Genomic DNA, 72,089 nt, shown 5'->3' on the forward strand with positions numbered 1-72,089 from the left:
CCCCACCCATGTCCTACCCATGTCCCCCTGCACCCCCCCAGGCAGTGCACCTGCCAGCAGGGACCCACCCATGTGCCCCTGCACCCCCACCCCTCAGCAGTTAGGGGCACCTTCCAGCAGGCCCCCACTCATGTTCCCCTGCACCCCCTCCCCCAACCAGTGAGGTGCACCTGCCAGCAGGCCCCCACTCATGTCCCCCTGCATCCCCACCCCCCAGCAGTCAGGGGCATCTGCCAGCAGGCCCCCACCCATGTCCTACCCATGTCCCCCTGCACCCCCCTAGGCAGTGCGGGGCACCTGCCAGCAGGGCCCCACCCATGTCCCCCTGCACCCCCACCCCTCAGCAGTCAGGGGCACCTTCCAGCAGGCCCCCACTCATGTTCCCCTGCACCCCCGCCCCCAAGCAGCGAGGGGCACCTGCCAGCAGGCCCCCACCCATGTCCCCCTGCACCCCCACCCCCCAGCAGTCAGGGGCACCTGCCAGCAGGCCCCCACCCATGTCCCCCCTACACAAAATAATGATGCACAATCATGGCCCACTTCTACACCAAAAAAACCACTTCACGCCACCCCATTCTTGAGACGCAATGATTTCCCAATCCACCCCACACTGACATGCCTATCTGAAGACACAAACCAAAAGTCAACTATGTACATAAACACATGTCCGTCACATACATACACTGGTTGGCATTTATTGTGTAAACCCACCTTTTCACATGCATCAACCCAATGAGGGAATCCCACACATGGAACTAAAATTTGAAAATGTATTATGTACATAAATAAATCAATGAAAAGAAAGCATACCGAAATAGCAAAAATGAAATGAAAAGCATGTGCAAAAGATGAGTGAATGAAAATCATAACCAATCCAAAAAAATTTGCAAGAAAAACAGTCCAAACTCTCCCTCCACCAATGCAAATCCAAAGGAAAGGAAAAGAAAATCCATTGCTTCATGTCCATGATGAAAAAAAAAAATTTAAATGAATCCATAGTCCAACTATTTACAATCCAATGTGAAAAAAAAAAACATTAATCCATGTGAAAACTCAAAAAAAAATGTCAAATAAATCCATTGTTGGAGTATGAAAAGGGCCCATGAGCCCAACCAAACAAATGAAACCTATATAACAAACTACCTAAAAATACAACTATATACAAATTTGTGTGGCATTGTCCATTCACCACAAATAAAAGGAAAACGAAAAGGAAACCTAATTCTAAAAACTATTTACAATGGTAGCGGTCTAGTCCGACGGCTCACTTCCCGATTTCCCGGGCCAGGGCATCATCAAACTCCTGCTCGATGTCCCAGAGGCAGTCCTCTTCCATGGCCACGAGGGTTGGCAGGGACGCCGACATCTGGACCTCCAGGTCCCTGCGAATTGCCTCGAGGCACTCGACCCGCCTCAGAGCCCTACGCATGGAGTTCTCTGCCCTGACCATCGTGAGCCGTGCCTCTTCCATCCGCTGCCGCTCCGCATCTATAGCATGGCCTAACCGCTGCCACACAGAAGACACTTCCAGTCCTGGGTCCTCTTGCCCTCTGGCCGATGCCTGCCTCTCCGATGTTGAAGGCCCCGAGCCATCATGGCTCCCACCTTGTTGCTGCTGCTGCTGTTCCTGTGCCTGTGCCCTGGCTCTTGCTGCCTGCACATTTTCCTCCGGCTGAGGTACAGTTGTCGAGGTGGCCACCCCTGCTGGACATCTGACTCCCGACTGTGGCAGGGATGTTTCCTCCTCCAGCCTGGCCGCAGGGTCAGAGGCAGCTCCACAGGGTACCCAGGTGATACATGGGTGGGAAGATGGCATGGAGGATGACTGGCACATAGGGGGTTCAGGTGAGGAGGGGGTCGGAACAAGGTCCAGCAAACGGAGGAATCCGGCCCTGGTGACCTGTCCCAGTAGGTCAACGCAGCCAACAAGACATTCGAGATGACGTGCAGTGTCCTCACGAAAACACTGCAGGTCACCTCGCATGCCCCATTGACGCAACGCCATCCCACTCAGGACAGGCTCAACCCGGTCCCGGATAGCCATGTCCACAGGGAGAGGAAGGCCAGTTGTTGTAAGCGGATCCCTCCATGAAAACGGGTCTGGACGTAGGCATCCCTGCTGGTGCAGGATGATGCCGTCACAGGATCGGGGACAGGATTACACACAGGCACCTCCGCGGTGGCCTGTGCTGCCTCCTGTCCCTGCACTGCACCACTAGCACCAGTGGAATCCCCACCTCCAGACCCCGTGTCTGTCCTTTGCACATCCTCCTCCTCCACCAAACCAGCCACCAACCTGGATGACTCCGTGCCATCTTCCTCCGTCGGACCCTGTGGGGTCTCAGCTGCCCCTTCTGCTGCTGAGGAGTCCAACTCCTACCTCCGCCTCTTGGACCTTCCCTCGGCAGCTGTGGCATGGGACGCGGCACCGGACTCCTCACTCCCCGACAAGATGACAACCTGGGAGGGGAGCCGGGCCTTGCGTCTCCGGCTGGCGGGATGATCCCTGCCGCTGTGCTCCACAGCACCCTCTCCACCCTCTTCTTCAGTTGACGGTGCATGTTAGGCAGAAACCTGTGCAGTTCCCTCTGGGACCATTGCAAAAAGTTTAAGTCTACAGGACTTAAGCAGTAAACCCAATTGGTAGCAGTCTGCACCACCCAGATTTACCTGGTAGCTGTGGCTGAGCAGTCAGACTTCTCTCAAGACGAGTTAGGCCGTATTTGGAGTATACAGGATAGGGCAATTTACACAGTAGAACAAGCAGACACTGATCAGAGCTTGGGTGTAAAGATATATAATTATTTATTTAAAAACACATCTATGGAAAACACACTGGCACTAATATGGCAAACAACTTCAATCACAGTTACGATAAGTATATATCAATCCCATAACAATATTTCGACAAGTCTAGGTTCAACGGCACCACTTATTTGCAGACAGAGGTGAATGCTTTAACCTAGATGGCACTCTAGTATTCGTTAGAAAGGGAGAGAAAAAGGCAGGGTATGAAACCAACTCAGTACCAACACTTTTACGAAACAAATGCAAGGCGAGCAAGGCAAGGTCTACTGTAAATCACAAAGTTCAGAGGCCAGGTCCACTCGGAGAGAGGCAAGGCGGTATGTCCCAAAAGTATCACAGTGGAAATGCACTTCAAGTCTTTGTAGCAAAATGTCCCAGAAAGGTTGGACCAGTTTTAGAACAAAAGTTAAGAAGTTCTGGAGGCGACCCAGTGGAAAGGTAAGGATTTAAGACACCTCACGCTAACCGTTTCAAGGGAAGCCAGGCGGACACAGTACCTTGAAAGTGAAGAGACAGCTCCGGCGGGGGCAGTTGTTCCTGGTGGTGGATGCAAGTCGGGGCTTTGCCAGAAGATGAGAGGATCTCATCGTCGAGGAAAAGTTGAAGATCGTTGCACCACCAGGGAAGAGGTCAGCCGCAGAGTGCTCAATCACAAGGCACCACCTTTTGGTCATGGTACAGTGGTTAGTGGCTATCCGGTTGCCGGGGTGCTCAGCACGGGCAATTCGACCACTAGACGTCCTCGAAGCGAAGAAAAAGCTAGGGGCCGGTTGTTCCCACCAGTCAAGGGAAGAAGACTCTCCAGCAGGGAGATCTCCTCTGTTGTTGAAGAGTGGTGAGTCGGTTCAGCAGGGCTCCACCGGAGGTGTCGTCGTTGCAGGTCGGCTCAGCTTTACCCTCATTGGATTCTTAGGTCCTGTGGCGACTTCTGAAGTTCCAGACCCAAAAGCCCTGCTTTTATGCAGTAAACCCCCATTCATTCAGCCTAGCTGTCAATCAAACATGCTAAGTGGTGAGCGGGGCGGCTCACCACTCGGGCCAATCACACCAGAGTGCGACTTGAGTTGACAAGGCAACTCAGTCCAGGGTGCCTAATCCCCCTCCCACACCCCCTGTGGTACCCAGACAGAATGGCACCACTCTGGAGGGCTTCTGTGCAGAAGCCCGCCAAAAGTAGAACAAAGGGCTCAACCTTTGGTTCGGAGTTACAGAGGCAAACACATACGCCATTTTAAAAACCGAGTTCTGGCAGAAAATACCAACCGGTGGATTTATTTAAGACAAATAAACCGGCGGTATGTTAGAGACTAATGTGAAAAAGTGTTAGCCTCGAACAATGGGAAGAATCCCATAGGAATATATTTGCGGTCGAATATAAAAAGTAGTATCCACTGCCACCAGCCAAAACTCGACGAGGGGGACGGGACAGTGCCCCCTCGAACAACAGACCCAGGGGTAATCGAATTACCCCTACCAGTACGTCCACAATAGGATGGTTTGTATTAGTTCTGTTAGTAAATTTAGGTCTAGTAAAGCCAATGGTGACTTTACATGCCCTGGGAGACAGTAGTCAGTCCCAGGGTATGGAGTCTATGGTGGGGATCCACTAGGACACCCCAGTGTTACGCCACAGAGGGTGCGGTGTAACACACATAGCAAAACACATGAGGCCCTATGGAGTAAAAGACCCCATAGCCCATAGAACACATTGACCTTCAGCGAAATCAACCACATTCATGTCCAAGAGTGGGAGGAAAAGAGTTTCACTCTTGGCAGGATGAAAAAAACAAACTCCAGAAATCCAGCAAAGCTGCTGGGGGACTCGCTAGGTTAGGAAATTCAGCCTAAACAGAGAATTCTCCCTAATACTCGCCCCCCCCCCCCAGACTAAGGGACAGGAGGATTTAATCCACTCCTGGATGAATCTCATACCTCTAGTCAATGATATACATCCTAGAGAGACCATCAGCATTTTGGTGGTGACACCCTGACCTGTGCTCAATGGTGAAATCAAACCCTTGCAGGCAGATTGACCATCTCAGTAGTTTTGGGTTTTCTCCTTTCAGTTGCATTAACCATCTCAAGGGTTGGTGGTCAGTCTGAATGACAAAAGTAGAACCATACAAGTATGGCCTAAACTTCTTCAGAGCCCACACGATAGCAAAGCATTCTCTTTCGATTGTTGCCCACCTTGTTTCAGGATCCTTCAGCTTGCGGCTGATGAAGCAAACGGGGTGCTCCCTACCTTTCCCATCTGTACCTATTCCTACATTTGAAGCATCTGTCTGCACAATGAAAGTTTGGTGGTAATCAGGAGCTCTGAGTACTGGGGCTTGGCAAAGAGCCTTTTTTCAGGTTTTCAAAGGCCTGATTGCACTCCTCGTTCCATCTAACCTTCTTAGGGAATTTTGGAGAGGAGATGACATTCAGAGGAGAAGCTATGGTCCCATAGTTCTCAATGAAATTCCTGTAATACCCAGTGAGACCTAAGAAGGCTCTCACCTGGGTCTGAGTAGTAGGTGTTGTCCAATTTTGCACAGCTTCAATCTTACTGAGCAAAGGCCTTATTTCTCCACCTCCTACCTCATGTCCAAGATAGACTACCTTACTCTGTCCAATTTAGTATTTACTCGCCTTTATGGTCAGATTGGCTTGTCCAAGAGCCAGCAAAACATCTCTTAGGTGGGTTACATGTTCTTCCCAGGAATTGCTGAACACTGCTATGTCATCCAAGTATGCCATGCAGAAGTCCTCCATCCCATTCAGAACCTGGTTTACCATCCGTTGAAATGTAGCAGGTGCATGTTTCAATCCAAAAGGCATTACCTTAAACTGGTATAAGCCAGCTGGGGTAGAAAATGCAGTTTTCTCCTTGGCATGGTCTATCAGGGCTATTTGCCAATAGCCTGACATCAAGTCAAATGTGCTGAGGAACTTGGCAAAGGGTGGGCATCAGTCTTGGTGACTGCCTTAAGAGCTCTATAATCCACACAGAATCTAATTCTTTAGATCCGGCCTTTGGTACTAACACAACTGGGCTAGACCATGGACTAGTAGAGGGCTCTATTTCCCCGACATCAAGCATCTTGCTGACCTCACCTTTGATGTGGGTTCTTACACTTTCTGACATTCTGTATCCTCTGCTTTTGACTGGCAGACAGTCACCAGTGAGTATGTCATGCTGGCCCCAAGGGGTCAAGCCTGGTGAAAGGGAGAACAGAGAGGCAAACTGATTCAACATGGATTTGCACTCTTCTTGTTGCTCAGGTGTCAGATTTGAAGAGAGATTTACTCCTTCAATTTTTTTCATCTAAAGGTAAGCCTCTGAGGAGATCCGGAAGAGCTTCACTCTCTTCTTCTTCCTCTGATGATGCTAGAAGCAACGCTCCTACATCAGGTCTCGAGACATATGCTTTGAGTCTGTTGGTGTGCAAGACTGTCGGAGCCTCCTTGGGATTGCCCAAGTCCACAAGATAGTTGACCTCTCCAAGTTTACCCACAACTCTGAAGGGTCCCATCCATTTGTCTTGCAAGGCCCTCTGCCTTGTTGGGATCATAACGAGAACTAGCTGGTTTTGAGTGAACTCAACCATGTTAGCCTTTTGATCATGCCAGTGCTTGACCAATGCTTGTCCAGCTTTCAAGTTATCACTTGCTTCCGCCATAATGTGTCACATTTTCCTCCGGAGACCTATCACATAGTCAGTCACTCTGACTGGCTTGGGGGAAGGAGCACTCTCCAACCCCTCCTTAATCAGGGCCAATGGACCTCTGACGGGATGACCATAGAGAAGCTCGAAGGGAGAATAACCTACTCCCTCCTGAGGGACTTCTCTATAAGCAAAGAGAAGACATGGCAGTAGAAGATCCCACTTTCGTTTAAGGGGTTCCTCTAAAGCACCTATCATGCTCTTCATGGTTCGGTTGAACCTTTCTACCAACCCATTGGTTTGTGGGTGGTAAGCTGTTGAGAACTTGTAAGTAACTCCACAGGTTTTCCACATGACTTTCATGTAGTGGGACATAAAGTTTGACCCCCTGTCAGAGATTACTTCCTTAGGAAACCTGACCCTGGTAAAAATACCAAGGAGGGCCTTAGCCACAGCTGGAGCTGTAACAGTCCTCATAGGAATTGCCTCAGGATACCTAGTAGCATGGTCTACTACAACAAGTATAAACCTGTTGCCTGAGGAGGTTGGAGGATCAAGGGGACCAACAATGTCAATCCCTACTCTCTCAAATGGGACTCCCACAACTGGGAGAGGCTCTAAGGGTGCCACATTCTTGGAGCCAACCTTACCAGAGGTCTGGCAGGTGTGGCAGCTCCTCCAGTGTTTTTCTACTTCGGCCCCCATCTTTGGCCAATAAAAGTAGAGAGAGAGCATTTCCTTAGTCTTCTTGAAACTCAAGTGACCAGCCAAAGGAATCTCATGGGCTAACTGCAAGAACTGTTGTCTGTTCTCTTGGGGTACTACAAGTCGCTTGTAGTCTCCAAGTTCAGACTCGGTCGGTTCACTGTAGAAGCGGCCATCTTCACAGTGCAACCTGTATTTCCCAGGCTCTTGCCCTTCAGCCTGAGCGTCCGCCTGGTGGCGAAGACCTTCCAGAGTTGGACATTCTCTATGTCCCTTACTGAAGTCTGCCCGGTTGGGTCCACTTTCTGCCAGTAAAGACTGCAGCTCAGGATGGTCAACAGGATCCAGATCCCCAATGAGTTCCTGGCTTTCCATTAGCTCTTCCTCAGGGTCTAATTCTACCACACAGGGTTGTACCACCCTCTCAGCCACAGTTGGAGGGGGAGTTACTGGTGTAACTTTAGACAACCGAGGGGAAGTCCTTGTTGGCTGCACTGAAGTGCTGGCTGCTGGTTTCTGCTTAGAAGTTTTAGGTTTCCCTTTCTCTTCTGATTTCTTTGAGACAGCAGCTGACAAATCCAGTGGAGCAGGAGTGATATCCGTCTTCATCCTTCATCATCTACTCGGGAGTACCTCTCATGGTTCTCTCCCTTGCAGGTCTGGTTTGCTCCTGTAACCGTTTACTAGGAGGTCTGGGGGTATGAGACACAACTCTGAGAGTTTTTAAGTCGTTACCCAACAGAACTCGTCCTGGTACCTCACTTTGTATGCTGACAGGTACCTTCACAGTCATGTCATTACACTGGATAAGAACTGGTAATTGGGGAAACATCTGCACAGGCCCTCCAGCTAACTTGGTGAGGCGTTTGGGTGCCTTAGCAACATCCTCAGCCTGAAAAAGGATTTATCCACCACAGTTATGCTGGCCCCAGTGTCCCTAATGGCAGGAGTCTCCTGACCATTCACCTGGACACTGTCCTTATAATACTCTTTAGTATTATCTAAGATAGAATTATAGACGTCTAAATTCTGTTGTTCCCACAAACCCAGAGACACTAAAGAAACACTGGCTGAGACTCCAATGGGTTCATCAGCCAGCAGTAGAAAGTTTCCACTTGACATTTGGACTTCCTCCTCTGGAGAGAAGGCTAAGGAGACAAGCTGGACCACTGAATGTTTACCCTTGCATCTGGGATCTCCTTTCACATGGTCAGTAGAGCCACAAACAAAGCATTTTCCAAATGCTTCCTGGAATGGTGGCTTGTTCTGGCCTCCCTCTGGTTTGGTACCAGAAGGTACACTATTCTGCTGTAGTTTTCCTTGTGGCTTACACTCATGGTTTTGTTTGGGGCCCTCTTTGGAATTTGAGTTATTAGAATTCTCTTTTGAGTCTTTTTTAGGCTGTTGTCCTTCATCCTTTTTCTGAGTTGCCCCAGAATCCTTATGAGTAGCCCTGTTGGCAACCCACAAGTCAGCAGCCTTAGCTAGCTTCCTGGTATCCAATTCCTTCGAATCAGCCAAGTGCTGTCTGAGCTCAGGAGAACAGGCATCATAAATAGACTCCAACATAAAAAGATTCTTCATACCCTCATAGGTGTTTACCTTGTAACCCTTAATCCATCCCTCTAAGTTTTTCAACCCTTCATTCACCCAGGTAGCCCAAGGGGTACCATCATGCTTTTTGGGGGATCTAACCTCTTAAGATACTGGGAAGGGGTCTTCCCAAATCTAGCTATCAAAGCTATTTTTCAATCTTTCATACTCTTTCCTATCCTCCTCCCCCAAACTCCATTACCACATCAGTTGCAACAGGGGGGAGCCTAGAGAACAACCAGGTAAGTAGCTCATTACCTGTGATGTTCTGGAGCCCAATATTGTACTCAAACAAACTCAGCCAATCCAACACATCCAACTTTGGTTCATACATACGAATTAATTCCTTAGGCATCCGGGGTATTTTGGGACTGGAACTTCTAGAGCACCCAGAGACAGAAGCAGTTTCGACACCAACTTTTTTATTTCTAACTCATGCTTGAGCTCCATTTCTCTGAGCCTAAGAATTTGTTGCATTTCTTGGTGTTTCTGTTCAGTTTGAGCAGTAATCGTTCTGAATTCCAAGTCTATTTTCATTTTTTCTAGTTCAAGGACTTGAGGACTTAGTGTGGGACCTGCTATAGGCCCAGTAGGTACAGCTGGTAAGGCAGACAGAGGAGCAGGGGAGACAGTTTCATTAGCCTCTCCTTCCTCTTCAGCCTCTTCATCACTATCATCAGAACTTTGATTTAGATCAACACCATTACTGTTATCTACATTTGCTGGAGAAGTCGGTTCCTCTGAACCAGTACCCAGACTTTGGTTTTCCAGATATCTTGCTATTAGTTCTATTTTCTTGCCTCTTACAGAAAGTTTCTCTTGTCTACAGAGAGCTCTCAAACTCTCAGTATTTTTAGCTGACAAGAACTCTTGACTGTAAACTTCCACAGTAGACATGTTTTTAGAAAGTTGCTTTTTAGTGCTAAGCTTTGTGGTTAGTTATCCTAAAGTGTTGAAAAGCACTCTAAACTGTATACTCGATACGAATCCCACCGCTGTACACCAGTGTTAGGCAGAAACCTGTGCAGTTCCCTCTGGGACCACTGCAAAAAGTTTATGTCTACAGGAGTTAGCAGTAAACCCAATTGGTAGCAGTCTGCACCACCCAGATTTATCTGGTAGCTGTGGCTGAGCAGTCAGACTTCTCTCAAGGCGAGTTAGGCCGTATTTGGAGCATACAGGAAAGGGCAATTTACACAGTAGAACAAGCAGACACTGATCAGAGCTTGGGTGTAAAGATATATAATTATTTATTTACAAACACATCTATGGAAAACACACTGGCACTAATATGGCAAACAACTTCAATCACAGTTATGATAAGTATATATCAATCCCATAACAATATTTCGACAAGCCTAGGTTCAACGGCACCACTTATTTGCAGACAGAGGTGAATGCTTTAACCTAGGTGGCACTCTAGTATTCGTTAGAAAGGGAGAGAAAAAGGCAGGGTATGAAACCAACTCAGTACCAACACTTTTACGAAACAAATGCAAGGCGAGCAAGGCAGGGTCTACTGTAAATCACAAAGTTCAGAGGCCAGGCCCACTCGGAGAGAGGCAAGGCGGGATGTCCCAAAAGTATCACAGTGGAAATGCACTTCAAGTCTTTGTAGCAAAATGTCCCAGAAAGGTTGGACCAGTTTTAGAACAAAAGTTAAGAAGGTCAGGAGGCGACCCAGTGGAAAGGTAAGGATTTAAGACACCTCACGCTAACCGTTTCAAGGGAAGCCAGGCGGACACAGTACCTTGAAAGTGAAGAGACAGCTCCAGCAGGGGCAGTTGTTCCTGGTGGTGGATGCAAGTCGGGGCTTTGCCAGAAGATGAGAGGATCTTGTCGTCGAGGAAAAGTTGAAGATCGTTGCACCACCAGGGAAGAGACAAGCCGCAGAGTGCTCAATCACAAGGCACCACTTTTTGGTTGCGGTACAGTGGTTAGTGGCTATCCAGTTGCCAGGGTCCTCAGCACGGGCAATTCGACCACTAGACGTCCTCGAAGCGAAGAAAAAGCAAGGGGCCGGTTGTTCCCACCAGTCAAGGGAAGAATACTCTCCAGCAGGGAGATCTCCTCTGTCGTTGGGAAGTGATGAGTAGGTTCAGCAGGGTTCCACTGGAGGTGTCATCGTTGCAGGTCGGCTCAGCTTTACCCTCGTCGGATTCTTAGGTCCTGTGGCGACTTCTGAAGTTCCAGTCCCAAAAGCCCTGCTTTTATGCAGAAAACCCCATTCATTCAGCCTAGCTGTCAATCAAACATGCTAAGTGGTGAGCGGGGCGGCTCACCACTCGGGCCAATCACACCAGATTGCGACTTGAGTTGGCAAGGCAACTCAGTCCAGGGTGCCTAAACCCCCTCCCACGCCCCCTGTGGTACCCAGACAGAATGGCACCACTCTGGAGGGCTTCTGTGCAGAAGCCCGCCAAAAGTGGAACAAAGGGCTCAACCTTTGGTTCGGAGTTACAGAGGCGAACACATATGCCATTTTAAAAACTGAGTTATGGCAGAAAATACCAACCTGTGGATTTATTTAAGACAAATAAACCGGCGGTATGTTAGAGACTAATGTGAAAAAGTATTAGCCTCCAACAATGGGACGAATCCCATAGGAATATGTTTGCGGTCGAATATAAAAAGTGGTATCCACTGCTACCAGCCAAAACTCGACGAGGGGGACGGGACAGTGCCCCCTCGAACAACAGACCCAGGGGTAATCGAATTACCCCTACCAGCACGTCCACAATAGGAGGGTTTGTAATAGTTCTGTTAGTAAATTTAGGTCTAGTAAAACCAATGGTGACTTTACATGCCCTGGGAGACAGTAGTCAGTCCCAGGGTATGGAGTCTATGGTGGGGATCCTCTAGGACACCCCAGTGTTACGGCACAAAGGGTGCGGTGTAACACACATAGCAAAACACATGAGGCCCTATGGAGTAAAAGACCCCATAGCCCATAGAACACATTGACATTCAGCGAAATCAACCACATTCACGTCCAAGAGTGGGAGGAAAAGAGTCTCACTCTTGGCAGGATGAAAAAAACAAATGCCTGAAATCCAGCAAAGCTGCTGGGGGACTCACTAGGTTAGGAAATTCAGCCTAAACAGAGAATTCTCCCTAACAGACAGTTAGAGATAAAACAAAGGCATCAGGGCACTGTACAATGGACTGATACACACATGACAGTTGCACATGAGTGGCATTGTTGAACTACAGACACCGCATCACACTCCACGACACACATGTCATTTTAACTCACACACATGCACATTTCAACAGCAACATTGCACCAGGCAGCACCATCCATACACATACAGCAGCATGAACAGGCACAGGTGAGCCTAACATCACATGAAACACAAGGAGTGCACTAGACATGCACACATGCCACCACACTTACATGCATGTCTACATCTCCTCCAACTGTTGCAGTGATGAGATCGCCATACATGTCACATCTGCCATTCATCCTTCTACACATCAGTGTCACATGCATCCATGTTGCATCACAGTACGCGGTTTCATTGGACCAAAGGCCCTTACCGCTTAAGCGCGTCTGTGACGTAACGCACGCGGGTGTTTCCCTCATAGCACGAGATGACAGAGCCCACGTGGAAAAACTTCACGTCCGAGTGTCTTTTCGTGTAATTGGAGGAAAGTGCCCGCGTACACGCGTATGTGACATGTACGTGTGGGCCGGTTTAAAAGCTACGTGTAGGACGCCATTTCCTTGTACGTGCTTTTCATGGAGAGCGAGTGGGTGAAATCTGTACTTCTTGTCGGTTCACACGCGATTACTTCACAGAGTTTCTAGTTTGTACTTCCTGTTACCTCTGACAGCTTTCATTTTCCTTAATTTTTTGGGCCTGTTTCCTCAAACAGCGTTCACTTCTCCTTTTGTCCTGTCTCCTCAGACAGCGTACAATTCTTCTTTTGGCGGGGGTGCTGCCAACGCGCACACGCACTTCTTTTTCACATTCTTTTTCCAGGCAGACGGTGAGTCACGCACGTATTTACCAACTGTGCTTGCCCCGTGTGTCGCGTACCCGTTCAGAGGTCATTGTAGGCAGTGTAAATTACGCATATGCTTATTTTTGTGTTTCTGGGTGCCACAGCGTAGTGCGGGTTCATTTTTCCACGCACGTGGTCTACGAGGGGTTGTGTGCACGTTAGTTTTTGTTTTTGGGCTTCCTGTGCGTTGCGTGACCTGTCATCTTCCCCCAGGGGTCACAGACAGCCTTGTTACAGCACTAGGGTACGAATTCCATCTTGTACCCTACCCCTTTGACCCCCAAATGCCCAGGACAATAGTTTACTGCTCTTCCCATACGCACAACAACATCAGTGCCATGGTTGGGAGGCGACCAAGCGGTAAGAGAGGCAAAGGTGGCCGACCTTTAAAAGGTGGACGTGGTGGGCGCGGTAGGGGACGTGGCCAGGATTTGCAGGGTGCCCCTATACCCCCATGTGTGGAGGACCTATCAGGGACACCCATGTACCCCCCATGGTTGAGGAAAACGTGGCTGAGACCATCCCAGATCAGCCCTTGTTGGACCAGCCCTTTGTGGCACCTGACCTGGCACAGGATGACTCCCATGCTGACTTTTAGGACAGCAAGTCTAGGCCACGTGTGGCGGTGCAAGTTGTTGTCACCAAGCCACGTGGATCTGGGGCAGCCATGTCATCTGCTGCCCCAAGTAGGCAGGGTGGGGAGGCTGCAGGGGCAGCTGCAGCTCCATCCGCCCCAGCTCTGACTCTCCCAGCCAGGACAGTGTTGGTCCAGGTCCATCAAACTGATTTTCCCCCTGCCAATAACAAGTTGCAACCAATGCCTGCACCAAGACCTATGGTCATTGTGCATTCCCACACTTCTACTACCCAGTCCACCGGTGCTTCTGCCCCTACTGACCAGAGCGGCGTAAGCCACTCTGGCTCCGCTCCAACTTCAAAAAAGAGGAAGAAAGGTGCTCTGGCACAACAGATTGAGACCCCAGACACGGCTACACTCTCCGGCACGTCAAGGAAGCCTAGCTTTAATGACCCGGAACTTGATTCACTTGTGACCTATATGTCAGCACATAGCCGCGAAATGTTGATGACTCCAGGGTGCAAGACCACACCTGGTCAATGTAGGGCACACTGGCAGACCATCGCGGACCGCATAAGTGCCCTTGAATTTGTGAGGCGCACAGCTGATGATTGCTACAAGCGGTGGAATGACCTGAAACGCAAAGCAAAGAACAAGATGGCCTCAAATCATGCCGCTACTCTGGTGACTGGCGGTGGCTCTCCACCAGAGGACAACAAACTCACTGAACATGAGTCTGTTGCTGGAGCCTTCGTCACAGAGCAATAGATCCAAGGTGTGGGAGAACTACCTGATTACGACGCATTGTCCGGTGAGTGCCCACGCATGTGTGTAATCCATGTGTATGTTGTTTGGGTGACGGGTTCTGATTGAGTGCCAGGTGAGGGTGTGTGTGCCTGAGTGGTATGGGTCACCCATGTGCTTCATCCAAAACATTCAGCGGCCTTGGATTTGGGTGTGACAGTATCCCTTCTGCCCACAGTAGTAATTTAGCGCAACATTACGACAGTTGCCCTTGAAGTGGCATCTTGCAACAACATTTTCAGTGTTCATTCAGGCTGATTGTTTCAATTCTCCCACTTTTGCTATGCATTCCTCAGCCCTATTGTCACATTTGTGACATGCTTCTGTCATTGATGAACCCCACATTGGCCCACATGTGTTACCTTGTTAGGTGAATGATTTGACCATTCAGGCTGATTGAGTATTGGCCTGATCACATACATTTTTGGGGCCTGTTTGAATGTGGAACATGATAGTTTCCTATCATGTTGAAGTGCACAACCAAAGATGTGTACATCGGCCTGCAATCACTGTATTTTTGTACACTGGATGTGTTGCAGTGTGTGGCACATGCATATTTTGTCACACTATGTAGCATTTTTCATCTCATCATGTCCATCTCACATGGATGGCTGACAGTACTCATTCACTGACATATGGATGTACTTGTGGAATGTACCATGGCTATGGTACATGCCATCTGTGTGATGGCATGTGTCATATATGTGTATTGGACATGCCACTCACAGGCCAATGTGTGATGGCAGTGCTACCCAGCATGCAGCAAATGTGTTGCTCTTCCATCTTGGTGTCATCAGTGTCTGCCTTTTGCCTCCCCTTCAATCTCAGTGACAGTGCATGCATGGGAGGGTTATAGTCATGTGGGACATGTGTAAATCATGTACTGGTCCTGTAGCTTGTCAGGCCTATTTGTGTGCTATGGTGCTAATGCCTATTTCCATTTTTTGACTTTCATGTTTTTGCAGGGGATGACACACTTGATGCTGTTGAGGTTGAGGAGATGGTGCAGACCCAGGAGGATTCTCAGGCACGACCGGGCACCAGTGGTGGACGTTGTGTTGTGGTGGGTGAGAACCCAATCTTGCTGCAGACCATTCTGCCCAGGGGTGTCTCTGGGTGCACCTCCCCCTCTATTCAGATGCTGATTCGGATGATGAGACCTGTGTGCCGTCGCAGGTAAGTGTGTCTGGCAGGGATTCTGTTCTGTCCAACCCACCTGCACCAGGGGTAGAACCCTCTATGGGGATGTCAGTGTTGGTAAGTCCACCTTTGGCGGTTACGGATGCAGGGTCACACTCCACAACATGATCTTATTCCTGGGCCAGCAGATCAGAGGGGGAATGCAGTCCTGCAGCCTCAGGCAGTGCTGGCACAGCAAGGCGCAGATATCCTTCCACCAAACAGGTGTGGTGCCTGCCGACGCGGTGGCCGTACGCCACGAGGCAATACCGTACGGGAACAATCCATGTATGCAACCCAACAGGCAGCATCAGTTGAGATGATGGCTCAAGCAATGGAGAGGGTGGCCACTTCCATTGTCCCCCCTGAAAGGCAGATGAAGCTACTACAGCAGGCAATAGGCTCCATTTGCCAATCACACAGGGAAGACATGTTGGCATTCAACAGGGACCGATGGGTGGCACTGGAGACTCAGCGCCAATCCATCTCAATAGAGTCCCAGGCCCACAGGGAAGCCCTGAGGGAAGAACTCCATAACCTCAGGGAAACTCTTCTTGACCTTGAGGCTTCCATTAATTTCAGGACAGAACAGCAGCTGGAGCGGCTCACACGTTCACTCTCAGCTGAGATGCAGGCAACACGTGAGGAGATCCCGTGATGCACCCTGTCCTCGGACCTCCTGGGTGTTCCCACACCCCCTGACCTCCACATGGCCATTTTTGATTTTTGATTTTTGATTTTTGATTTTTTATTTTTTATTTTTTAAATTTTTGTACAGTGTGTTGCCTTGTGTTGCTCCTGTGGGCATCCACTGTATTCCAGCTGGGCACATGCAGGCTTGTCCTGAGTTTGGATTAGATGCTTGGGTTCGTGAGACACACACCCCTCCTTCTTCCCATTTCCATGGGATTGCAAAGGGTGTGCCCAAGTGACAGTGAATTACACAGTGACGTTGGACTCCCATGAGCTGTGTGGGCAGTCTGTCGTCAATACTATGTATACATTTCTAGTGGATATTGTTGTTGTATTGTACACTGCATGGTGTATTGATATGTGCTTGTGCTTCCATGTCTCCCTCCAAATTTGCAGGTTCATTCCTCATGTCTTCACAAGGCCATCTACTTTGGAGATGGAGTTCATGTTCTATGCAGTACACTGACAAATTTGGAAGGCTGCAACACTACAGTTGGAAGGGGTCGATGTGGTGGCATATTCAGGTTGTAAGACTACGACTACTTTAACTTAGTACTGTCATCTTTTTCCTATGTTTGAGGTTGTGTTGCTGCATTGTATTGTTGATAAGTATTTGGTCATGTGTGTTGTTAGATCTACATTACTGGCAGCATATTGTGTTTGGCCAGTTTCCATTAGGGACAGTGTACTTTGTGACACTTGTGTCAAGTTTTGGGGATTGCTGTGTTTGCTTTCACATAGCATGACATGCCATGGTGTGTTGGGTGGCGGAGCTAGGGAGGCGTGGGTGACATGGCGCTGTTGTCATGTTGTATTTTGCAAGGGGGTCATGAATTTAGCAGCATAGAAGTGTCTTTTGATGACACAGCATTCGTGGTGTTTGTGTAGGTAGGGATGCACACAATGTAACACTTCCAGGTGACCAATCTCAGGCTGGTATGGTTGTGACAGTTTAGTGTCCCTTATGTCATCATCATTGATTGTCAGCTGGTATGAGCCAGGGCTGTGTGCACTCCACAGGGTTGTGATTTTAGGTGAAATAATTAGGCACCAGCTGCGTACTGGCTGCCTCACCCCGTGCCCTTTCCCCTCCCATGCGCAGCGGGCGTGAATGTGGTTGGGGATGTGGGGGCACCACCAGGTCCACCGGCAGGCCCCAGCATGTTGCAACGTTGTGCAGGACACATGCTGCCACTATGATCCTGCACACTACTGGGGGAGCGTATAACAGCTGCCCGCCAGAATGGTCAAGGGAACGAAAGCGTGACTTGAACACTCCGAATGTGCACTCCACTATGCCCTGGGTTTCAATATGGGCTGTGTTGAATCTTACCTCGGGTGGCGTGGTGGGGTTCCGAATTGGCGTCATCATGTGGGTGCTCAGAGGGTAGGGACTGCCCCTGGGGAGGTGGTGATGGGTATCATTAGTGGGGTTGTGACATTACTCAGTATCTGACATGCATGCATGTGCTGTGGCATTTATACTCACCAAGCACCCATGTATCGCCATGCTGCCCAGCTACTAGGTCTCGGTTTAGGGTTTACATTCTGTAAATGAAACTGCCGTGGGTGGACCCTAATAGTTGGCATATACTGAGGTGATGATTCCCTTGGCATCACATACTACCTGGACATTGATGGAATGCCAGTGCTTGCGGTTTCTATAGATGTGCTCAGATGCCCTGGGAGGACGTAGAGCCACATGGGTGCAGTCAATGGCACCTAGCACTTTGGGGAAGTGTGCCACCCTGTAAAATCCTGGACGACAACCTTCCTTTCGGCAGGTGTTCTGGGCAGGTATATGTGCCTGTGGACTGATGGGTGTGCGGTCATAATGCCCAACACCTGGTGCAGGCAGCGTGACTGTGTGGCCTGTGACACCCCCCCCACTATGGCACTTGTCCGCTGAAATGATCCAGTGGCCAAGAAGTGCAGTACATTGAGGACCTTCTCCAGGGGGCTGAGTGCTAGGGAGCACAGGGTGGGTGATGTGAGGTTATCCTCTCACTCACTCACCAGGTCGAGTATTATGTGAGGTGGAAACTGTACCTCCCATAAACCTGGTCATCAGTCATCCCAAAAAGGCTGGTTCTGGGTGTGAAAATTCTGGGCCTGACTATCCTCCTCCTCCTCCTGCGGTATCCCACGACCACTGCTGCTAGGAACGGTATATTCATCCTGGCGTCTGTGCTTGTTTGTTGTTTGTGCGTACTTTTATGCTGCGCGGGTCCACGTACGCCTGCTTCCTGCTGGCGTACGTGTTTCCAGATTAGCGCATCTTTTTTGGCGCGTGCGTTAGCCCGGTTTGATTCCATCAATACGTGTTGTAGGCGAGCGTGTGGGCGTTCCGCGCACTTGCCTCCTGTACTTCCCCCGTGACGCCCACATTTTCACGTGTTGTTCCCCATTCCGCATGTCACGCCCCGTGTTACGCCTACTTTTGTTGTGTGTGCCGCGCTATGTGCGCTTTCGCTGTGTGCTTAGCGCACGCTGTTTGAAGGAGTGTGCGCCAGTGTGCGCCGACCAGGATTTTGGCGCACATCCATGGATTTCCACATGCACGGACTTCCATGAATCGCTGTGCGTGGGTTTCGCACTGCGTTTCGCACGCTTTCGCACGCTTGCGCTGACATTTTCGGCGCACATTAATTCCATGAATCGGCCTGTCAGGCGGGAGACTACCGATTTCATTAGCAAAAATGTTGCTGTTTTGTACTGCCTCCCTCATAAAATAATTCTAATCCCAAAGCATTCTCATGGGGAAATTCAGCTCTACCGATTGCTCGGAGAGAATCTCCCTCCCAGCTGCTACAAAATGTTGGCATGTATGTACATGTCCATAGTGTATGAATGCATATAAACAAAGTAATACCACTAAACCTGCATTTCCTATAAAATGAACTTCTTGACATATTTCCCATCTACTATAATCAACTGTCACTTCCAAACCTGTCTGCTATCTACAACACACCTTTAAAAAACGAAGTGAATTTCATACACTTAAAATTCTACTCATTTGCAAAGCATGTTGAACAACCATATTGTAAATAAAATATAAAGGCTGCACATAGTCAAATGAAATGCATGCATGCACTATTTTCAGATATCAAACAAGAATACTACTATAAAAACATAAAAATCAACGTCTACATTAACACACAAAATTACTAACTTCTTTCTTTTACAATTGCAGTTAAGACCACACTCCTGAAAATCAGCAGCATCTGAACTACAAACAACATATCCGAAGAAACCTGCTCATTCCACAAAAAAAGAGTAAGTACAATACTACCTTAATATTCTTACTGTTCCTTAATCACACTGTGTGGTTCATTCATGTAATTTGCGCACCAAAAAAATTGAGATTTCTGAACCATTCTGCCCACAAATCCCCATTTATTAAACAGGGAATAGCAGGCAGAATGGCACACAAATCCTCATTTTTCTGGAATACAAATACTCAACCCCTGGAATGTTAGTATTACAAAACAAAGAACGGTTTTCATTTTTATACCATTAGGTTTACTATTAATGCTTCTCCTCAGCACTAGCTCACTTTCTACTCTCATCTGAACTGCAGTTTAGTAACATACAAATAGAAGAATAGCCTTCCCAACTAATTGTAGCTGCCCAATTCACAATCACACGCCACCACATACATCTTTCCCATCATACTCAGACACTCATGCACACAGAACACATACATTGCAGAACGGCCCAACCCATACCTTCTTTTTTTTTCAATACACCCCAAAGAATGCCTACCAAAAAGCAAGTCTGTAGAAAGCAACACAGAAGTAGAGAAAATCAAAATAAAAGTATCCAAAATAAGCATCCATCTCTACCAGAGTTTGTACAAAAAGTGCAAACAAAACAGCTAATACAGTCATTTAGTGAAACAAAACAAGCTTCCAGTACAGAAACTTTGCCTCCTCTATCAAAATGCAAAACGAAACAGAAAATGATTAACAAGAATTCGGCTACCACTACTACTAAAACTGCTCCTATAAATCTTGATATACTTGCAAGTAACCATACCAAAAAAAGTATTTTAGCAAAAATGTTCCGCCACAGAGTCCTTCAGAATCTTATAAAAACAGAAGACAAATCATCCACAACCCTTCAAACTTACCGTAGAAAAATAATCTTAGAAGCTTTGATAGACAGCGCAATCCTTCTCAAAAGAAAGTTATTCATTTTAGTGTAAAACAGAATGAAAGCACTAACAAAAATAACTACTAAATTACAAAAAAATCTTCTCAATAAACGTAATGTCAACAGAAATAACTTCTTAAATATCTGTGGAGGTGAATGGAGTCACACCAGGAGCACAGAACCATATTTTAATGAAGAAGCATACAAACAAAACCAAACAAACACAATTGCCGTACATAGCAGTGGACGAGGTTATGAAAACATTTGTAATACCATAATGGAACAAGAAATACCGCTTACAAAAATATCCCCAGAAAACTCAGAATTACCTCTCCATTTGACTGAACCAGAACGTCCAGTATACAAATGGCCATTGACATCAATGTGTGACATTTGCAAAAAGTCTTTCAAATGTTTATGCCAGTTCCTCAATCAGTATGCGAAATGCAAAGACAAAATCAAAATGAAAGTGCTGCAAAATATGGACACCTGTCTAGAGCGCAAATAGACAGGAATACAAGGACATTCATTAGCCTGCATTTCAGGACCTATTTACAAAAGCACCTTCCATCATATCAAAATTATATCAACACATCATTCAACTATAAGAAATCTAGTCTATAAACTGTACTATGCCAAAAGTCCTGCTTTAGCACTAGCCAATTTAAATAACACTCTTCTACATGGTACACCCAAAGACCTACTCAAAGAAATCAACCATGTCCAGAGAAAATATTTTGGAAGTGAAAGCCACTTACACAATGCAATAGCTTTACAACAGACTAGCAACAATTCTGCACATGTAAACCTTCTACTACACACATACAAAAAAGAAATACTAAAATTTAAAAGTACATCTGCTGAAGTACCAAACCATGTGTGTGTGTGTGTTGCTGCAGCACTTTTTATAAAAGTAACACAAAAACTGTAGACGTACATACAAAATAGAAGACAGTGCAGATTGCAAATGGTTTGAATTAGCTATCTACATTATAGCAGAAAACACATATGAAATAACTGATCCCTTAATAATTTGCAGTTACTGCACTACAAAACTTGACAACAACCAAACTCCTTCACATGCTATCACAAATAACATAGAATTATTCCCACTACCAAAACCCCTGCAACAACTCAATTTATAAAAGAGTATTATAATTCAAACAGTGCACCCATTTCAAGCAATAATACGCCTTCAACCAAAACAGCAACAACTCATAGACTTACATAAAGTTAGACAAGCCTTGCAATATCTAAAAGACCATAATGAATACTACAAAGAAATACATATTGAAGAAAACTTAAGGGAAACAACTGAAATAAATCAAGAGTCACCAGAAACTGGTCAATTTGAACTTCTAGATCCTGCTACAGTATCGAATATTTTATACCATTATACAATTCATTCATTACACTCTAATGACACCATAGATGATGCACTAGAAACGTACCAAATGCGACAAACCAAAGGATCATCAATTAGCATATGGGAAAAAAGAATAGACGCACATGCTTTTCCTCTACTCTTTCCTACTGGCAAAGGAGGAAGGTACGATGATAGACCCACTCAGATAACAGCATCAGAATACCGCTCATTACGAATGTATTCTGAAGATCCCATATTTAGACAAAATGTGGAATACATATTCCACCTACTCTTTGAAAGTGAACTAGCAACTCTATGTTACGGAGTTGCACACATATTGAAATCAGGAACCCACTTTCAAAATATGTCAGCTACGCAATTAATACAAAAAGCGCAAGAAAAAGATGAGGTTCTACAATCAAACATTACAAATCTGTTAGGAAACATGCGTGGTACAAAAGAGTACTGGTTCTGACGTCACAGAGATTTACGTTGGATGATAAGAAACCTTGATCCACCCACTTGGTTTGTTACATTAAGTTGTGCAGAATATGCATGGGAAGATTTACATGATTTCCAACGCATATCAAACAAAAATAAAACAAACATAGATATACTAACACCTGGAGAACTTTGCTCTCTAGATCCTATTAAAGTTTCAAGATATTTCCATCATCGTTTCATTGATATGCTACTTTTTGTTTGTAATAAAACTGTTCCTCCCATCAGAGAAGTGCAACAATTTTTCGGGAGAAAAGAATACAAAGCCAGCGGGGCACCACATATCCACATGCTTTTATGGATTAAAGATGCTCCTAAATCTGGTCAAGACAGTGATGCCACTGTTTTACAGTTTATCGAAAAATATGTCACTTGTTAAATTCCATCGGAAATAACAAATAGTGGTCTTCATGCATAAATTGTACAATTTAAAAGACACAAATGTGGCAAATATTGTCATCGCAAATACAAAAACAAAGGGAAATACTACACCAAATGCCGCTTTGCTTTCTCTGGACCAGTTACAGAACAGGTGAAGTGAACAACTTCATGTCTTCAGTTAGACACAGTGTTAAAGGTAAATCACCTAAGAACACGCATTACACAAAAAGAACAGAAGAATCAATATATATCAATGATTACAATGCAATCATTGCCCTCTTATGGAATGCAAACATAGATGTGCAGTACATTGCAGACAATCCCACTACAGTTGCATGATATGTTACAGCCTACTTAACAAAAGCAGAAAAAACAGAGCTACAAGACCTCTGGAATGACCTATCATCAGACAAAACACTATCTCAGAAATTGTACAGCTTGGGCATAAAAATGCTCTCTCATAGAGAATGTGGCTCCTATAAAGCTGCAGATCATTTAACCGGTACTGCTTCGTATGGAAAATCAGAAAATATAGTATGGCTAAGTCTTGGTCCTGCTAAATCTATAAAAAGAGTTCTCAAATCATACGACGACATAGAAACAATAGCCAAAAATGATCCCAACAGCCAAGACATTTTGAAAAACAATTTACTAGGCACATACTACCCGAACAGGAGTACCACTTTGGAAACTATGTATCTATACCACATAGCCCAAAACTTCACATACAAAAATAATATAAAACAAAATGAAAAAAAAGGTAGATATAGAGTGACTAATTGTGAAGCAAGCTTAGTGAAACTTACCAAACAAAGCTTAATTAATCATATCAAATTGTCACTAAAAACTCCTCAACATAAAGACCTATATCACATGTCCCTGCTACAACTTTTAAAACCATGGAGAAAAGAAGAAGAGATACTACAAAACTATGACTCCTATGAAGACGCTTTCACAGCAAATGAAAGCACTATCACTGATACAAACTTTACGCAGTACAAAACAATGTTGCACAATGAACAGCAACACGAAGAAGAACTCCAGGCCCAACTAGCTAAGGACACTCCTGACAGTAGTCAACCTTCTGTAACAGGAAGTCAAGAACCACTGGAACAGCCACTAATAACAAATGAGGTAGAATTAGCTATGACAGAAGTAGAGAACACCATGTGTCACTATGAAGAAGATACAGAAGACTTAACTATACTACAATCAAAACTGAACAAAGAGCAGCGTACCATTTTTCAAGAAGTAACAAAAGAAATTGCACATGGTGTACAACATGAAAATCAAGAATGTACCTGCCAAAATTACAAAACTATACTACTATATGTTAGTGGTGAAGCTGGTTCAGACAAAACATTCTTAATCAAAATCATCAACAAGTTCCTTCAACAATTGACAAACAACAAACTGTCAGCTGTTGTAACTGCCCCCACAGGTTTAGCTGCCTACAACATAGGCGGTGTCACTTTACACTGATTACTACTCCTGTCAGTAGAACACCAAAACAAATTAGATTATTACAAACTTTCTGCAGAAGCTGCAATGGAACTACATAGAGTGTTGAAACAAATGAAAATGCTACTAATAGATGCAGTGAGCATGGTGTCCAACCTAATGTTGGCTTTGATTCACCTCAGATTACAAGAAGTACTCAAAACAAACTATAAAGAGCTCTTTGCAGGAAAACACATTATTGTTTTCGGAGATCTTCTTCAATTAACACCAGTGGAAGGTGAACTTATTTTTAAAACCATAGGACACAAACTCTGCCGTAAAACGTTTGGCAGCATTGGAAATGTCAACCTTTGGCAACATTTCCAATGCAGAGAATTAACAGAAAACATGATATGTTACAGCCTACTATTACAGCCTAAATATTTTGTCTGGATATAGTCGATTTCTTCTAGTAGGTCTTTTGCTGTACCATGTAGAAGAATGTTATTTAAATTGGCTAGTGCTAAAACAGGACTTTTAGCATAGGTCAAGCCGGTCAAGTGGCACAGCGAGTAGAGCGCTCGCTTTGACATCCGTGCAGAGCCTGCTAACGCAGGTTCGAATCCCGGCGAGGCCAAACTCAGCCTTTCATCCTTCCGAGGTCGATAAATGAGCACCACACACCGTGGGTAATAATAAGCAGCGCTCAGATACCTGAGGGTTTGTAGCGCTATATAAATGCCAAATTATTATTATTATTATTATAGTACAGTTTATAAACTAGATTTGTTATACTTGCATGATGTGTTGATATCCTTTTGATATCATGGAAGGTTGTTTTGCAAGTAGGTCCTGTAATGCAGGCCAATGAATGTCCTTGTAGTCCTGTGTACTTGCGTACTGGACAAGCATCCATTTTTTGCAGTAGTTTAATTTTGATTTTGTCTTTGCTGTTCACATATAGGTTGAGGAAGTGGCGTAAAGACTTGAACATTTTTTTGGGAATGTTACACATTGACGTGCATGGCCATTTGTACTCTAGATGTTCTGATTCAGTTGAATGGAGGGGTAAATCTACATTTTCATGGCATATTTTTGTAAGGAGTACTTCTTCTTCCATTATGGTATTATTAACTTTTTCATAACCTTGACCACTGCTATGTATGGCAATTGTATTTGTTTGCTTTTGTTTGTAGGCTTCTTCATTAAAGTATGGTTCTGTGCTTGTAGCGTGACTCCATTCACATCCACAGATATTTAAGAAGTTATTTCTGTTGACATTTCGTTTATTGAGAAGTCTTTTTTTAATTTAGTTATTCGTTTTGTTAGTGGTTTCATTCTGTTTAACACTAAAATAAATAACTTTCTTTTGAGAAAAATTGCACTGTCTATCAACGCTTCTAAGATTACTTTCCTACGATAGGTTTGAAGTGTTGAACCTGGTTTCTCTCCTGTTTTCATAAGATTTTGAAGGACTTTGTGACGGAACATTTTGGCTAAAATACTTTTCTTGGTATGCTTACTTTGTACTATATCAAGATTTATAGAAGTTTTATTTGTAGTGATAGTTGAATTTCTGTTAATTGTTTTTTGGGTTGTTTTAATTTTTGATAGAGGAGGCAAAGTTTTTATACTAGAAACCTCTTCTGTTTCACTACATGACTGTATTAGCTGTTGTGTTTCAACTTTTTTTTTACAAACTCTGCTATAGATGGATGTTTATGTTGGAGACTTTTCTTTTCATTTACTCTACTTCTGCTTTCCTTTCTACGGAGTTGCATTTTGGTAGGCATTCTTTAGGGTCTGTTGAAAAAAATACAGAAGGTATGGGTTGGGGTGTTCTGCAATGCATGTGTGTTGTGTGCATTAGGTCAGAACCCTCCTTTAACCTATTCAAACATAACACGAAGCGCTGGCGTCACAATGACAGCCTAAACTTCCCAGATCCTTGAACGACTGACTCCCTTCTGTACATATTGCAAAGAATTTATCTTAGACTATATTTTATCAGCAGCGTCCACTGCCTGCCACATGAACATTGCAACATGTATATATGTATCTGTAATACTAATGTATGTACCTATCTGTAACCGTAACGTAACCTTTGTTTACTGCACTCAAATGTAACTGTAACCAGATCTAATTTACGCGTCTGTATGCCCCTGGGCCTGGCTGCGCTTTATAAATAAAATAAATACAAATACAAAGGAGTGAGTAAGATGATAAATATGTATGTAATAGTGTGTGATTGTGCATTGGGAAGTACAACTACTAGGGATGGGTATTCTTGAATTAATGTGTTACTAAACTGGGGTTCAGATGACAGAAAAAAGTATGCCAGTGGTGTGGAGAAGTATAAATAGTATATCTAAAGCTATACAATTAAAACAGTTGTTTGTTCTACAACATCTAAATTCTAGCGGCTGAGTTGGGTAATTTGTGTGTCGAAAAATAGGAATTTGTGGGCAATTCTGCCAGTAAATCACTGTTTAAGATGGGGGAATTTTTGGTCAGAATGGTGCAGAATATCTATTTTTAGGCACAGAAATAGCATGAATTAACCTTACAGTGTGTTTGAGTAATAATTCAAATATTATGGTAACATTCTACTTACTTTTTTGCTAAAATGAGCGGTTTGCTTCTTAGTTGTTCTTTGTACTTCAAATTCGGCTGATTCTTTTCAGGAGAATGGTCTTCACTGCAATTGTAAAAGAAAGAAATTAGTAATTTTGTTTGTATATAGCACTGTTTTTAATTTAGACATAGATTTTTTAAATTGAAATGCTCAGCGCCTTCCTCAAAACCATTGAAACTATCTCATGATTAACTGTAGCAAAGAAAATATCTTTACTAAGGCTTGTGAAATTCATAATGTACCACTGTATGCCACTATTCCTGTAACTAAGCTTTTCCACGTAATAGTGAGTCATTGTCATGGCCTGCTTTTCCATATAATAGTGAGTCAATGTCATAGCCTGCTTGTCCTATATAAATATAAGTAATTATATTAATTAAAACAATTAAAACTAATTATGTGATTGTACAAATATTATTGTTTGAGATTTGATCATAGAGTGTGCATGTAATTTTGTTTGATTATATGTAGTCTATATATTTTATTTCAAAAATGTTAGTTTAACATTATTTGCGTGTGTGTGTGTGTATGAAGAAATTAAACGGTATAAAGGTTTGTAAGTCACAGTTCATTTTAGGACAATGAAAAAATGATTGTAGATTAATTTTACAGATTATACAAGGTAAAAGTCGGTTAGAAAATGTGTTCATGTACTGTATATAAAATATGCATACCTGTAGTTTGTGTTCATGCATATGGATATGGACGAAGCTGCAAGTAGAAATCTTGGAGACTTGTATAGTATTTCTCGTAGATCGTGCTTGCCAATGGTATGAGACTTGTACTCCGAGAGAATCACCGTACATTTGCAGTGCTGATCTATGATGATGTAGTTACATATAGAGGTCTTGGATTGGAGTGAAGTGGAAATGGTAGAAGGGCTGTCCATGTTACGATATGTTCGCAGACATGGCGGTAGTTTTAGGACACCGCGTATTACATCTGGGGAATTTGGGGGGGAGGCATGCAAATGAGATTGAATGTAGCAAGGGATTGGTCAGTAAAGTTTAGTGAGTTTGTTGTGCTAGGAGAGGTTTTCTCGGATATTCTTTTTGCTGAGAGAAGAACAGATAGCTATGGCTGAGTGTTTCAAAAAACAGATTGTGTGGATTTTGGGAGACTCGTGGATACATTGGTTGAAGGTGCAATGAAGTGGTTGGACTTGCTACCTCTCTTTGCAACTTTGAAGATAGAGGAACATCCAGACATAATTGTAATTCATTGTGGAGGGAACAGTTTAGGACATGTGAAAGAAGGACTTCAGAAGATCATGGACATGTTTCCAAACTCCAAAGTAATTTTTTCACGGATTGCGTAGAGACAAATGTGGCTTTGTTCTTTCTCATGTGGTCCACAAATGGAGAAAGCAAGGCGTAATGTTAATAAGGCTGATTGTGCCTTCCTAAGAGATTTTGGCATGTCCTCTTTTCACAATGAAAATATTATGTTTCGTAGTACATACATTTTGTGCAGAGATGGAGTCCATCTTACTTATGCTGGCAATCAGATTTTTCTGAGAAATGTAAAAAATGCATTGCGACCTTTTTTAGAAATACAGCATCCATTTTGAAGTAGGTGTTAAGTATTTATAATTTTTGACATACAAACACCTCCCAAAGGCTCTATTCAGAGCCACCACTTCCTCCCAGAGAAAATTGTAATAGTTTCAATAGGGTAGTACCCCAATTTTTTTTATGTTCGCGAACTGTCCGCGGACTTTCAAGAAATACAAAGGGCCCTGCTTTATTTATCTTCACTTCTATTTTTTTACTGTGAAAGGCGGCTCTGAAAAGAGCCTTATTTTTTTATTTCTTTTATTTTGTATTATTTTTGTTTTTTTTACACAACACACTATGAGAGGAGGGGAAAGGAGGGTAAAGGGGGGGACACCAACCACAGGGATAAGAAAGGGTGACCTGAGAGAGGAAGATGTAGAGTGGGTTTTATTTGGGTAGTGAGCAGGTCTTCTCGTGCTGTGAGACGATAGTCTCAAAAGCACTCCGAAGTCGCTGCCCCCTGCAGAGTACTGTGTCACAGTACATCCATACAACTGTGACCCTCGAAAGGTAAGGGTCATCAGAATTCTGTATGGCCTGTGAGGCAGCTTGAGGAAGACGCTGTCCCACAGAGGTGGTCCTTGTGGTGACAGGATCAGAAACGGAGGATGAAGTAGAGGCAATAAACCTACTACGCTCTTCGCAAGGTACAACCTGGCGAATGGCCCCAGTGTGGAATGAGTTGAGGTGTCGCTTCATGGTAGTGGTCCCAAAGCTGTACGAACCATGCCTCCCGCGACTGAGTACCATTTTGCACTCATTGCAGGTGACACGGTTTGCACGAGCCTTAGGACCATTCCCATGAACAGTAAACAACCGCCACACCCAAGAATCACGCTGACGGCGGGTAGTAGGGATTTCCTCTACCTCATTCTCGTCATCCTCTTCTTCCTCCTCTGTATCCTCACTCCTGTTCCCCTCTTCAGGCCCTTGGGGAGATGGTGGTGGTGGAGGGGGCGGGGGTGGTGCTGAGGCAGATGCAGCACCAGGTGGCAATAGTGGAGCCATGGATGTCATCGGCTTGTAGATGGAAATCTCAAAATCTGCAAAGTATTCAGCAAAATGCAGTGTGCTCTGTGGAATATCCAGAAACACAATGAGAATGAGCTCTAGGGCGTGGTCTTTTATAGGGGTGCTTGTACGCGGTTCGCGGACATGCGCGCCATCCGCAAGACAGATCAAACACCAAAAAAGGTTCAAAAAGTCACAAAAACTATGTGGAAATTTAGGATTAGTATGTGGGATTTGTGGTATGGTGAGTTTTAATGAAAAATATTGTGGATTACTTGGAAATGTACTTTTAAATTGTTCGGGGACACGAACAGTGTCCGCATTCAGAACACGCGATCAGCGTGGGCGCGGTCACATGATTGCTTCGTGAGCATGTTCGCTAAGGAAGCGGCCGTCCGCAGGACACCCAATGTACGAACATTGTTTTTGCGCATGTGCGTTGATGTTCTTCGGACAGTGTTCAGGTCCTGAACTAATTAAAAGTGCGTCACACGTAAAACGAACAGTTACAGAGAGCCGTTTGTTCTTAGCACAGTTTAACTTACTTGCGAACAATATGGACAGACATAGTGTCCCCAGCACACCTCCATTTTCGTTTATTTACGAACAATTCAGGACACCACGAGTGTTCTTAGAACAGTTTCAACTTGCTGGCGAACACTACGAACAGGCATAATGTTCTTAAGGACACCTCCATTTTTGTTTATTTACGAACATTTCAGGATACTACGAGTGTTCTTAGAACATTTTCAACTTGCATGAGAACATTACGGACAGATATAGTGTCCTCAGGACACTTACATTTTCATCTATTTACGAACATTTCCGAACAACCGCGCTGTCTGTGGACACCTAATTTGGTTTTAACAAAAAGAACTGAAACTAATTACAACACAATATAAAAAAGTAACTTTATTTGACATATATTAACAATTTATGACTGAGAAGGTGGAAACGGAAACAAAAGCAGGAGGATTAGGGATTTCAACATAATTGGGATCAGGTGAAGAAGGGATGGAAATGTCATCAAAATGTTTTGGTCCATGGAGAGGGTTTGGGGTTAAATGAGTGGGATATGGTGAGGGGGGACAAGTACAGGTGGGACAATAGTATCTTGTTGTTAGTTTGAAGTGATCTTCCACAAAGTTTTTTAAATTGGTAAAATTTGCCATAAATTGGTCCATTTTTTCGTTTATGTGTTCCAGAGTGTTATCCACCGCTTCTTTTTCTGCAGTAGTTTCAATTTTTGTATGTTCTGTACAAAAAAAAAGTATATGTTAAATGTATACAAAATAATATTTATTAATTGGTTTATAAAGTAAAGTGTGTACCATTAGGTGCACTATCTTCTGACATTTCCTCTCGTAGGAAATGCTCCTCTAGCCACTCCAGAGTACTACACATTTCTGTGAGAAAACAAAAAAGTAATATATTTCTTTTATCTAATACAGAACGTTTATAAATATATGAGTAAAATGAAGTGCACTTACTATTTCAGGTAAGGTATTTGATGAGTAGTCTGTACGTCTGGTCTTGCTCTTAGTTGTGGAGTGTCTGTGAGGTAATTATGTTGGAAGCCACTGTATCTTCTTTTGGTATATTCCATTTTAGAACATATTGTATTTAAATGAATGGTTAGTGTGTTACATATATGGGTTACATTTCTTAAGTATTACTACATATACTTTGAATGTGTGCTGCTTTGTGAATTTGTTAAATGTTCCTATGTTATGATATAACAATTACACATAACCCCCAGAGTTTTTAGATGGTGGTACTGTTGTCCGAACATGTCCGCGGACAGTCAAATTCAGTAGAAAGGGTTCAGTATGTTCCATATTACATGTACATAAAGTCAAAGTTATTATTGTTAAGTTGTGCTACTAAAAAACTATGAAATTCAGTAAAAAAGCTGTGTTAAAGGGACGTTATGGTTCAGTTGCGCTACGAAAAACCTATGAAATTCAGTAAAAAAATGTTGTTAAAGGGACGTTATGGTTAAGTTGCGCTACTAAAAACCTATGAAAGCACTAATTACGGTATGATATTTATTGCAATGATCCTTGACACTTTTTTCGCAACATTATAATAAAAATCCCTAGTACACAAATTTAATGAAAAGTAAATGCACATGTGATGTCATCAGTGATGTCATCAATGACATTTGCCGTGTCATCTTTGATGTCCTGGGTGTTAGTCTTAGCAGTGCACGGTGGTGGCGCGAGTTATGGTTGCTTAGCTTACCATAACTGGCGAATTTCAGGGGTTTTTCGGCTTTACTTGGAACCATAACGTCCCTTAAACAAACTTTTTTTATTAGCACGCAAACAATATACAAAGATGTACTGTAAACAGCAAGTTCTCACAGATGGCTTTACACAGAATGTTGCAAAGTAAGCATTTATGCTCGTTCACAGTGAAGGTCAGCTGCTTCCATTTTTTTCTCGCGGCCCGGAGAGGCCCACGACTCCCAGTATAAGGTTCTATTTTTTTTTTTACCTTGACAGACAGAGATTGTGCTGAAAGACTTCTTTTGAAGAAGTGTAGCAAAAACGTAAGACACGAAAAAGATGAAATTTCTTAAACGAAACCACTTTTGTATTTGTATATTATATCACTTTGAGAAAGATCGTTGGCACACGCGGAGTCGTATTTTGGGACTGCACTACACTTGGACAATGGAAAATGCAATTATAATGTAAGTAACCCTTTAGATTATTTTATATCGGAATATAATAACAATAGTATGGCATTAAAGCCCGGTCAAATTGTACTTGTTCGTTCAATGTGGCATATTGTTTTCTACCGCGCACTATCACCGCCGAATTGATCCCCTGTCGTTTAGAGGGCTCTGAAAAAGGCAGACGACACAGGGTGGTTAATAGAAATAATCTAAACGGTCTGTAGCCGGTCAAGTGCTCTACTCGCTGTGCCACTTGACTGTAGCTGGTCGAGTGGCACAGCGAGTAGAGTGCTTGCTTTGACATCCATGCACAGCTTGCTAACGCAGGTTCGAATCCCGGCACGGCTAAACTCAGCCTTTCATCCTTCCGTGGTCGATAAATGAGCACCACACACCGTGGGTAATAATAAGCAGCGCTGAGATACCTGACGGTTCTTAGCGGTATATAAATGCGAAAATATTATTATTTTATTATTAACATACTCCGTTTCACTATCTTCGCTAGCAAATAGTTTCACGCCCTATAAATAAAATGAATATTTTTAATAAAGATCGGCTGGTGAGACTAAAACAGGTTTGTTGCCCCATTTTGCCAATGTCACGATTTTCAGACTCCAGCGGATGGATTTTTCAACTGATTTACACAATCCGTGTAAGCAACTTCATGACCCTCACCATTTTATGGGACAATCGCCAAGGACCAATATGCCCTTACGCAGTACTAGCGGTTAGAAGCAACATACCAACCATTATGGTGGTCTAATGCCTCGTTGTTGGAGCAACCTTCCAATTATCAGTGCGACCATTTACTGCTTTTATCATAAAACCAACAGCCTATCTACCGCAAAGGAACAGCGCGTTGCTCAAAATAAACTTTTGCTGATCGACAGCAGAGACAATTGCAAATCGCTGAATATTCACAAAACATTTCATGTGAAATAAATGTACTTTACCAAATGTACAATCCTGCTGTTTACTTTTAAACCACAGTTTCATATTCCGAATTGTGGCTCACTGTGTTCTAAGCTGATCTAACACCCTCTGTACCGCAAAGGAACATCGCGTGGCTCAACATGAACTTTTGCGGATCGACAACAAAGACAAATGCAAATCGCTGAATATTCTCTAAACATTTGATGTCAAATAAATGTACTTTACAAAATTTACAATCTTGCTGTTTGCTTTTAAATCACAGTTTCATATTCCGAATTGTGCCGCACTGTGTTGTGACATAATGTGTGTTGTCTTCCGGGTTCTGTGTAAAGTCGCGTAGGACTGGAGACGACTGGGCGCGTTTGATGACGCACCCTGTAACGTCACGGAGAGAGGCGGGGAATATGAATGCTTTCATAATGTCAGGCTTAGGGGCGGGAGATATGATTTAGTGTCGCAAAAGCAAGTCAGCCAGGTCAATAGCGCCAGTCATAGGATTATCACATAATGTCGGTGCACACCAGCCTGATTTATCGTTTCTTTAGTGGACAAAAAGTTGGGTGAGGCCCATAGGAAATTGTACTATCAGTGGACAAAAGGAGGGTTTGTAGAACACTTTCAACCTGACAACGAACAATACAAACAACGTTCTCAGAACACCCCCATTTTGTGTAATTGCAACCATTTCGGGACACCGCGAGTGTTCTTAGAACACATTCAACTTGACAGATTACAATACGGACAGCGTCCTCAGGACACCCCCAGTTTGTGTATTTACGAACATTTAAATACACCACAAGTGTTTTTAGCTCAATTTTAACTACCTTGCGAACAAAAAGGACACATACTCTGTCCTCTGAACACCCCACCATTTAGTTTATTTACAAAATGTCAGAACAGCCGTGTTCTCCGCGGACAAATCGAACACAACAAAAGCGTACAGCACATAAAAAAAAAAACATTGAACCTATCTCATACTCCCCCACCTTCCCCAAACACTCTTACACACCAAAACACTCGACTAAATACAATTTTTAATCCAAGTTTCACCGCGCTGTACGCGGTCGACGGCGAATACAAGATGGTGGGCGTGACAGAAAATCTGACGCGCATCACGCCCCACGCCACCCAATCAGCGAACACGTTGCATGTCCGCGGACATGACGCAAGCCCATGGGCCAATCGGGGTAAACGTCCCTTTAACAGCATTTTTTTTACTGAATTTCATAGGTTTTTCGTAGTGCAACTGAACCATAACGTCCCTTTAACAAAGTTTTTTTTATAGTTAAATATTTTACATAATCAACTGTGAAACACCTATGCCTGCGCCCTCTAAGGTCAAATGAAAGGTCTTGATGTCATTTGCTTTGTGAATAATTTGTTTATTTTCGTTTACCCTCAACACGTGTTTCTCCAAATTATATTATTTGGTTCGTCAGGTAGGTTTTTCCATATGTTTCCAATCATAGAAATTTGTTTGATGCTTTGGTAGATGGATTTGTAAGTAATTGAATAGAAGTTAAGGTGGTAAATGCAAAGTTTCCTATGCTAGCCAGTATGCTAGCCAGTAAAAAGCATCTGGTGCTGAGAAAGGTTTAAATCCTTCAGTCTGGGAGCTATTATGAGGTGAATAATTCCTTAAATTGTCTTAGGTTGAAGTAGCGTGGCTTGGTGGGATTGGGCTTGATAACCAAGGTGTTCCATTTAGGGATTTAAATCAATTAAACTGCATAAAGAAAATCACATTAGATATTGGAATATATTATTGCAATCTGTATTTAATTTCATCTACTTTTGTAATTTAGATGGTAGCCCTTAAAAGGGCCGTTTTGGAGGAAGGAAAGAAAGGGGTGGAATAGAGATGGAAGACACATAAGGATGAAACATATAACAAAGGGAATTAAAATAAAAAGAATACAAAAAATGTTTAATTTGTTTTCTCATAAAAGGGTGAAAAATTACAATTTAAAAAAAACAAAGGATGACAATCTGGTGTTCAGATATGAAGTTATCCCAATCCTTTTTTGTGACACCTCCTAGTTACCCATATGTGGCACAGGGAACACATTACTTTCATAACGAAACATTGGGAGCCGGTAACATTGAAACAGGTGGAATTGACACTGCTGCAGAAGTTGAGTGTTCATTCACTGTCAGGGATATCCCACTGGTGGATGCATGTGCCTGGAGGTGGTGCTGATTTACTTTCATGTAATGCATGAGCGCCATGCATTCTAATTGTGTGGTGTTCGATATCTGGTATGTATCCTCCACATCATCCCAGTACACTCTCACCAGATGATTCATCATTGCAGTTGTCCTAAGGCTTTGGGATAGAACATTTGACAGCCCATGTCGCAGTGTCTTCTTGCACAATGTGCACTTTACGTCCTTTGCCTCTTTTTTAGAGAAGTGTTCCATAACCTTGAAATATCTCGAGCTGGCTGCATTTGTCATCATTCCTGCTGCTTTTGGGTCAAAAACCAGACCTGTAGTAGCCGGTTCTATGCTCCGGTCTCTGGTCCTCCACTGGAGCTTGCGCTTAAAGCAGCATACGGCGTCGCATGGAACAGCGCCCCCCAAACAGGTATTTCTTAAATTATGACTAAACAAACAATTTTCAGCATATGCACCGACTAAAATGTAAGAAGTAAAATGTATTACATAGCACAGAATTCCCACCAACTTGATATATTTATTATTTAAAAACCTTTGAAAGCTTTTTATTATAACTTTGAATAATGTGTCCATTCTTCAGCATAAACCAATGAAAGGCACACACCAAAAAAGCAACAAACAGCAAATTGAGCACTCCTGGTCTGGCTTCAACTGTCAAAGGCAAACACTGTTTCCATTGGACATTTTGTACCACAGCACACATGCCTAATGGGCAATGCAGGGCCAGCGATGTTTTGCTTTGCCAGCCTTGCAAGGCCCAATGGGGTTGCAAGCTAGGGTGCTTCATCTTTGAATGTGCATAGAGGGCGCCTTTGCACCTCTTTGCACATGTAACACTGCTGCAGCACACCTCAGATGTGGGTCGGTCAAGGAAGTTCTCTCTGCGTCTTTAGTTCCTGTTGAAATATCATGGGAGCTGCGGAGCCAGAAAATTGTCATGGGATCCTGTCATCCTGGTCCAGAATCTGCACATGAGCTGCGGGTAATAAAAACATGTGTATGTGAATGCGTGCATGCCTACATGTTTAAGAATCAGTGTATGATTGGACATGTACTTGAATTAAACAGTGTATGTTGTGTGGGTACACATGTGATTGAGTGAATGTATACTATGGGTGTGCAGTAAAAAAGGTATAAATGCTTTGAATGTGTTTGGGTGTACCAGTGAAAGTGGACGGGTGTGCAAGTGAATGTGTATGAATGCTGAATGGAAGCGTGTGGTTGGTTACCTGAAAGTTTTGCCTACTCACTCTGTGATCCTAAATCAGAGGCCCTCTCACCAGCAGGGTGAATGAGCCACTGATTTGTGGTTGAGGGGTCAGGGGGAATTTTGTACTGGGAATTAATATTAAAGCATGCATGATAACTGTTGTTACATGATACTACTGGACAATGTTGATGCAGCCAGTTGCATTACTTGTTATGCTACTGGTATGGCATTTTGTACAGGGCATCATATTTAAAATGCCCAATGTCTGCTTATCATGCTTGCTTTAACCTTGATGCCAAGTATAAAATGCAATGTTGACCCAGAAAGAGTATCCACACTGTTTGTGTCAGGCCAGTCTAGACACGTAACATCTCTTATCATTTTGGTAAGGTAATATGTAGGCCAATATCCTCTCTTTCTGTGGCATGGCATTTTCTAAAGGGCATCAAGTGTAAACTAAACATGATGAGAGCTATTAAATTGCCAGACTGGCCTACATTGGTGAAGCTAATCTGAATATATTTTCTAACTGTGGCATGTCATTTTTCACTGGAAAAGTCAACCACAGAATGTTTCTATATGGTCATTCTGACATGTTATGATGCAGCCTGCATGGACATTTATGGGCACAGCCAGCATTTATTGGAATATATTGTGGACAAAGTCATCATCAAAATAGTTTTTGCTTTTGTTGCATGTTTTCATATGTTACACTGCAAAACCAAACGTAAACCGTGTGGTTTTTGACCCAATTTTCTACAGAAGGTATTCTGTAAAATGTACATTTTCAACCCATTATTTTTAAAATGACCTCGACCTCCATGAACTGACCGGGGTTGCATTCATCGCATGTGCATTTTCGTGGGAAAGACTTACCCTCATCCTATAACCAGTGTAAAATATTGAGAGAGAGAGAGCAAGGCCCATGAATATTGGTCCTATTTCAGACTGCAAAGGTAAAAAGGTCCTCATTACAAGTTTGGCAGTCTGGAAAAAAAAGTAGTGGTTATATCATTCAGCAGTGAAGTGGAGGATTTACCTCCAGCAAAATGCAGGAGGTGAGTCTACAAGGAGGTGAATTTGCCACTTTACAGGCAATAATTGGTGGATTTACCACACACCAAATCCACCAAAAATCCCCATGTAGGCCTGTGGACTACACAGAAAGGGGAGTTACCATCACTTGCAATCGTATGGCAAGTTTGATGGTAAATTGGTGGATTTAGCACCAAATTTCCAACAAACTCGAGAGGAACACTGCAATCTAAATTATACATATCTTCAAGCCCTGAATGCAGACATCTATTATACCTTAACATGCCCACAGCTCTCATCACACATCTTTAGGGAAGATTACACTGCTGTAATTCGACCCCTTTTTACATGAATCAGTTTTAAAGACCCGTTTGTTGCAAGCATGTACCCCTCTCCCTCTGTTCTCAACAATGTGTGCACACATTGTCACCTCTCCCAAAAACCTAGGGGCTGAGTCGCAAATATGTATACAGGATTAAATTAGGTACAAGTGTTACTAGCAACACATCTTAGTGAATCTGCCTCGTAGATCTCTGAGTGGTTTATGCTGCATTTTCTTCACAGTAAGGAAAGGTGGCACAGTTAAACATGTTGGACAAGGTTCAATATACCCAGATTCAGGAGTTCTTGGATTTCCATAACACACTAAGGCTGAAGCAATCAAGGTTTAGGAACACCCATAGTACCGAATCCACCCTGCTAGATTTGAAGGCAAATATTTTACACTACTTTGAAAAAGGTAGCACAGTACTTCTGATGTTACTTGATATACCTTCTGTTCATTTCTCTTCTTAGCCTTCTTAGCCAGCAGAGTGGATTAACTCCTCACCCACACTCTTCAACATCTTCACAATCCCCCTCTTTGAGATTCTGGTGGAAATAGGGGTTGTTTATGTAAATTATTCGGACTGCACGCAGTGCTTGATCCCGCTTTCAGGGAATCATGCAAAAGACGCAATCACTGTGAATAACATGAACCGCTTGATTGAGTCATTGATGGTTGACAACTGCCTAGCTCTTAACAACAAATAATCTGAGCTCATGATTGTGGGTATAGCACCCTAGATATAGAAGCTTAGCAAGGAAGAAGCTTAGCAAGGAATATAAGTGCTTTACCATAACCATGCTGCATAAAGTTAAAACTCTGGTCGTTTTTCTTGATCAGGAACGAACCATGAACTCAAACATCAATGGCGGTGCCAGCCCGCACTTCACCTCCCAAAGAGCTCCATGTGGAAGCAGCGCTCCTAGCTCAGGAGCCCAGCTGGAATGAAGGGAGGATGTCCCTTCAAAGGAAAGATGCTCATGGAGCGATGCGTGTCCCAACGGGCAAAGAAGGGCAAACATATGCATGGACTTTAACGATCCTGGGGCACCCAGCGGTATATTGTGCTGTATGACATGGGTTTGTTGGCAAAATAAAGTACAACAAGGGACAATGCTCTGGGTATGACGTCACGCTTGTCTGGACAAAGTGCTACATCTTCATTCTGGCATATCAGCAGCGCCACAGTGAAATGAGAATGGAAAGGAGGTGCAATGAGTGACCTCCCGCCGTGTCACCAATACCCTAACACCGGTGCTCCCCCCCAACCCCCAGACAGTGGAATTGGCCGATGTGGCCCCTGGGCCTCCCCAGGTGTGGCTTTGTCGGCCTCTCTTGACAGTGGTGTGACTGTCCGAAATGAGCATTAGTGAGGACACAAACTGGTTTCCAGCAACTCCACGAGTGCATATGATGGACATCATCATCGACATCCCCATGAAGTCTGGGAGCCTGCAGACATGGACTTCCTTAAAATGGCCCAGTCGGTGGGCAATGTAATGTGGTGCACATCCGTATATATGGAATGCTTCATGTGGTGCCAGTAGCTCTCATTGGTGCCCTTTTGTGACTTGGGAACCACTCACCCAGGTTAATAAAGGTTGTGAAAATTAGTAGAGTGGTGGTGTTAGTATAAGTGTGTGGTTGTGCTGATGTTTTGGGGGGGTTTGTTTTGTTGTTATGAAAAAGGAGGAGTGTTTCATGTCACCCCTTCTGGGGGACATGGTACCTTCTGCTGTTGGTGTCATGGTCACATGGGGTAACCGTGTGACCATGTTAATAAAAGAGACAAGCCATTTCCGGCTCGCCAGTCTATGTGATCCTGACTCCGGTGTTGTTCTTTGTGTGCACCCTGCTGGAGTAGGCCCAGGGACGGGGCCCTCCACGAGGTCGGCGCCCCTGCTGGGCAATGCCGCCCTCTCTTTTGCCTAGCCATGTGATCATGGCTGGGTGGTGCAACCCCGGCCTGGGTTCCCCCCCAGAGCCGGGGCTGCGGTGTACGGGGTGCCCACAGCCATGTGGGTTGCCCCGGTGCTCCGGAGCGAGTGGGTTGACCCCCATTCCTTTGTCCGCTGCATGACCGCAGCTCGGATGGTTCATGTCGGGTGCTCCCGGCACTCACAGGGGCCTGAACGGTGATCCGGACGGAGCCCCCCAACAATGGTGATAGACAGTTGTGCAGAGGTACTGTGATTTGCATTAACATTTTCAAAGGCATGAAGAGGAAGTGCCTGTGGAGATCCCATCTTGCTGTCTTTGGGGTTGTTCTCTCATTTTTGTAGGAGATGGACATAAAGACGTTGCCACTCAACTTGAGTAATGAAATTGAACTGCAACTGGTTTTATTCAAAGAGGTTTCAGTTTTCGAAGCATCGGCAGTTGTTGCGTTAAGTATATGCGTCTCGATAGTGCAGTGAGTCGGTTACTTTCTGTGCATAATTGGATAGTTGATTTAAAGGGTGTGATTTTGTGTGTTAGTTACGATGCTTATCACAAGAAGTGTCCACCGCGTTTGCGGGAGCGTTACCTTTACGTGAAGGATGCTGCGACCGTGAGATGTTGTTGGGTGAACAGTGTCACGGTTAAAATGTGCAGCCCGGAATGAAAGATGCGAGAACATTCGTTGCAAGCTTAATATGGGTTAACATTAGTATAACTCCTTGAGGGTTTCCAGGATGGAACTTTTTTGGGGGAAGCTGCACTGTGTATTCATTTTGTTTTCTCATAAAATGAAAATGAAAATGCAATTCTGTATTTTGTATTTTTCTATGAAGTCCTCTGGGTCATGGCCAGTGCTGGGTCATTTATGTATGTTGTCAACAGAGTGATGTGGTGAAAGCATTTCAAATGCTAGAATGTGCATCAATCTTATCTAAATTGAGGGAGAGTGGTTGTGAATACTTCCTCTGTATGAGCATGTCATAACGGGGATAGATAGGGGAGTCATGCCTACTGCCAAGTGAGTGGTCATGCAAATTTTACACCATTCTGGGTAGATAGGAGTGTGTGTTTGTGATCCTCCTTTTTATAGGAGTGCTGCATGAAAGGTTAGAAAGAGTAGAGGGGGGGAGCTTTCCGTGTTGCGGATGCAGAGTTTAATAAGGGGGGGACACACCTCAAATAATGGTTTGTACAGAAAATAGGCGCACTGTGTGATTGTGTTGTGATGTGCTTGGTGTGTGTGTGATGATCCTGGAAGAAAGGGAGATGTGGTGTGATGTGCTTTGTGTGCGTGTGTGATGACCCTGGAAGAAAGGGAGATGTGGTGTGATGTGCTTTGTGTGCGTGTGTGATGATCCTGGAAGAAAGGGAGATGTGTTGTGATGTGCTTGGTGTGTGTGTGATGATCCTGGAAGAAAGGGAGATGTGTTGTGATGTGCTTGGTGTGTGTGTGATGATCCTGGAAGAAAGGGAGATGTGTTGTGAGGTGCTTGGTGTGTGTGTGATGATCCTGGAAGAAAGGGAGATGTGTTATGATGTGCTTTGTGTGCGTGTGTGATGATCCTGGAAGAAAGGGAGATGTGTTGTGATGTGCTTGGTGTGTGTGTGATGACCCTGGAGGAAAGGGAGATGTGGTGTGATGTGCTTGGTGTGCGTGTGTGATGACCCTGGAAGAAAGGGAGATGTGGTGTGATGTGCTTTGTGTGCGTGTGTGATGACCCCGGAAGAAAGGGAGATGTGGTGTGATGTGCTTTGTGTGCATGTGTGATGACCCCGGAAGAAAGGGAGATGTGTTGTGATGTGCTTTGTGTCCGTGTGTGATGATCCTGGAAGAAAGGGAGATGTGTTGTGATGTGCTTGGTGTGTGTGTGATGATCCTGGAAGAAAGGGAGATGTGTTGTGATGTGCTTGGTGTGTGTGTGATGATCCTGGAAGAAAGGTAGATGTGTTATGATGTGCTTTGTGTGCGTGTGTGATGATCCTGGAAGAAAGGGAGATGTGTTGTGATGTGCTTGGTGTGTGTGTGATGACCCTGGAAGAAAGGGAGATGTGGTGTGATGTGCTTTGTGTGCGTGTGTGATGACCCTGGAAGAAAGGGAGATGTGGTGTGATGTGCTTTGTGTGCGTGTGTGATGACCCTGGAAGAAAGGGAGATGTGTTGTGATGTGCTTTGTGTGCGTGTGTGATGATCCTGGAAGAAAGAGAGATGTGTTGTGATGTGCTTGGTGTGTGTGTGATGATCCTGGAAGAAAGGGAGATGTGTTGTGATGTGCTTGGTGTGTGTGTGATGATCCTGGAAGAAAGGGAGATGTGTTGTGATGTGCTTGGTGTGTTTGTGTGATGATCCTGGAAGAAAGGGAGATGTGTTGTGATGTGCTTGGTGTGTGTGTGATGATCCTGGAAGAAAGGGAGATGTGTTATGATGTGCTTTGTGTGCGTGTGTGATGATCCTGGAAGAAAGGGAGATGTGGTGTGATGTGCTTGGAAGGGCATGCAGAAGAATGTGCTGAAGAGCGCAATGTTATGGTGTGAGTGAGAGAATGTATGTGGTGAGGGGTCCAAGCACAGGCCTGGCTGATGGGAGCCAGTGTGTGTTCCCTGTAACTGTTCTTGATAAGCTAACCTGGTGTAACCTTAAGAAGATGTAACACAGCTTAATGGAACTTACCTGCAGCCCAAGCAAGTCACTTTGTTTCACATTTGCAATGTCCTAACATGCATATCATTCAAGCTTTTTGTTAATGTGTACGTGTCTAGATTGTGTGAATTTAATAAGGATGAGATGGTGCTAAAATCAAAGTCGCCAAATGAAACATGGTAACACATATATCAATACTGCTTTCATTTTCTTATTTTAAAAATGTGTGTTTTTAAGGTTTCGAACATGATTTATTAAATAAAACAACTGTTCGACTACAACCTGAATACCTCAACTATGACCTATTCATCTGAGTACTAAGAGCCTCATTACAAGTTCGGAGGTGCAGTAAAGCAATGGTGTGTATTAGATCAATTACACTCTTTTGAGTGGCAACGGAATTACCGCCACACTTTCTGCACCACCAAAATCTGAGTTTGGAGTTAAAGTGGGGGATTCACCCCCAGCAAAAAGCTAGCGGTGAATCTTCCACCTTACCTCAAATAATTGTACCACTCATGGTAAATGCAACAAAAATCCTACTGGAGTCGCAATGGGTTTACACTTTCATACCAACACTCTTAATCGTGTGGTGATGCACCAGAACCAAAAGACAGTCATTATAAATGAGTTTAGTGTAAATCAGCTGATGTACCACCAATTTACCACAAATCCTCTAATAAGGCCTAGGCTTGGTATTTGGTACACCCACAGTTCATGTAGCTAGTTATGCATTTCTCTTGCACCTATTATACCACACAACATATGATTATCCACATTGTAATTCATATTACTACACTGAACGTAGGTCTCCCTTGATACAAATGAATGCATTCAGATGAAATGTATTCATTTAATTTCATAGCGATCGAAATTATCTGGAGCTAAGACTGTACCTCTGAGTAAGTAGTAGATTTAAAGCCCCAGTTTTAAACAGTATCCCCCCACTCTCCTCACATCTCACACATCTTTTGAAAACAGGATCCATGCATCTAATTGTTGGCACGTTCAGATATTAGGTATGAGAAACTCGTATCTGCGATTATTTCTTTCCCTTTCATTTTAGAAACGGGGAGGACAGGCTGTAAACCCATAATATTTCTCATTCATAAGTAAGACGTTCTACATGCACAATAGATCTTCTCATGTTCACATCAAAATGTTCCCACAATACGAATGAGATTACAATACTGTAAACATGCCGCCATTTCCTGGGGTAGGAGTAGAGCCTGGGTATATAAGAGCGATCACTTGTTTAGATTATTGCATATTCAACGATTTATCACCCGTGGACAGCAAAAGCTTTGAATAAAAGATAATATACAATGACTTACATAAAACATTCGGACTCAACTGTGGTTGGGGCCGAAGCATAGCTTTCATAACAGATGTTACTCTGAAAAATGTGAACTATTTGCAAAGAGAATGCCTCGTACATGTCCACTTTGGCCTCCTGAGAACAGTACAGAACAGCTCTTCAAGACAGTCTACGGCTCCGTTTGGAAGCATGCTAGGCATTCATTGCTTTAATGAAACCTGTTCGGGTCTTCCCAATGGTTCAACCCCCGCCTCACTTATCAGGATTTTGTGGCCAGTCGCAAGTCTCAGCACTTTAGAGAGGTGTTCGACCAACCAATCAAAGTCATTCTAGACAGGTTTGAGGGCCTCTAAATGATTGAACTTGCTTCCTGCTTACTTTATGTGCTGTGTTTGACTATTGAGTTAGTAGTAGAAAGGCCCTGTTCATAAAGTGGTGGTTTTGGCATGCTTTTGGTGAATTCTGGTGAGTTTTCGAGGTTTTTTAGTTGTTTTAACCCTATGTTGTCCTCTTTTGTCTATGTGCGTGTGTTCTTTAGGCTACTTGTCGAATCTAACCTTTTTATGTTTTCTCTGGTGTAAAAGACCAACAAAAAAAAATCCCTTTGTACTTTCTGCTTATTCTTTTTCTCTTTTTTGCACCTCGAAAATGAAAGAAAATGAAACAAATTCTCAGCACCCCTCCTATCTTGTGTTATAGAATTGCTTGTATGTGAGCCCTAAAGGTCTTACTGTGCTCTTTTACCTTTCCTACAATTTGTTTGTTGAGTGGACACTTTCCAATTGTGTAAATATTGCATGAGTTCCTTTCTCACTTGTTTTGTGTTTACACATTGACACTCTAAGCACAGTAGGCACATTTGTGTTTGCATATTGACGCCGTAGACAACATGTATGTTTATTTGGAGGGTGTGCAAGGGGGAGAAGAAGAGAAGTAGCAATGCCTAAGTAGTGAAAAATTGAGCCTTACAATGGCCAGATGGTGTTTAAGACAGAGCATGACAGAGCGTGACGAGAGGGAGATAGCAGTGTAGGAGAGGGAGACAGTGTATGGGGTAGTGTGCATGATGAGTTTAAGGAGGAGGATCGGGGCTATCAATTCAGAGAAAGTCCTGGTAGCTGCAGAGTAACCAGAGAGCTACCTACATTGGATAGGTGAGTTTCTGATCTTGGAGTTGGTGGGAATGAGTTGGTACTTCAGGAGAAACAGTGAGTGGTAGAAGGGTGAGGATCCACAGACGGTCCCACAGCAGAAGGCTCAGGAAGAGGAGACTGGGGTCACTGCAGTTTACATGCTCAGATCTTCTGCGCACACTTATTATTTCATTTTGTGGCTTCTGATGTGGCTCATAACAATTTGAAGGACATGGGCCAAGTAATGGGAAGGAAATGAACCAATCCCCCCCTTAGGTGCTTTAGCGTGAGGTTAGTCCCATGAAGATACCTGTGTTTTGCCAGGGGGTAGAGAGGCGTACCAAGAGGCCCCACACAGCCACAATATTATGCGCATTTTAGATGTTTTGTGCATGCATATAAGAAGAGGTTATTTTGTAGCTATGGCAGTAGTATAGGACCTGCATGGTAGCGTGTTAGACATAAGCAGCAAACCTGATGAACACACTGAAATAGGCCGCAGCGTTGATGAGAGAGAGACCTGCACTGCTAATTTCCACAAAAACCATCCTTTGTTCTAAAACTGTTGCCAATATGTCTATTCGGAGGAAGAATGTATCGTGCAAGGCCACAAAATAGTGCCAGGCACCTTGCTGTGCGTGTTAACAACAGGCCAGAGCAAGCATTCGACCCCCATCCAGCCAACTACGAGTTACAGCCTCTACAACTGTCAGAATCTCACAACCCCTGAATTCCGAGATACCAGCTGAACCCAGGCCACCGACAATAAACCAGCCAACCATGAAAAATGTAAGATAACTGTCACGCTGTTGTTACTTTAACATAGTTTGTACGTTATAGTTCAAAAGCGAGGGTGGAATCCTTGAAAGCCGGACAACATAATTGGGATGAGTGAAATGTGTGCGGGCCACAGTGATCTCGAACCCTCCCCTGTACCAGTCCATGATCACGCCAGGTACCCTGTGTAATGATAGAGTAGCACTGTTAGAAAAAAGTAACTAATTGTCTTTTTGACCTTGGTTCCCTGGAGACAATGAACTCAGCTGACCCCACACGATGGAAGACGGTCAGACGGGGCTGCGGCCAATGGCCAATGGCTTGTCATCCCCTATGGAGTAGACCAACCATGCATGGGGTCACACCAACAAGCGTCACTTTTTTTTTTACTGTATATGAATGATGCTCTACTGCCTTTTAAGCTTCTGATTGCATCCATTTCTGTGCAGAACTTTTTTGGGCAGCAGAGTTCTTTGCTGGCACACCTATTTTTTGCAAATTATTGCAAATTAAAACTTGTTATTCTTGCAAGAACCTCTTGGGCTTTTTTCATTAACGGGTTGTATTTTTCCTGCTGTGAGCGTTTACGGGCATGCTTTCAATTGGCGATGCTGATGTGATCCCAGCATCCCCCGGGACTGCTGAGGTGTCCAAGCAGCTTCTCCGGCGGGACCACACTCACTTATTGTGACCAGTCCCGAAAAAAATATATCCAGAGTGGTTTTGCAAGAGCTGTCTTTGCAGAATTCCTGTCTGCTCTTTGAAGCAGGCGTTGCTCCGAGGAGAGTGAAGGCTGGTGTTGTTGCAACCCCGTGATGGAGGTGTTTGGGTCAACATGCACACGTGAGTAAAGCCTTGCAAGTGATAACAAGTATGGGGCAGGCGTATGGGATTGTGCGTACAGCGGGAAATTGTTGGTGTGTTATGGGTGTGGTGTGGTTTGTTTTATTTGTTGGTATTATTCATTTTTTTTAAGGAGAATATTAAGGAATTTAAAATGGAATAGTAGGGAGCCTCCCCGAGAGAGGGGAGAAGGAGATACCACAGGCATCCTACAACAGAGGAAAAAGGATAAAAATAGGAGTCCTGAATAATTAGTGGGCTTGGAAGTAGTATTTGTTCTTGTTTTAGTTTGTATTTTTAGCTTGTTTTGTTTGTATTTTTATTGTATAGAGTGATGGCCCGAGAAGGGGCATTGTGTTATTAGTGGTATGTTTTGAGTTTTTGGAGTGTGCCAGTGAGACTGTGGGGAGGAAAAGCGGGGAAAGGTGTTGTTAATTTCTAACAGGAAACAAGGGATGAGGTATTGATTTTACTTATTTGGAGCTGCAACGTATGTGGCAGGACAGCAAGGCATAGAGGCAATGAGGTGCAAAAACCATTTTAATGGGAGGAAAAACACCCATAGAGTATATGTAGAAGACCCTGCCGCTATATCATGACAGATTTGAGAAATACCATAAGCAATGGGTGGTGGAAACAAGAGGATGAGTGATGGCCCGCTCATGCCCAGATCAGGGCTCCCATAATAAGAGTATTTTGGAACATATGTCAATTTTCTAAGTATAAGGGGAACCAGTTACAAAAGAGGAAAAAGATACTCGATCTATGGAACATGTTTGAAGATATGGAAGAGTCTGGGGAGGGACAAGCACAGTGTGATAACACCGGTGACTGTACAGGAAAGGTGGGCAGGGCACCAGCAGAGCATGGGGGAATATATCCATTGACAGTTCAACACACTGTAGGTTATACCAATTTGACCTAAGTGTCCACTGCAACGACAGCCGCACCACCCCCATGTGCCTCCCCTCCAGAGTTCCCACCACATGCTGATGTCAATAAAAGAGACCTAGAAGTGGCACTGGCAGCAACATGAACAGAATTGAATAGATTATGAGACACACAGGTTGAAGTGAAACCTGATAGGCCAATAGAGCAAAGGTCTGATGGGTGATAAGCTGGAGACAATTTGTTCAGAGTAGATAACTCAACTTTAAAAAACATGCATTTTGAGAAGCAAAGGAAAGGGAATGAGAGGGCGGACAGCCTGGGGTATGAGGATTTTGGATCCCGTCAAGGAGAGGAAGATGGGTGGAGTACATTGAATGAGTACGAAGATGAGGCAGAACAAGCACCTGAGCAAACACCTCGGTTGGAGAGGTTGTGGCAAGGCAGTTTAAGGAACAGGTTAAGCTGGATGGCAGTCTCTAGATAGAGAGGAAGTAGAAAAAGGACTGATGGGGGTAGGCCAAGGATGCAGATGCCCCTTATACATAAGGGTACCGACAGACTGCACTATGTGCCATGGGCACAGATGGAAAAAACAATTTCATGAAGGCACTCCTGCCCTTTACAGCGGGTTCAGGAAAGTGGATTTACGCATTTGAAAAACAGACAGCCGGGGTACCCCTGGCGGTCGGCTACATAAGAGCTTACTGGTGGCGATGATTGAAGACCAGGTTGAGGAGGTGTGGGTGAAAGCAGGGTATCCAGGAGTGACTTTGGGGAATGATGCACATGATGGAGCATCATTTAACAAGATTCAAGCAAAGGTATGGGATGCGCTCAAGAAAGCCTTCCCTGACAGACGTGACCTACGGTCTATCATGCAATGTACTATGGGCGATGATGAAGACCCCTCTTAGTTTATTGTTAAGGTTCAGAGGATGTGGAGAGCTGTGGCAGGTAATTTGTAGGATCAACCCCCTTTTTCTACTTCATTGTTAAAAAGGGCTTAGCCAAAGAGGTGCAAAAGGCACTGGAGAGAATCTTGGGTATTGAAGTAAAGGGGTGGCCTGAAATGTTATGTTATGTTATTTGGCATTTATATAGCACTCTATATATCATTGGTAGGACACGCTGGTGGGTTAAAGGCCCTCGGGGACCGCAGTCCAGGCCAGTAGAGAGAGTAGAGAGGGTCAATGTTGTATGGTGCATGGGTGCACCAGTTATGTGTGCTGCTGATGTAATCACCTGATGGGAGCTGCATCCTAGCATTAGGTGTGGTGGTGGAGATATCAGTTGAAAGTATGCAGTCTGGTGGGTGGACACACAGATTGGGTTCTGGCTGCGTTAGGCCTGTAGGATGCCTATGTGAGCAGCTAGGCTGGTTTGTCATGGGAAATAGCTGCATTTTATTAGAGTGATGAGGTGTTTATGGGGTATTTTCCATATGTCAGCAGCTAGGCAGAATTTATCGAGGGGTATAGCTGTACTCTAATTGTGTGATGGTGTAGAGTAGAGAGTAAGCATAGTGATATGATATGGAGTGATAAGATAGTTCATCCACAGAGCGCATATGCTTTGAGGATGGGCACAAAAGGGGAACAGAGAGACAGAGGGTTGAGCTTACAGTGACTGGACGGTGGGGTAGAGGGATACATAGTGACTTCATGGGTAAGGCGGGGGCAGAGCACACAGCGATTCACAGGTACAGTTGGGCATATAGCAACATCACGGGGACTGGAGGGGAGGGGTACGCAGCGACACACAGGTACAGCGGGGTACTCAGTGGCATCACCTGGACTAGAGGGGCAGGTAATATTGGGGGATATATAGCAGCAACATGGGGGTATATAGCTGCATCACAGGAACATGAGGGCAGGGTAAGGAGTGACAGGTGGGCATAAGGAGCACAGGGAGACAGAGGGCTGGGCTTACAGCGACAGTACAGGGGGTCGAGGGATACATAGCGACATCAGAGCACATATGCTTTGTGGACGGGCACAAAATGGGGATAAAGAGACATAAGTTTGAGGTTAGAGAGACACGACGGGGTAGAGGGATAAATAGCAACATCATGGGGAACAGGGAGGTAAGGCACACAACGATACACAAGTTCAGTGTGGCATACAGTGACATCACAGGGATTGGAGGAGAGGGTTACACACAACACACCGGCATAGTTGGGTTCACAGCGACATCACTGGGACTAGAGAGGCGGTTAATAGTGAGGGATATCTAGTAGCATCACAGGGATATATAGCTGCAACACCTGGATATATAGCAAAATCACGGGAGCAGGGGGGGCAAGGGTTTTCAGCGACACATGGGCATAGGGGCACAGGGAGACAGAGGGCTGGGCTTACAGCGACAGGACGGGGGTAGAGGGGTACATAGTGACACCATGGGGAACACGGAGGCAGGGTACACAGTGATACACGGGCACAGTGGGGTATACAGAGACATCACAGGAACTAGAGGGGAGGGCAATACAAAGGGATACATTGCGACATCGTGGGCGCAGGTGGCCGGGGTACACAGCGATACACAGGCACAGTGGGCTATACAGTCAAATCCCTGGGACTAGAGGGGAGGGCAATACAGAGGGATATATTGTGACATCACGGGAGCAGGTGGCCACGGTACACAGCGACACACGGGTCACACAGCGACCTCACAGGACTCGACGAGTTGTCGAACAGGGAGATGGGAGGAGTTTTGCTCCAATGAGATAATTATTCTGGATTCAGGGATACAGAGCATAATAGTACGTCATTGCAGAAGAATAAAAGAGCAAGACATGGAAACATTGGCAGGCACAGGAAGCAAAACTTGTACAAAACAAATTAACTACGGTTGCTCTGGATGCGTCAGTATCGACACCAGCACAAACAGAAGTGGCAGAAGCATTCAGAATTTTTTGCAAACGCTAGAATATCTGTGGTGTGGTTGGAAGGAGGACAAGGACAGTGGTGGTAGGCATACACAGTATCCCGCCCACAGTGGCAACAAGGAGGACTACCGTGAGGAAGAGGTGGGTTTTGAGGATCAAGGGGAGGGGGACTTGGAGGCATGCAACTGTGGGAAATGGGTGAATTTTTCAAGGGTGTGTAGGAGCAGACAGGGCATCCACCACCTTAAGGAGCTCCACAAGGGCTGACACCCAGAATGTTATCCATACCACATGAAATACACAAGGCTTACATGAAGTTGCCCCTGCAGATCCCAGGCCCGCCGTTGCAACACCAACAACTGCAATCAATGCAACAATATGTACCCCAGAACACTTTTTAACAGGCAGGTGGCTCAAGCCCATTTAATGGAACGCTGAATTGTCGGATCGCCCCGTTTCAAGGCACAGCCATGGTCGGGGAAATCCCATTCTCATTTCTCAGGACGAATACATAACAGCCCAATACATCATCAAATCATCATACAATCTTCAATATCCTAAAAACAGTAGCATCACATTTGTTTGAAAGAGATCAATTCATGAAGTTCAATTCATCAAATTCATAATCTCAACACAGCAGTATAAAAAAAGAGATATCAATTCATCAGTATTTTAAAGAAAGAGATATCAATTTAATTCATCAAATTCAATTCATCCAATTCATAGTCTTCATAAAACCTGCGACCGCTAAGCCCTCTTTAATAGAGTTAATATTAAGACATTTATTCCATATATAATCACAGTTCAGTGAGCCTAATTTATAGACCCGATCAGAAATAGATGGGAATTATGTCCTCCTACTTGTAGTTAAAGCTTCACAATCTAAGACCAGATGTCGTGCAGTTTCAGTAGGGCCATGGTTACAAAATATGCAGTTGGTCTCTAGCTCAGAGCTTTTACCTCTTCTTAACAGGATCTCTTTAGTTAGTAAATGTTTCCATCTTAGTCTCAATAGAATCATTCTATAGTAGTTGTTTGGGAGCTGAGACATAATCATAGATGGGGTCCCCCTCCTTCTGTGGTCAAATACCAAGTCAGGCAGGGATGGGAACCAGTCAAATGAGTCAGTGGTGCAGACCCAGTCATAAGCATATAGAGCTTTCTTTACTGAATTAACCAATAAATCAGCCCTATCTATCGCCAGATTGCTAAAGAACTTACTTCCAACTGCAAAAGGAAGTCACTAAGTTCTTCATATATTAGCGTTGTGTACCTAGAAGCTCATAAAGGGAATTAGGGATAGGGTCAATTAATGTTTAATGTAAGGTAAGTATCTGCAACTGCACACGTGCCTTCATAGTCACAATCCCTAATTCAAACCTGATTTCTGCTAACGGTACAGCATTTGGCGCTTTCAATATTTTATGCCAGATTTTCGCTTCAATAAGGTCAAGAACCTTAAAGATAGATACATCCACCAGTTCCAGTCCATAAGTTAGTTTCGGGACAATCTTACCTTTGTAATAGATAAGATCTTGTTTGATTAAAAAGAGCCCATATTTCCTATCAATTTTCAGCGGCTGATTAGTCAGGAGCTTCTCTTCATTTATTGGGCTTTCTCTGATGGTAGAGCATCCCGGACGAGCACCAATCTGGAAACCGAAATGAACCAGAGAATATTCATCCCATTCACCTTATTCTCTAAGGACCAGACACTTCCTGGCTAAAATCTTGGTCTTATAGGATTAACCACAAGGTCATTATCTTTAGAAAATAAGGACAATTTGGTAGGAGGGAGAGAGTGTGGTGCGCACTCTCCTATTGTACTCCGAGACTTCTATTGTTAAATAGCTTGGCATTGATCTACTGAGTATGTTGAACATGACAATCTCATTCACTGATCACGGCATTGTCAGCATGACGCCAGGGATGTGTGCAATGAGTGTGATGGTAATAATACACGCAACGGCAGGTGAAGTGGTGTTCCGAGGGATACCTGTAGACCCAGAAATGTTTATCTACGGAATAATAGTGCTTGTGGAGGCAGTACCACAGATTGCCAAGGGCTGTTGATTAGTGCCAACAGATTTCATTTTTCACCCTCTGGTGTTCCCAGAATTGGTGGCAGGCACAATCGTGTCCCTAGACCTGCAAGGATTGTTGGTATCTGCGAAGAGAGTGGTTGTGCTAGGAACAGACAAGCACAGGTGTGAGTGGCGTACAGTGCTTTTTTTTTTATCGATCCCGCTGTACCACTTAAGGAGGTATCAGACCTGGAACTATTTGGAAACAATGACAGTGATGGAGAAATAATTTGGACATTTGCATCCCTATGAAATAATGGTGCAATAGACTTGGGTGCAGTGTCCCTTGATGGCCTTTGTGGTGTCGCCCCCTTTTATTTAGGCACACTTAGAGTATGTACCCAAACAGTTGTGGCCCACTGACCCACATGATGTAGGGCTATTAAAAGAAGTGACCCCAGTACATATTACCCTAAAGGCTGGAGCAGTGCTGCCCCGAGTAAAACAGTGCCCACTATTGAGAGAAGCAAAGGAGAGAATACAAGACACAATACAAGCACTGCTCAACCATCATCGTTCAATACGGCGATCTACCCTGTCAAAAAGGAGATGAGGGTCAGTTAGAGAATGATCCAGGATCTACACCCCTAAATTATGTTGTACAGAAAGAGTCTCCAGTAGTTCCAAACCCGCCCACCATTTTGCATAGTATCCCCAATGAAGCGACCCACTTTACAGTGGTAGATCTAAAGAACACCTTCTTTTCAATACCCTTTCCCCACTGACTCACAGTACCTCATCGCCTTTACCCACGGTGGAAATCGCAATGAACGCACTTGTTTACCTCAGGGGTACTGCGAGAATCCAAGCATCTTTAACAGAATATTACATGCTGATCTAGGAAATATTCCAGTACAGTCATCCAGTATGTGGATGATTTGTTTGTGTCTAGTGACAGACAGTGAGCAAAATTGCTGAAAGGACTCTACCACAATCCTACAACTCCTGGCACACATGAGGTACAAGGTGGACAGGGTCAAACTCCAGTATTGCCAGCAGGAGGTACTGTACTTAGGTCAATTAATATCATCAAATGGTAAAAGAATAACACCAGACAGAGCGGCGTTTGTGCGAGCCACCCCCAGACCTGTGACAGTGAAGGACATGCAAAAATTCCTAGGGTTGTGCAATTACTGCAGAGCATGGATTCTAGACTATGTAGCATATACACGACCGCTCCTGAAGGGCCTAAAAAAAGCACAGAAAGACAATAACAAACTCAAATAGACAGCAAACATGATACTAACTGGGTAATTCATAGAATTCAGCGCACAAGTGGCGCACGCGGCTGGCGCACAGTGTGCGCGTGCAAATCCCTGCGCCAGCCGCGTGCGCTAAAATCCATTTCCGCGCACAGCGTATTCCTGGATACCAGCCACCAAAACCAGCCGTGGCGCACAGTGGCACAGCGACCCTGCAGCAGCGCCAGTTACGCCCCCAAGAACGCCTCTCGCGCAGGGAAAAGCCATCAAAATCCCCAATCCAATGCAAAGGGCTGCGCTAACCCTGTACCAGCACGGCAAGCGGGCTACGTGTATCACTGGGGTGCGCGGGAAGTACCTCACGCGATTGGCCCCGTGCGAGCAGGGCACGCGTATTTCAGGGGTGCGCGGGAAGTTCCACACGCGATTCCAGCAGGGTACGTGTTTTTCAGGGGTGCGCGGGAAGTTCCAGATGCGATTTCAGCAGGGTACGTGTATTTCAGGGGTGCGTGGGAAGTTCCACACGCGATTTCAGCAGGGTACGTGTATTTCGGGGTACGGGGGAAGTTTCACACGCGACATCAGCAGGGTATGTGTATTTCAGGGGTGCGCGGGAAGTCCCACATGCGATTGGCCCAGTGCGAGCAGGGTACGCGTATTTCAGGGGTGCGCGGGAAGTTCCACATGCGATTTCAGCAGGGTACGTGTATTTCAGGGGTGCGCAGGAAGTTCCACACACAATTTCAGCAGGGTACACGTATTTCAGGGGTGCGTGGGAAGTTCCACACGCGATTGGCCCCGTGCGAGCAGGGCACGCGTATTTCAGGGGTGCGCGGGAAGTTCCACACGCGATTCCAGCAGGGTACGTGTTTTTCAGGGGTGCGCGGGAAGTTCCAGATGAGATTTCAGCAGGGTACGTGTATTTCAGGGGTGCGTGGGAAGTTCCACACGCGATTTCAGCAGGGTACGTGCATTTCGGGGTGCGGGGGAAGTTTCACACGCGACATCAGCAGGGTATGTGTATTTCAGGGGTGCGCGGGAAGTCCCACATGCGATTGGCCCCGTGCGAGCAGGGTACGCGTATTTCAGGGGTGCGCGGGAAGTTCCACATGCGATTTCAGCAGGGTACGTGTATTTCAGGGGTGCGCAGGAAGTTCCACACACGATTTCAGCAGGGTACACGTATTTCAGGGGTGCGTGGGAAGTTCCACACGCGATTGGCCCCGTGCGAGCAGGGTACGTGTATTTCAGGGGTGCGCGGGGAGCACCACACGTGAATTGCACGTGTGGGTCCTCCCAGGTGTTCCCTCTACACCCTCCACGGCCCCTGCAGGTGGCTCACACCACAGGGGCCTACCCTGCACATGTCCTGCAGGCACCCCATCCACCATGGCCATGCCCCCCAGCCAACCCACATGTCAACTTGCACTACTGCCCACCAATGCATGTCCCCCTGCACCCCCAGCCACCAGGGGCACCCTCCACCAGGCCCCCACCCATGTCTCCCAGCCCCCCACCCCCCAGCAGTGCAGGTGCACCCTCCACCAGGCCCCCACCCATGTCTCCCACCCCCACCCCCCAGCAGTGCAGGGGCACCCACCACCAGGCCCCCACCCATGTCCAACTCATGTTCCCCACCACCCCCACCCCCCAGCACTGTGGGGCACCTGCCAGCAGGCCCCCACCCATGTCTCCCACCCCCCCACCCCCCAGCAGTGCAGGGGCACCCTCCACCAGGCCCCCACCCATGTCTCCCACTTCCCCACCCCCCAGCAGTGCAGGGGCACCCTCCACCAGGCCCCCATCCATGTCTCCCACCCCCCGACCCCCCAGCAGTGCAGGGGCACCCACCACCAGGCCCCCACCCATGTCCAATTCATGTTCCCCACCACCCCCACCCCCAGCACTGTGGGGCACCTGCCAGCAGGCCCCCACCCATGTATCCCACCCCCCACCCCCCAGCAGTGCAGGGGCACCTGCCAGCAGGCCCCCACCATGTCCAACTCATGTTCCCCACCACCCCCACCCCCCAGCACTGTGGGGCACCTGCCAGCAGGCCCCCACCCATGTCTCCCACCCCCCACCCCCCAGCAGTGCAGGGGCACCCTCCACCAGGCCCCCACCCATGTCTCCCACCCCCCAACCCCCAGCAGTGCAGGGTCACCTGCCAGCAGGCCCCCACTCATGTCTCCCACCCCCCACCCTCCAGCACTGTGGGGCACCTGCCAGCAGGCCCCCACCCATGTCCAACTCATGTTCCTCACCACCCCCACCCCCCAGCACTGTGGGGCACCTGCCAGCAGGCCCCCACCCATGTCTCCCACCCCCCCACCCCCCAGTAGTCAGGGGCACCCTCCACCAGGCCCCCACCCATGTCTCCCACCCCCCACAGCCCCCAGCAGTGCAGGGGCACCCACCACCAGGCCCCACCCATGTCCAATTCATGTTCCCCACCACCCCCACCCCCCAGCACTGTGGGGCACCTGCCAGCAGGCCCCCACCCATGTCTCCCACCCCCCACCCCGCAGCAGTGCAGGGGCACCTGCCAGCAGGCCCCCACCCATGTCTCCCACCCCCCACCTCCCAGCACTGTGGGGCACCTGCCAGCAGGCCCCCTCCCATGTCCAACTCATGTTCCCCACCACCCCCACCCCCCAGCACTGTGGGGCACCTGCCAGCAGGCCCCCACCCATGTCCAACTCATGTTCCCCAGCCAACATGTCATCATAATCTAGATCCCTGGTCCCTATGGTCAGCCTCCAAATGCAAAACACCCACCCGAGTATTGCATCCACCCACTCATAATTGGCAATTACATGACAGAACACCAATTGCAAGTTCCGAAACAAACACATTTCCCTCACATACACCCAATGGGTGTCAGTGAATCTCAAAACCCATATCATGATATGCATGAAACCAATGAGATGATACTACACATTGAAGTTTGATAAAAAAGATGTATTAAAGGAAACATAAATAGAATCAAAAATAAAGAAACATAAATGGCAATGTACAAAAATGAAAAGAAGCATGTCCGTGAAAAAAAGCAAAACCAAAAATCAAAATCCAAAGTAATGGTGTCCAAAGTCACTGTCCACAAAACAAAATCCAATGTGAAATATAAAAGAAAGCCATTGCTCCATGGTTAAAATGTGAAAGAAAAATACAACAGTGAACTATGTACATACGAACAAGCCAGGGTCCATTATCCCAACAAAAGAAAGGAAACCTATCCAACTACACTAACCAATAAAATAAACTATATACAAAAATGTGGCCAATGTCCAAAAGGTCCAAAATAAATCCAAAAAAAATGAAACCTAACACTACCTACATAACTATGTACAAGGGCAGCGGGCTAGTTTGACGCCTCACTTTTGGATGTCCCGGGCCAGGGCATCATCGAACTCCTGCTCAATGTCCCGGAGGCGGTCCTCCTCCATGGCCCCGAGGGTCCGCAGGGCCGTCGACGTGTCCACCTCCAAACCCCTACGGATTGCCTCGAGGCACTCGGCCCGCCTCAGGGCCCTCCACATGGAGTTCTCCGCCCTGACCATTGTGAGCCGTGCCTCTTCCGCCTACTGCCGCTCCGCATCTATGGCGTGGCCCAACCGCTGCCACACGGAAGACACTCTCTGTCCTGGGTCCTCCTGCCCTCCGGCCGATGCCTGCCACTCCGATGTTGAAGGCCCGACCCTTCATGGCTCCCACCACGTTGCTGCTGCTGCTGTGCCTCTGCCCGTGCACTGCCTCCTGCTGCCTGCACATCCTCCGCCGGCTGGGGTGCAGTCGTTGATGTGGCCACCCCTGCTGGACATCCGACTCCCGACTGTGGCAGGGATGCCTCCTCCACCAGCCTGGCCGCACCGTCAGAGGCAGCTCCACAGGGCACCCAGGTGACTGATGGGTGGGAAGATGGCACGGAGGACGACTGGCGCGTAGGGGGTTCAGTTGAGGAGGGGGTCGTAGCAAGCCCCATCATACGGAGGAATCCGGCCTGGGTGACCTGTCCCAGCAGGCTGACGTGGTCAATGAGCCATTCGAGATGACGTGCAGTCTCCTCATGAAAAGACTGCAGGTCACCTCGCATGGCCCGTTGACGCAACGCCACACCACTCAGAACAGGCTCAACCCAGACCTGGATAGCCACGTCCGCAGGCAGAGGAAGGCCAGTTGTCGTGAGCTCATCCCCTGCCTGAAAACGGATCTGGATGTAGGCATCCATGCTGGTGCAAGATGATGCAGGGACATGATCAGGGACAGGATTGCACACAGGCACCTCCGCGGCGGCCTGTGCTGCCTCCTGTCCCTGGTCCTGCACTGCACCACTAGCACCAGTTGGATCCCCACCTCAGACCCCGTCTCTGTTGCTTGCATGTCCTCCTCCTCCACCAAACCCCCCACCAACCTGGATGACTCCGTGCCATCTTCCCTTGTTGGACCCTGTGGGGTCCCAGCTGCCCCTTCTGCTGCCGAGGAGTCCAACTCCAACCTCCGCCTCTTGGACCTCCCCCCGGCAGCTGCGGCCTGGGACGCGGCACCGGACTCCTCACTCCCCGACGAGATGACAACATGGGAGGCGAGCCAGGCCTTGCGTCTCCGGCTGGCGGTGGGATCCCCGCCGCTGTGCTCCACAGCACCTTCTCCGCCCTCTTCATCAGTTGACGCTGCAGACAGGGAGAAATAAAACACAGGCATCAGGGCACTGTACAATGGACACATGCACACATGACAGTTGTACATGAGTGGTATTGGCAAACCTCAGACATGTCATCACAATCCCCAACACACATGTCATTTCAACTCGCACACATTAGCCATACCACAGCCATATCGCAACTGCCAGCACCATCCATACACATACAACAGCATGAGCAGGCAAAGGTGAGCCAGACATATCATGCAACACAGGAAGTGCACCACACATGTACACACACCACCACACTTGCATGCATGTGTACACCTCTGCCAAGTGTCGCAGTGTTCAGATGGGCATCCATGTCACATCTGCCGATCAGGCTTCCACATACCGCTGTCACATGCATCCATGTCGCATCACTGTTGCACCCTTGTCAAATACACACAGATGCACATGTACACAGTGCTGATACATGCAGCTGAAAACAACATACATGCGTGACATCACGGACATGTCTACTTACATACACATTCATCCAAACATGTGTGCCCACACAACTGCATTTGGCATGCAAGCCTACAGACACAAGCACCATCCATGTCTCACACATTCCAGCCCTCGCATGTGTTAGCCCCACGGCCCTGTACACCCCCACCCATACTCGACCCCATACAAACAGATGTGCAACCTGAACACTACTGAAAAATCACCACACGCACATCTCACAATCAGGATGCATGTACACTTACCGCTAGACTCCAGACGGGTCTGCCTCTCAAGGACCTGGACGTGGAGCGCTGGGGATATGCGTTCCAGGACCCTCATCTGTTCTTCCGACAAGTGGCCCCGGCGCCCCTTGGCATCCGCTGCCTTCAAGAGGCGCCGGCCTTGTTCAGGGTCCTGGACCTGAAGTCCTCCCAGCGCTTCTTGACATGTTGTAAGTCGCGGACTGCCACCCCCTCCGCGTTGATGGCAGTCACAATGTCAGTCCAGATCCAAGTCCGTCCTTCCTTGTCGGCGCGGGAACTTCCGAAGAGGGCATCATACAGCCCCAGGACTTGCTCCACCAGGACACCAACTTCGGTGGCACTGAAGCTGGTGCCCCTCTGCCTCTGTGGCCGGGGGTTGTCAGTGGTCTCAGATGGTGTTTGCCCCGACATGACAACCCCAGAGTCAGGAGTGGGTGGGCAACTGGTTCCTGGGGCTGGGCTGTGGAGCGATGGAATCCCAGTCAGGAGTCTTCGGTTCCAGCAGGGGTGGTCACAGCAACAGCACCCCTGGCTGATGTGCAGGCAGCAAATAGCAGGGCACGTGAGCAGCAGGATGTCAGGCAGCAGCAGATGGCAGGTGGGAGCGTGCTCGGGATTCTGGGGGGCAGTAGTTCGGCCTTCTGGGCAGGAGCGTGGTCTTCCGTGTGCTTATGCGTGGCCAGCTTGATACGGAGTGATTTGGCACGTGAAAATTCGGCACGTCAGCGTTTAATTCGAGGAAAGGCCCTTAGCGCGTAAGCGCGTCTGCACGCATACGCATTTTCATTGGACAGAAGGCCTCTCAAGCGCAAGCGCCCCTGTGACGTGACGCGTACAGGCGTGCATGGGAATTTCAGCGCACGTGAAAAACTGCAGGTCCGCGTGTAATACGAGGAAAGGGCCCATGCGCATAAGTGACGTGACGCGCACGTGCGTTTCCCTCAGCACGGGTGAAAGTTGAGCGGATCCAGCAGTTCGCTGTATGTGCCTTTCGTGGAGACCGACGTGTGTTGCTGCTTCCTGTTGCTTCGCGCGCCATCACAACTTCACAGCTATCGAGGACGTATCTCTTCTTTTGGTGGGGGTATTGGCTAGGCGTGTCTTACTGCATTGCGCTAGTCAGACGGTGAGTCGCACACACTCTTTTTCCCACTGCGGGTGCCCCTGTGTATCGCACCCATTTTCGATGTCATAGTAGCCTGCGTGTCCCACGCGTACGCGTTATTCGTGTTACTGGGTGCCACCGCGTACTGCCGGGAGGTTGAATCCATGCACGTAGGTTGCAGGGTTGCGTGCACGGTTTTACTGCAGTTTTGGGGTGCCGGAGCGTTGCGTGACCCGTCACCACATCACCGGGGTCACATACAGCCTTGCAGGTGCCGGGGGGCTGTTAACATCTTGCTTTCCACCCCCTTCGCCCCAATTGCCCAGGTCAATTGTGGTGTACACCTCCCATTGGCACCACTCCATCTGTGCCAGCACTTCTACATCAGTGCCATGGTTGGGAGGCCACCAAAGGTGAGGGGCGCCTCAGCTGGGCCTCCTCCTCGTGGCGGGCGAGGTCGAGGACGTGGTACTGGCGACCAGGGAGTAGGGGGACTCCAGGGTGTCCAGGGCGGCCACAGAGGGGGAAGAGGCAGGGGTGCGCCACTTGAGCACAATGTTGTGCCATGTGTGTCGGTGCAGTCATGCCACCACCCCCTGTGGTTCCGGGGGATGCAGCTCCTGCATCTGGCACTGGCACCCGTTTGACCCGGCAGTCCGTTCCATCGACTGCCACGGGCCCAAGGGTAGTGGTAGCTGCAGGTGCAGCTGTGGACACCGCCACCCAGGCTCTGGGTCTGCCAGCGCAGGCTGCGTTGGCACTTGAAGAGCCCTTGGTAGATCTCCAACAGGCCAGGGGGGAAACAATAGGGGCAGGCCGGGCTGCTCAGACCAAGACACGTGTCCCTGGGGCAGTCATGTCATCTGCTGCCCCGAACAGCCGGGTGTTGGCAAGTGCAGGGGCAGATGCACCCAACAGCACCCCGGTTGTGAGTCTGCCAACCAGGACCATTGCGGTCAATGACCCTGCCACAGCTGATGTTGCTGCGCAGGGTCCATTAGTGGGCACCCAGCTGCCACTGACACGAGTCAGGCCTTTGGTCATCCCTCCACCTGCCACTCCCTTGGCTCAATCCACCGAACCCACTCGCCATACTGGTCAGGGCGGCATTAGCCAGCCAGGGTCTGCGCTACAGTCCAAGAGGAGGAAGGTTGCACCTGCAGCACAGGCTGGGACCCCACACAAAGCCACGACCTCCTGCACATCGAGGAAGAAGCCTTTCTGTAAGCAGGAACTGGACTTCCTCGTGGACTTCGTGCGGGGCCACAGCCGTGACATGCTAGTGGGTGCCAATAGTCAGACTACGGCTGCCCAACGTGACACCCACTGGAAGCATGTTGCGGAACATGTCTGTTCATTCGGCCATGAGGTGCGCACGGCACAAGAGTGCAAAAAGTGTTGGAATGACATCAAGCGCAGCACTAAGGCTAAGCGTGCCTCTAATTACAACTTGACTCTGGTGACTGGCGGTGGGCCTGCACCAGAGGAGGAAGAGCTCACTCCGCATGAGGCTCTCCTTGCGGAGTTCATACCACCTGAATTGGTCGAAGGAGTGGGAGAGATGCTGGACTTTGATGCGCAGTCCAGTGAGTGTTGATGCGTGTTTGTTGAGGACATGTGTGTTTCACTTGTGGGATGTGTTGTGCATGATTGCTGCTACATGTGACGTGTACATAGTTCTGATGTGTAAGTAATGCAATGCTTCCGTCATGCATGTCTCCTCTGCCTGCATGCGGGACTCCATGTAGGCATGCTCCCTTGCCCTTCCTCCGCCACTCTGCACCCCAGTTCCACCTTTGCACTGGTCTGCTTCAATCTTTCCAATGTGTAGTTTCTTTTTCATGTGTCCTTTGTAGATGCTAACTTCCAGCGTAGAATCTGCCAGACATATGCCGTGTGGTACAGCCTTAGTACTCGATGCAGGGTATCTCACTTGTACTGTGCATGGGTCAGATGTCCCGCAGGGACATGAGTGCCCATTCATGTTCCATGTGCATTGCACGCATGCCCCTATGTGTCCTTGACTGGATGATCACTGTAATATAAGTCCTTGGTTAAATACATTGCCTGCCATCTCATCAGCCTTCCCATGTCAACTGTGGCTCAGTCCTGCATTGCACACATGTTTAGGCTCTGACAATCTGTGTGGCTCACAGGTCTCAGCCTGTTCAATGGCCAATGACTATTTCCAGCTCTTGTTGTGTCTTCTTCACACGTGGGCGGCCTCCGGAGTTTTCATCATGTGTCCTGCCTACTGTCCCAGCATCATTTGCAGTGTTGTCATTTGAATCACATTAAGTTGTTGATGACAGTCAACACTGCCTGACAATACACAGGTGTATGGTCAGCCTTTTGATACCATGCTAGGCATCCCTGCTTTGGTACTGGGGTGGAGGGGTGCTTGGCTTCTAGATATGGTACACATTGAATGCACAATGCACGTGATGTCTGAATTTGACATTGCACTGCCTTCACATTTCGTGGCACACACCATGTAGTGCTTGTACATGTAGTTAGTGAGTGGCGTACACATTTTCTGCACTCCATAGACCCACTTCCATGGAAACTGCCACCTTTCAACAGGTCTGATCACAGAAGCTATTTAAAGTTGACCCAGCATGCATGCCAGGTTATATGTTGTGTGTCACATGTCTGCCGGATGCGTTTGCTCTCGGTGTGTGTGTGTGTCGTGAGCTTCTGACATGTGTAGTGACCTTTTTTCTCTCTATTTTTCAGGTGATGACGCATGGAGGCAGAGGATGGTGTTGTCATGCCAGACACAGGGTTGGTAACACCACATCAACCCGGCATTAGTGGGGGTCGTGGGGTGGTAGGCCACGAAAACCCCCAAGTGCTGCAGTCCATCTTGTCTCTGGCTGCCTATGAGTCCAGCCTTGATGACGACTCTGACGTCCATTTTGAGTTGGATGAGCATCAAGTCCATGTGTCAGGGGTGAGTGATTCTGATGTGGACACTCCTCTGTCTGCGACCCCTGCACTGAGGGATCAGACAGTCTTGGTTCCTCCGCCCGTGGTGGATCGGGACACAGGGTCACCCTCCACACCAGTCACTGATGTGCCTGGGACATCACGTCGACGGGGGCATGTAGTCGTGCAGCCGCGGGCGGTGCCAACACAGCGAGGACCCCCGGTCTGTGGGTCCCGCAGGGGTCAAGCCCGGCAACGCGGTCGCCGCGCGCCACCGCTGTATACTGAGTGGGAGCAAGACATGACTGCCAATTCCGAACGGCAGGGGGCAGCAATGGAGAACATCGCTGAGAGCATGGAGCGTGTGGCCCGATCTGTGCTCCCCCCTGCTAGGCAGGTGCTTCTCCAGCAGCAGGCGGCACGGTCCACGGCCCGCTCGCTCAGGCTGGGCATGGCGGCCTCAGACAGGGCACGCCAGGCTGAAATGTCGTCTCTGCGTCAAGCAATTGCTGCTCACACAGAGGCGCACATGGATGCCCTGAGGGAGGAGTATGCTTCCCTCAGATCCACTCTGGGTGTCCTTATGATGTCCCAGAGGTAGCAGGCAGAGTAGAGGTTTGCACAGCTTGAGCGTACCATCTCGGCTGAGCTACAGGCTTGCCGGGAGGTGCAGCGGTTGTCCAGCCAGGCCTTGCAGGAGGAACTCTGTGTTACACGTGCTACCTTGCAAGAGGAAGCACGTGTATCACGTGAGGTTCTGCATACAGAACTATGTCACATCGCCACACAGAACCAGGCTCACCCGTCCGGCAGACTTGCTGCCGACGAGGGGCAAGCTGCGGCTAGGCGTGGCCAGGCTACTGTGCCACGTCCTCCATTCCAGGATGAGCCAGACTCGGACGACCATCTATCTCCCTCATAGGTCACGCTGTGCAGGCGTTGAGCCCATGGAGGTTTTTTTTTTGGCTCAGCATCATCGCATGTGGGTGTTGAGCAGCACCCTGTACCTCCCCCCTCCTTGGTGCCTCCCCTCCCCCCCGGGTTGTATGTGGCCATTTTTGATTTTTCTTTTAGTTTAGTTAGTTAAGTTTCTGTTTGATAGTTAGTTTAATTAGGTAATGTAGATTTTCCATTGTTAGTGTAATTAGTTAATAGTTGATTTAGTTTAAAATTGCTAGTCTATTGTGCTTTCATGTGACGGTGCGGTGCTTTGTGGCTTTTGAAGGCATCCACTGTCTGTTCCAGCTGGTCCCTTCAGGCTTGTCTTGTGTATGTGTTTGCTGCTTGGGGTCCTTGACTCACATATGCCACTCCTGCCTCCCTTATCCATGGGCTCGCAAGGATGGTTCGGTGTTACAGAATATTACACAAGAGCTTTGGACTGTCATATCTGTGGCATGTCTGGTGCTGTGTGACTTGTGTTGACACCCCTAGTGGGGATGATTTTGGTGTTATTGTCCACTGTTCAGCTTTTGCTAGATGGGGTGTGTCATGATTAATGTGCACATTGATTGCTATGCATTGTGTAGTATGTTTCATATCTTTCCTGTACACGTGCTTGTTGCAATTCATGCTGTAGATAGTGTTCCACACTTTGGATGTGAAAGACGGACTGATGATGTGATTTGTGATGTGACTCTCTGACATGGTCAAGTAATGAGATGCCTGATGAGACACACACAGATGACTTTGAAGCATTAATCATGTGTTCCATGCCCTTTCTGCAGGGGGATGAGCCTCCAGAGCACCTTTGCCAGCAGACATGGCCCATTGGACGACGGAATTCTGGACCCGTTTGTTGGTGCCCACATGCACATGTGTGCACAAGCAGAGGCACAGGGATTGCAGACCCACATCCTAGAACTGCTGACATGTTCCAAGGAACTCCAGGCAAGGTGAGCAGCACAGGGGGGCCACGACACAGCAAAGCTTGCACCAGGCGAGTTGCACATGCAGGCTTAGTCACAGCACTGAGGGTGAGCTTAGACGAATATTGGTGTTGAAGCACACAATGCAGCTCAGATGTGTTGGTGGACTGATGGCTGTTGATAATTGGGTTGTCTGGGACACATGCAGGGGCAGTGGCACATACCCTCCGGTACACCAAGGTCCATTGAGGCACTTGTATCAACCATGTAGCCTTCCGAGACATGGAAAGGGGCAGCTCACAGGGACATACAGCAAGGGACATACTCGGGTGCAGTGCATGTCTTTTCCATGTACTTTATGATAAATGCACTGCCAAATTTGTTTCGGTCATGGTGGTACGCAACTTGCTCTGAAGTCATGGCTTGCTATATGGGTCTGTCTGCTTACCCAGGGAACATTGCATGTTGTGTGAATTGTGACACATTGGTGTTCCATTTTCCACGCACCCACCAGTGGCTGACTTACTGCATTGACTGTGTATGACCCGTCACAGGGGTGATGTTATATATGGGTACGAAGCATCTACACCAGATGGTCTGTTTGTAGAGTAGTTTGTTGCTATGGGGCATGTTTGGTGTTGTGTTTTTGTGTAATTGGCACGTACAGGTTGTTGACTGTGGCTCTCTTTGCAGCATTGCAGTGCTCCTGTAACCGGACCTGAGAGTGCGCAGGCAGGAGGCCAGCACTCAAAACCAGAGCTAAGTATCTTGTTGTTTTTCTTTCGAACTGCTCTGCATAGGCTTGCTGGGGAGTGTACTAATGCATGGATGTATGTGTGGTTCAATTTGGTATGTTTTTTCTCCCTAATCACCCGTGATACTATGCAATTTTGAACCCTGTACCCTCTACCCGGTGTTCCTGCTTCCCGTACCTATCCAAGCAACGTTCCCTAACCCTCTTTCCCCGCTGGGGTTGCGGATGCCTGTGTAAGCCGAGAACTTGCAGGCGCCAAAACCCTAGAGGGGGTGGTTGGTTCGTACCACTCCTGAGCCTGGACTACAGAAGGCCATGACAATGATGTCCAAGTTTGTTTGGATTGTGTATGTGTTCATGCAGGTAGTACATTTTCGTGCATTCCCTAGTTTCATGTGTCATTCCTCCTCCCCTCTCCTGTCACTCATTCCAGTCATCCAGTGTGTCAACACCTGTCCCGACTGCATATCCCTGAACCTCCTTCCCCACCAGGGTCTCAAGGGCCTGTGTGAGTTTGACCTTGCAGGCACCCGGGACATGGTGGGGGTGGTTGTTTCGTGACACTCCCGCGCCTGTACAGGGGACCTGTGACAGTACACATCCGTTCATGGTGCATCATCCTATGTCATGTACCACACATGTTTCACATCCTGTCGTGACATTGTTTTGCTGTGCTACCTTGGTTGTTGCATCATTGTGGTAGTACTTGGCCTTTGTGAGGTACTGCTACGTCAAGTCATCTACTGGAGGGTGTTCTGGTCGTTTTTCTGGCTTGGATTTTGTGATTTTGGACATTGATTATGAGGGTGCAGGCACCTTTTTACACACAAGGTGGGAGATGGTGACGAAGGGTAAAGGTGATCCTGTGGCCAGGTGGAATTGAGGTTTGAAGGCTCCATGACCCAGGTGCAGTTGTTCAGTGGGTCATGGTCATTTGTGAGGGAGGTGGGGGTTGTTGTTGATAGTTGCCTTGCCCTGCAGTGTGATGAGAACTCTGACATTGTAATGGTGGTATCCTATGTACATGTTGTGTTCTGCTGATCAATGCCTGTTCATGGGTTGTGTTTACCTTTCAGGTGCGAGGGGATAGTTGTGGTTTGACATGCTGGGGTGTACACATGGTGAATGTTCACATGTGATGTGTAGAGAACACTAATGGTCACTTGAGTGCACATGCATATGTGGAGTGCATGTCCTTGCAGTACCACACACTTGCACTCTGATGCACTACATGTACTCCCACCCTTGCATATCCACGTCTACACTGGTTGCCTTCTGGTGCCCACTGTGTCCCTGCAGCACATGTTCTGTGACCGATTAGGGATCCTGTACATGCCTAATTTGCTGTTTGATGTGGTCTGTCACTTAGATGTGATGCTCAGGGTGTGCATCACACACAATGGCAGTTCACTGTGCTGTGCGCTGAGCAGTGTGTTGCAGGAGTAGGACACTGCACACATGAGCTTCAGTGTTGATTTTGCAATGCACAATGTGCATGTAGACAGGCATCCTTTGTTATGTTACGTCTACGACTCTTGTAATGCATTTGGAAATGACTTATTTTGGGTGGGAGATTTTGTTGGTCTGTCATTTCTTCGGATTCCGGGTCAGGCATCATTGTCTGATGCCACTGTACATTTAGGACATGGCAAAGTGTACCTTATCGTTGCTGTGTTGGTGTATGGGTATTGCTTGCCATGTCATGTTGTGGTTTGGGAGGGTTTGAGTGACATGACAGTGATGGCCATGGCCTGTTTTTCAGGTGTGTGTGATGCACACCTTGCATGTCAGGGTCATCCGCTTCTCAGAGCAACTAACTGGGGGTAGATCTCTCTCCGCGACAGGGCCCTCCCTCTGGAGCAGCCTTCCTGACTCACTTGAACTTGAGGGGAACCATCTCCAGTTCTGGGAGCACCTCAAGACCTTCCTCTTTGCTTCTGCTTTCCCTCTGCCTCTCCCTTGCAGAATTCTTCACTGGAACTGCACTGGAGCTGCAACTGGGCCACTCTCACCGACCTCGGTCCCTGGCCCAGCCACTCTCCACTTGCACAGCCTCCCTGGCAACCCCTGCACTGTGGTACTGTCTCTCTATCCCTACAGCCCACCCTTCCCAGCACTTGTCTGCACTTACCTTTGCAGTTGCCACCAGCCAATACTTTGTATTTTTTTTTGGGCTACTTCCCCTGTACTGCACTCCCCCCCCTTCCCCTTGCACTTTTCCCTTCCCACTACCCCTGCACTTGCACAATCTCAATGACACCTGGCCTAATAGTACCGTTGTCTGTCTTCCCTTGATCCCCCCTCCCTGCCTCATCGCACCTTGAAATACTTGTGTATAGGCCATATCATGTCATATGTCATATGTGTGCCTTTTGGTCACACAGGATAGCTTGTGTTTAAGTAGCCAGGGATGCAGACGATGTGGCACTTCCATGGCAACTATCTCAGGGTGGTAGGGTTGTGACAGTTGACTGTCTCTTTGTCATCATCGATTGTCACCTGGCATGTGCCAGGCCTGTGTGCACTCCGCAGGGGTGGGAGTTTAGGTGTAAAATGTGGCCACAAGCTGGGTCTGGGCTTCCTCGCCACGTGCCCTGTCCCCTCCCATGGGCAGGCCTGTGCCTGTGGTTGGGGATGTGGGGGCACCACCATGTCCACCGGGACGCCCTGCCGTGTTGCAACATTGTGCAGGACACATGCTGCCACAATGATCCTGCACCCTACTGGTGGTGCATAGAGTAGTTGCCCACCAGAGCGGTCAAGGGAGCGGAAACGTGACTTGAGCACTCCGAATGTGCGCTCCACTATGCCCCTTGTTGCAATATGGGCGGCGTTGTATCTTACCTGGGGTGGTGTGGTGGGGTTCCGGATTGGCGTCATCATGTGGTTGCTCAGAGGGTAGGCACTGTCCCCAGGGGAGGTGATAATAGTTGAGATTATTAGGGTTTGGATATTTGTCTGTGTGTGACTTGCATGCATGTGCAAGGCATTTGTACTGACCTAGGAGCCATGTGTCGCCATGCTGCCCAGCTTCCAGGGCCCGGCTCAGGGCGGACATTCTGTATATGAAACTGTCATGGGTGGCGCCAGGGTAGTTTGCATAGACAGAGGTGATGATTCCCTTTGCATCGCATACCATCTGTACATTGATGGAATGCCAATGCTTGCGGTTTCGGTAGATGTGCTCAGTGGCCCTAGGTGGACGTAGGGCCACATGGGTGCAATCTATGGCACCGAGCACTTTGGGGAAGTGTGCCACCCTGAAAAAATCCAGGACAACGGCCTGCCTTTCTGCGGGTGTTCTGGGCATGTATATGTGCCTGCGGACTGAGGGGCGCGCTGTCATAATTGCCAGTACCTGGTGTAGGCAGCGTGACTGCGTGGCCTGTGAGACCCCTCCCACTATGGCAGTGGTCCGCTGAAATGACCCAGTGGCCAAAAAATGCAGGACATTGAGCAGCTTCTCCAAGGGGCTCAATGCTTGGGAGCAAAGGGTGGGGGATGTAAGGTCATCTTCCCACTCCCTGACCAGGTCTAGGATGATATGGGGTGGAAACCTATACCTGACATAGACCTGGTCATCAGGCATCCCAAAAAGGCTTGTCCGTGGTGCGAAAATGCGTGCCCTGGCTATTCTCCTCCTCCTGCGGTGTCCCACGATCAGTGCTGCGACAAATGGGGCATTCATCGTAGCTGTATATACCCGTTTGTTGTTTGCGCGCACTTTTATGCTGTGCGCGGGGACGCTTCCGCCTGCCTTCGTGTGGCGGACGTGTTGACGCCTGCACGCGTCTTTTGCCGTGCGCGGGTTTCCCGTATTCGGATCCATGAATACGGGTTGTTGGCGTGCGTGTGGGCGTTCCGTGTAGTTCCCTGCAGTACTTCCCCAGTTACGCCTTCTTTTTCACACGTTGTTCCCCATTCCGCGTGTTATGCCCACTGTTCCGCCCACTTTGGTTGTGTGCGCCGCGCTATGTGCGCTTTTGCTGTGCGCGTAGCGCACGCCGTGTATGCCTGTGTGCGCCATGGCTGGATTGGGCGCACGGACAGCGGGAAACACACGCAGCGTCTTCCTTGAATCGCACGTGTGCGCGTGCGCTGCGTTTCTCACACTTGCGCTCCCTTGCGCCTGCTTGCGCATGGATTTTCGGCGCACGTTTGTTCCATGAATCGGCCCCAAAATGTCAATGATTTGTAGGAGGTTATATCTACAGACCGAGTGCTGGCCACCCCAGACTATACCCAGGAATTTTACATATTCTCACATTCCAATGGAAAACCTCTGACCACTGTGTTAACCCAGAAGAGTAAGATGGGTCACAAGGCAATGGCCTATTACAGTGGTAGACCAGACTCAGTTATGCAAGGGCACTTTATGTGTCAACAAGCACTTGCTGCAACTGCTTTTGTGATCGAAACTCATTCCAAAATTGAAATGGGATGCTCAGTAACTTTGTATGTAGAGCATTCAGTATTCAGCGTGCTGGAGAGGTCTAAATCTACCCTGACCACTCAGAGAGCATCGGCATATGAGATTATCCTCTCAAACCCAAACATCCATGTTGTGTGCTGTTGACAGAAATATGTACAGATGAAGACTTGGAAATACATGACTGTGCCACATATGAAGGGGAGGAGGATGACATTATTAAAGCAAAGGATACCCCAAAGGAGGTGGGGGAAGTGCTATTTGTTGACAGGTCAGCAAAAATTGATCAGGAGATCGGACAAATACATACGGGTGCCGCATAGGGCATCTCAAGGGAGGTGAATATGAGACACTAGTGATGAAAAGACTACCCATGCATTATTCGGCACAAGCAGTAGAGCTTGTGGTGCTCATCAAAGCACTACAAGCTTCACAATGTTGCCACATGACCATCTATTTGGACTCAGCATATGTCAATGCAACAGTGCATGCTGGGTTGTCACGATGGAAGAGGAGTGGTTTACGAAGGACAGACAGTTCCTCAGTACAACATGCCGTACTGCTAGATATATTAAATCCCGCATTGCCACAACCCTCTGTGGTGGCAGTCATCAAATGCGGCACCCACACCAATAACACAGATGAAATTTCACTTGGGAACTCTGCTGTTGCCAAAATGGCAGCCTACCTTCCGGTTCCAATAATTTCCGAGTATGTCCTCCAGCACACGATCATCCAAACACCCTGTATACAGCATTGTCTATTAAACAGCTTATCAAGCTGCAAGGCAGAGTGCACAGTGATGAAAAGGAAATGTGGTCCAAGAGAGGGTGCAAACGGGTGCTAACTGTCCCCGACCGATTTGTTATGTCGCCAAGAATGAGGTGCACACAGCAAATGGCAGCTGGTATGTGTGTTTACTGATCCCACATGCATCAGAGGCACACATGGTTTTAGTACCACAGGAAGTCCCAATGATAGAGGCACAGTGCCTGGTTCATCTCGCGCTATGTAGGTTTAAATGCACCATCCAGGCACACAGAGTATGAATAGAGCATGCCGATAAAGACCCTCTGCAATGTAACGACAACCCGAGAGACATTACATGCCTGCAGCAGCCATACATGATAATTGAAGGGCACAGATATATAAACAGCAAGTGTCAAGAGACCACATTTACTTGTCTGGCAGAAAGATTATTAGGATATACGGAGGAACTCCTGACTCGAGTGGACAGAGCACATTGCAAAATTGACATGGATTGTGCCAATAGAAAAACCAGTGATGGTGCACAGAGAAGAAACATATGAACTTTGCCTCCACAGTGAAGGAACTAACTTTATCGGTTCAAATGAGAAGTGCAACAGGACCCTCCTGATCCCAGACATGAAGAGTGGCATTGCAGCTGTGATGGATTACTACTGGGTCTGTGGTCAACAAGCATACTTGCACCTCCCACCATCATGGAGGGGCTATAGTTCGCTGGCCACGATGCACTCAGTGTTACTAGTAATCCCAGAAGAACACTTGAACGGGGGGCCAATAACTAACACAGCCCCAACTGTTTTGCCTTTGTTCGAGGAACAGAACCCTGTGCCACCACCAGACTGTTGCATCCTCCCCAGGAAAAGCCAGTAAACTGAAAAGCAAGAAGAGATTATCAAACTATCTATCAAATGACTCAGCCACATTTCTTTTGGAAATCCCTGAAGAATACAGATTGTTAAGCTCAGCAGAGACTTTCTTCACCTCGCTCTTGCTACCGGTGTACAGGCAGAAGCTCATGCAAAATGGCTGCAAATAGTAAGCTGGTAACTGGTCCAGTTGGCGAAAGACACTGAGTATGGGTTCAATGTCATAAAGGTTGAGCTGCGTGCCCTGAGGCTGATGACGATGCAGAACCGTTACGTTCTCAATATATTGACGCCACTGGAAGGAGGTGTACGCTGAAAAATCAGGGATTCATGTTGCACATTCGTGCCTCCCAAAGATGCGGACAGTGGATCATTGTCACACATAATAGGAGCAGTACACGGAGTTCGCATGAAAAAGAAGCTAGGAACCAAGGGGATGATTAGTTTGACATTGCCTTCGATTGGGCTCCATCCTGGCTATCAGCCATTGTAAAGATGCTGATACCTGTCATCATGTTCATCTTGGTCATCTTCAGCACCTGCCAAATGGGCCTCCGGTGTTGTGCCAAAGCAGTGCGTAGTAGTGCAATGATGATGCTGTCAATTGGGGCTTCAAAAGTACCTCACAATTCAAACGACCAACCCATCCCCCACGTGGTCCCCAATCCTTATGGAGACAAAGCTGACTCTCTGTATCACACCATTATTGTCTCACCAACTGGCCCTGAGAATTATGAGGAAGCATGGGTTGATCTAGCAGGAGACAGGAGATGTATTTATATGACGTGCAAATGTTAAGAATATCTGCGATCAGGAGAAAATGTGCGGTCAGTGTGTAGGGCC

This window comes from Ambystoma mexicanum, chromosome 6p, assembly GCF_040938575.1.
Source record: "Ambystoma mexicanum isolate Mex_15411 chromosome 6p, UKY_AmexF1_1, whole genome shotgun sequence".
Lineage (NCBI taxonomy): Eukaryota > Metazoa > Chordata > Amphibia > Caudata > Ambystomatidae > Ambystoma > Ambystoma mexicanum.